Source organism: Borostomias antarcticus, assembly GCF_949987555.1.
Source record: "Borostomias antarcticus genome assembly, chromosome: 15".
Taxonomy (NCBI): Eukaryota; Metazoa; Chordata; class Actinopteri; order Stomiiformes; family Stomiidae; genus Borostomias; species Borostomias antarcticus.
In genome coordinates, this window is record NC_140248.1 from 15,101,723 (window position 1) to 15,173,811 (window position 72,089).

At 45.0% G+C, this 72,089-nt stretch overlaps 4 protein-coding genes across 6 annotated transcripts; 3 read left to right on the plus strand and 1 right to left on the minus strand.

Annotated features, from left to right (window-relative positions):
• Window positions 1-7,879: 7,879 nt before the first annotated feature.
• On the plus strand, window positions 7,880-16,283 carry LOC311318839 (LIM domain kinase 1-like; the record flags this gene model as incomplete). The annotated part of the gene is made up of 15 exons (XM_084450272.1): window positions 7,880-7,923; window positions 9,770-9,908; window positions 10,591-10,700; window positions 10,802-10,978; window positions 11,139-11,241; window positions 11,344-11,615; window positions 11,796-11,985; window positions 12,240-12,326; window positions 12,484-12,615; window positions 12,776-12,835; window positions 14,357-14,422; window positions 14,578-14,764; window positions 15,090-15,145; window positions 15,599-15,756; window positions 15,860-16,283. 15 exons carry the CDS (start codon window positions 7,880-7,882, stop codon window positions 16,281-16,283), a joined length of 2,205 nt encoding a protein of 734 aa, XP_084306398.1.
• Window positions 16,284-25,305: 9,022 nt separating this feature from the next.
• Window positions 25,306-29,797, plus strand: LOC311318840 (septin-5-like; the record flags this gene model as incomplete). The annotated part of the gene is made up of 11 exons (XM_084450273.1): window positions 25,306-25,377; window positions 25,511-25,753; window positions 25,855-25,951; window positions 26,112-26,198; window positions 26,327-26,450; window positions 26,558-26,692; window positions 28,063-28,180; window positions 28,270-28,371; window positions 28,822-28,918; window positions 29,543-29,688; window positions 29,792-29,797. 11 exons carry the CDS (start codon window positions 25,306-25,308, stop codon window positions 29,795-29,797), a joined length of 1,227 nt encoding a protein of 408 aa, XP_084306399.1.
• Window positions 29,798-37,453: 7,656 nt separating this feature from the next.
• Window positions 37,454-42,344, plus strand: LOC311318371 (septin-5-like). Of its 3 annotated transcripts, none has more exons than XM_084449684.1 (12): window positions 37,454-37,556; window positions 38,769-39,125; window positions 39,549-39,639; window positions 39,787-39,873; window positions 40,043-40,175; window positions 40,271-40,405; window positions 40,502-40,619; window positions 40,739-40,846; window positions 40,964-41,060; window positions 41,483-41,645; window positions 41,898-42,000; window positions 42,180-42,344. In XM_084449684.1, the coding sequence occupies exons 2-12, from the start codon at window positions 38,811-38,813 to the stop codon at window positions 42,249-42,251; spliced, it is 1,422 nt and encodes a 473-aa protein (XP_084305810.1). In that variant the 5' UTR covers window positions 37,454-37,556; window positions 38,769-38,810; the 3' UTR covers window positions 42,252-42,344. The 3 variants fall into 3 exon arrangements, with proteins under 3 accessions (XP_084305810.1, XP_084305811.1, XP_084305812.1); XM_084449685.1 differs by having other exon boundaries at window positions 40,043-40,166; XM_084449686.1 differs by having other exon boundaries at window positions 41,917-42,000; window positions 42,180-42,319.
• Window positions 42,345-44,185: 1,841 nt separating this feature from the next.
• mntb (MAX network transcriptional repressor b) lies at window positions 44,186-58,991 on the minus strand (the record flags this gene model as incomplete). Its single annotated transcript, XM_084450274.1, has 6 exons — window positions 44,186-44,907; window positions 45,494-45,686; window positions 51,278-51,389; window positions 51,987-52,028; window positions 52,231-52,882; window positions 58,919-58,991. 6 exons carry the CDS (start codon window positions 58,989-58,991, stop codon window positions 44,186-44,188), a joined length of 1,794 nt encoding a protein of 597 aa, XP_084306400.1.
• Between the last annotated feature and the right edge of the window lie 13,098 nt (window positions 58,992-72,089).

A 72,089-nucleotide genomic window follows, 5' to 3' on the forward strand; every position in this document is an offset into this window, starting at 1 on the left:
CAAAGGTGCTTATCATTATAGACTTCTCATTATATAATAAACTCTCCTTATCATTATAGACTTCTCATTATATAGTAAACTCTCCTGCTTATCATTATAGACTTTTCATTATATAATAAACTCCCTGCCAGTGGATGATGTGATGGTGATGATGATGATGATGATGATGATGGAAGCCATTGTGCAGATCATACTGCTCATGTCTGTAACACTAGGTTATGGTCCTGATGGAGCTGGCAGCCTGGGGGCAGGAGGAGGCCCTGGAGGAGTAGGGGGAGGTCCTGGAGGAGTAGGGGGAGGCCCTGGAGGAGTAGGGGGAGGCCCTGGAGGTTCTGGCGTGACTGGAGGAGCAGGAATGACTGGAGGAGAGGGTCTTGTCCCGGGAACTGGGACTGCTGGCGTGGGTGGAGTAGGAACTGGAACCCCCAAACCAGGCAAAAGTAAGCCAGCCCTACATGTACCTGTATGTTCTGTCATTTCATTAGTTAGTATAGTTCATATAGTATAGATGGTTTTACAGCCAGTGGTGATGATTGCATTGGTTATGAATGATTGTGAATAAGATAGATCTCTCACCCACTGTAGGCTATGGAGGAGCTGGAGCATTCTTACCCGGCGGTGGTATGTTTATTCTCATTTTACCTATCTAACATGACGTAAACACATCATTTACGTATAAGTCCCACCCACCTTTTAAAGGTGCAGTTTTTGGTGACATCTAGTGTTGTAAATAAAATTAATGGATTTGGCAGAAATTGATTATCATTTCAGAAGTATGTTTGAATGAATGTATAATCCCATGAAAATAAGAGTCGTTGCATTTTCCTTACCTTAGGGTGAGCCCTTTATATCTCCATCTACAACATGGCAGCCTCCATGTTGAATTCAATGTAATTGTATTGAGTTGATTGCAATCTGCAACCTCACCACTAGATGACACCAAGAACTATACACTGCACCTTTAATAGTGAGGAGATGTAGCAATAATCCTTGTCCCTTAGGTCTGCGGTATCCGACTGGTGCTAGAATGGGACAGGGCCCAGGCAATCCAGGCAGAGGTACCCTAAAACACATCCTCTGTTTGTAACTGTCACTCTTTTGTTGCTGTACATGTATTTGATCTCTGTTTCGCATGAATACCTTCTGTTTGGGGAAAACCTGTAACTTAATGGTGTGAGAGACAGTGATGACCACAGCGTCCCTTTCATGTTTGTTTCTTCTTTACTCAGGATATGGGGTTCCTGGCCAATATGGAGGAGGATGGGGAGGGGCCGGGCCTGGGGGCTATGCACCTGGGGGGTATGGTGCTGGACCTGGGGGCTATGGAGCTGGACTTGGGGGCTATGGTGCTGGACCTGGTGGCTACGGGGCAGGACCAGGTGGCTATGGACCGGGTGTGGCTGCTGCTGGTCCAGGGGGGTATGGAGGTGGACCTGGTGGCTACGGTAATGGCCCTGGAGGATATGGAAGCAAGCCAAGCAAGAGTGGAGGCAGGGGAGGTGGTGTTGGAGGTGGGCTAGGTGGAGCTGGCAGCCTTGGCGCTGGAGGACTTGGAGCTGGTCCGGGAGGAGTTGGCGGCGGCGGCCTAGGAGCAGGTCTTGGCGGAGGTCTAGGTGGTGGTGCTGGTCAAGCAGGTCCCGGAGGCTTCGGCGGTCAGTTCCTTAAATAAATGTGTTTATCATTGTTTGACTGAAATCAGATAAAGCATTTTGTGAAAATACACTCCCACTTTTCTCTAGGTCCCAGATATCCAACAGGTGCTGGAGCAGGGTCTGGCAGTGGAAAACCACCCAAAAGTAAGACAACATCTGTCTTTGTATAGAGAGTAAAGTCTTGATACATGTTAAGTTTGATATTTAAGCTAATCCATCCTCTCCAGGCTACGGGGGAACAGCTGGAGGTGCTGGGATTGGACCAGGAGGATATGGAACCGGGTCAAGTGGAGTTGGACCTGGGGGTTATGGAGTTGGAACAGGTGGCTATGGACCAGGTGGGGCTGGAGCTGGACCAGGTGGCTATGGCCAAGGTGGGGCTGGAGCTGGACCAGGTGGCTATGGACCAGGTGGGGCTGGAGCTGGACCAGGTGGCTATGGACCAGGTGGGGCTGGAGCTGGACCAGGTAGCTATGGACTTGCTGGAGCTGGACCAGGTAGCTATGGACCAGGTGGGGCTGGAGCTGGACCAGGTAGCTATGGACCTGCTGGAGCTGGACCAGGTAGCTATGGACCAGGTGGGGCTGGAGCTGGACCAGGTAGCTATGGACCTGCTGGAGCTGGACCAGGTGGAGCTGGACCAGGTGGCTATGGACCTGGGGGTTATGGAACTGGACCAGGTGGCTATGGACCAGGTGGAGCTGGAACTCGACCAGGTGGCTATGGAACTGGACCAGGTGGCTATGGACCTGGAGGCCAAGGCCTCGGAACAAGGAAACCAGCTAAATCAGGTAATTACAAGGATTGGATGAGAGCAGTATACATTTTACAAGTATAATAGTTATGCCAAAAGCATGTCAATGGTAAAGTTAATCTGTTGTCAAACTCAGAGTATGCTTTATAAGCTTCTTTCTAGGCTATGGCTCCTGAGGCAGGCTACGGACCAGGGGGCCTCATTTAGAAAACCGTGGGGAGGATTCACGGCTATTTTCATTCATTTCTGGATTTTCTACAGAAATGTGATAGGCATGTGGGTCAGAGAGTGGGTCAGAGAGTGTCCGTGGATGACCGCACATTCTCCCATCATGTTTTTTATTTTTACATATATAAGTTTGCCTAGAAAGTGCCATACGCATTATTCTGTGTGTATGCAATGACATGAAGCCACTTGCTGAGGAAGTAGCCAAGCTTTGAGAGCCTAGGCAATGCACTTTTTATATGCCTCTATGCCCTATGCTACAGTATGCCTGTTCAGATGTCTCCACTCCACTCTCGTAGAGTATGTGTGTGGTAGTAGAGCTGGGCTCAGACACAGACTAACACACACACACATATCCCCAAGGTGGAGCAGCAGGAGGAGGAGGAGCTGGATCAGCTAGAGGACTAGGAGGAGGCCCAGGTGAGCTGCTGTACCTGGGGTGTCTGGGCTGTAGGTGTAGGGGGTGTTCATAGTCTTCTCTGGAGCCTCTGCCTGAATGCAGACCAGGCTGGTTGGCTTTTCTTTGACTCTCTCCTCTTTACAGGTTATGGCTCCTTGGGTGGAGCTGGCTACAGACCAGGTGAGAGAGAGGATGATGACTCCCCAGATTTCACTAGATCTATGTTGGTGCTGGTCGTACACACACATTCTGTGTGTAAGACCTTGTATATGTAGACCTAACCGAGTGAAACAGCATCCTTGTGAGTCTTGAGTAGGTAGCGAGTTGTTGGTTAAACTCACTTCCCCAGTATAAATACCGTCCACCCGTGCAGATAAAGAGCTAGCTTTTCATCAGCATAGCTGGTTAAAACGGTGCAACACGAGAGACCCGGGTTCAAATCCATCCCTGGGTATGCAGAAACATATGGATTACACATACTCCAATCTGCCAGATATTTTAGAGCACCCACAACATGCAAGTCAGTTTGGCATAAGGAAAGCTTGGTTACAGTCCTTTGAACGCCATGACACATCTGTTGCTATGTCAACGCCAGCATTCCGTTTGCTTTATCTCAGAATTGCAATACATAGAACCCCTCTGCCCCCCCCACACACACACACACACACACACCCCGAGCACGAAAAATTGATAGTGATAGGTCTAGCCTACCAAAAACATGTTTGTCTGTTCTCCAGGTGGAGGAGGGCAGCCTGGTGCTGGGGTCGCTGGGGGAGTAGGAGGAGGCCTAGGTGTGCTACCAGGTGAGTGGTATCGCTGTTGCTAAAGACCATGGAGAGTGCAGTATTGTGTCATGCATTGTAATGCCTCTGTCTGTCCTGCAGGGGGCGGTGTCCCCGGGTATGGTGGTGCTGGTCCTGGTGGTGCTGGTGGTGGATATCCAGGTAACAAAGCACTAGCTCTCTCCTTTTCTCTGTCCAGTGGGGGAAAACTAGGGCTGATCTCATTAGGTTCAAATACTGTAAACGCCATTGCCATGAGTCTGACCAGAGTCAAGTGGTAGGAACACCCTGACGAAGCCACATTTATTAAAAGTCATAGCAGAGGAGAATACCTTAACCGAGTGTGCAACGTCATTTTTTAAGGAACCACAATTGAACAGTAGACTGTAGAGATTTCTCCAAACAAGAAGAGCTCTGAGGGCTCTTTCCTCAGAGCCTGATTTTGTTGTGTGCCTGTGTGTAGAGTGAGGACTGTCCATTGTTTATTAACTGATCTGAGGTCTGTCTCCTTTCTGTTATTCCTCTCCAGGATATGGAGCAGGCGGCGTGGCAGGTCAGAAATGTAAGGTTCCTCTTTTCTATCCTCTAGCATCAACATCACATACATGCACACACACATACCGTACACACCACATGTTCTTCTTGAATAGCTTATTTACCTCATATCTGACTCTCACCCCTAATATCAAAACGGTTAATCTACATAACATTGATGTGATGTGATGTCGGGCTGAAACCTCATATCTCCATTTTGGTGATTTTTTTATTTCATTTTTTTATTTTTAACTTCATTTGAAAGCTGGGACTACCCTTTACAACCTCTGAACACCTCCCATACCATATGTGATTTTATGTTTAAAACATAAAAAACATAATGATTGGAATTTTCACCATTTTAATTGGAATTTAATTTGAATTTTCACCATTCTGAAAAGTTGCCATTTTGGAGATACAAGGTTTCCGCCCGACAGCAACAAATGTAGAAAGTTTCAGCCCATTTGAGTTCCAGTGAGCAGTTTCTGGGCTCGGTCTCATCTCATCTTCACATGCTGAGACAAACTTATATGGAGCGGTCATAGTCCAAATGTGTTTGCTCTGGTTCTCTCCTCCAGCCAAGGCGGCTAAGGCAGCCAAGTATGCAGCCATGCAGGGCTTCCTGGGTGCAGGGGGCTACAGAGGTAAACTAGCAGACTCACAGCATCACATATCACGTCATAAAACCCACAGCCATAGAACTGTAGCTCACAGAACACAGACAAGAGGTGTGACTGACCCTAACGTTCTCCTTGCTCTGATTGGTTCCTCAGGGGGCGCTGGGTGCCAGGGTAAATATTGCGGCAGGAGGAGGAAGTGAGGGAACCTGCAGAAGGAAGTGACCTCATGAGAGAACGGTGCTACTGCCTGATCCAGAATGTACTTTTCTAGCTGCCGTGGAAGCTACTGCTTCGTCACACAGCGATCATGTTCAGTTCTCTTTTTGTACATGTATCTCCCTGTGTAATCACTATTCATGAAAAAAAGTATGAAAGCCAAGATATAGAGTTTGACCTACTGTACCACCGATTTTGTTTTTCTGTTTGTGTTGTCCCTCACTTGTACAACTTGTACAATTATTAGCCACATAATGAATCCTGCTTGTGTAAAACACTGATACCAAGGAGTCCTACAGGAAGCTCCTCTAGACCTGTCTGTGAAGTATGCTGGCACTCCACCAACAAGCTTTTCTGAGGCTTAGACTCCTGAGTCACATTTACCAGTTTGCTTGACATGCCAAGTCTGCAGCTGTTTCTTGAGAAAACCTTTTGAGTTATTTTTTTTAACATTTTTATCTACCTTGCATGTTTCCATGCAGGCTGTTTAGAGACCTAAGACATAAGCTACTAGTTTGGGGGAACCGTGAAAGAGAGAGAAAGTAGGAGACATCTTCAGAGTAGTGGCTTGACCAATCGCCATTTTAGATATACTGTCTGAACTCCTCCCAACCCTCAAAGGCAGCGTGTCTACAGCTACACTTACATTTCAACTCAGCTTGTTGCATCAGCACTCTCTAAAATTACAGAAGCGTTTAGCCTTTTGGCAAAGGATATTAGAATCTTTTGCAGTCATATACAGTGCCTTTACAATATATTTCAAGCCATATGTTTTAAATATTGATAACATTTTGTGAATGGCTATATTAGACCATTTGAAATACAGTACTATCAGTGTTTTTAAAACATAAATTGGTGTTGGTACTGTATACATGGCTTTGGTTGAGGTGCATGTTTTTCATGTCTCTTTTTTAATGCAATATTGAGGATATAATTATGTTAGAATGTGGCTTGTACATTTGTAAGCTATATAGTAACATTCATGTAAGCTAGATGTTTGGTTACATTATGATGATGCTCACCACAAAGGGTTTTGACACCCATTGTGACCAGCATCGGATGCTGCAGGCTGTTTTACCTCCGTTAACACTGACGCCATTTTGTCCATTCACTCTGAACTTGACAGTTCATGTTTACTTAACTTTTTAAATTATGAAGTAAAACAAAGAAATATGCTTTTGATCCATTTAATCTCTGTTCAGGAATTTAAGTGCATTAAGACTTTAACAACTTTAAATGTTTGAATTTGTTTGTGTGTGAATTTTAACCTTTTTCAAGAAATGTATGATTTAAAAAAGTGCTTTATTGTCCAGTCTTTGAATTCTCTGTGACACCAATACCTGTGATGTCACCAGTACCTGTGATGCCAGTTTGACGAAGCATGTTAAGGGTCTTGAGTATGACTCAAGCTTTGCCTTGTGTTAATATCATTGGTCCCAGTCAGAGGTGATCTGTGTCTTTAACAGCTGTCATTGTTTATATTGGCCATATGAAGAGAGTAATGCGCTTTTTTTTTAGACAGTACACAGTTTATAAGAATAGTTCATAAATAAAGAACGAACCAGAGTCATGTCTATCTATGTATTTACACGAGGAAATGTTCTATACACACACACACACACACTTGAATGCCCATGGGCATTCAGACAAGAAGTAAGGTACAGTAAGCCATACAGTTCAGTAAGTTACACGGTGCCATATACTATTCTAGATTTCCCTGTCTAAGCAGCGAGGTGAAATAGACACCGCTCTCTTCTCCCGGGCCAAGGCCCTCCAGCCTCCGCCTGCTCACGTGTTTAACGTCAGAGTTCCTCTGCTGATACAGAACACCACTGCATGAATTACAGCCTGGGGGTATTCTTAGGTTAACAGGGCAGTTTGTAGACCAATGCTGCACGGAGAAAGAACTTCTAGTCATTTCAATAAGGAATATGCAGTAAAAAAAAAAAGAAAAAAAAAAGGCTATGTGACTCGATCCTGACTCCCTGGGGTGGAAGTCTACCTTTCCTGACTTTGTTCCAGAGTTTCATGACAGTTGAATAAGACACTTTTAAAGCACCAGGACTCGGGGCAGTGTCGAGAGAAAGAGAGTATGCCGATTAGTAAAGAACTGATTTATAATTTATGTTTGGTTGCCTAATTGGGTCTTAGTCTTTCACACACACACATACACACGCATGCACACATACACACACAGTTGCCGTGGTGTATCTACAGTACTATGTAGGATAGTGCACTTGTGCAGATATGTGGTATACAGTCTCAGTGAGCAATTTGAGGGAGCTGAGGAATGGAACATAACTCTATCTCCTACTGGTGGACGCCTGCACGCTAAAAGGTACAGGAGTGGGATGAGGGGGTACAATAGGCTCAGTCTGTGGCCAGTAGAGGGCGACAGGATTGATGGTTTCACTGGCATCAGTGCTTTTTCCATCATGCAGTCACGGACATGGGTGAGGGAGTTCCGACTTCAGAGTGCAGGAAACGCCTGAGCGCATGGATAGAAAACACCACCTGCTACCGGCCCTGGTGTGTCAGAGAGCACACACACAAACACACACACACACACACACACACACAAATAGCTACCACTGGCACGCGCTGCTCGGCTGTGGTGTTCGGTGTTCTACCCAAAAGTGTTCTAGCCAGGCTGAGAGTGACCGTCTTTCTGTCTGCCGGAAGAGGCTGAGGGCATAATGTCACGACGGGACCAGCGGTACCGGAGAGGAATGAAGGGAAGGTAAGATGTTCTGTTTGTTGTGTATGCGAGCCTGCATGCGTGTGTGTGTGTGAGAGAGACAGAGAAAGAAAGAAAGAAAGAAAGAAAGAAAGAAAGAAAGAAAGAAAGAAAGAAAGAAAGAAAGAAAGAAAGAAAGAAAGAAAGACAGGGAGCATGGTTGTGCGCAATTAAGCTCAGCAATACAAAGGTATTTCAACATCTCATGCTTTCTTGCAACATAGCCCTCTCTCTAAGTGAGCAATGTCTGCAACACATACCGTATACTGTAGGTTACTGCATAATATCAAATTCTATTATCATGCTCTCCACCATTGGTGTTCATAATAGTTATAAAAGAGTGCGTTTATACATGACTAATGTTTTTAAAAGGAAGTCCGGTGGGGAGGGGACAGCTGGAAGGGCGTCATGAGCATATAACATTTGACCCTGGTCATGACATCACAATTAGTTGTTTTTTTACATTGTCAAGTCCTATTGTGTCTGAGAATGCAGATATCATGAGCCTTCAGTGCCACAGGAAGAGGCCTGATAGGTTTGGGGGTGGCGGGTATACAGTAGTGGGGAAAAGACAGAGACTCTTGGATAGAGAACAGATGAGGGGATTTCATTGCTGAGAGAATTTCAGTGATATTTCTGGTCCAGATGTTTCCCGTGAAGTAGAATCTCAGATGTGCCGCTCACAGGTCGCACATCCGCCAGAGGCAGAAAAACAAAGACAGCACAGCAGCTGCAGCTATCTCTCACCCGTATTTAACTCCTTCAGCTATTCTCTCAGATTCATGGTGGTTTTCAAAAACATCTTCTGAGTCACTTCACAAGGATTCTCGTGATTATGAATGCATCTTTGTTCTCGTTGAACTACAGTAGCTACTGTAGGATAATGTACATGTAGGCACTGTTGGGATCCCCTTAGCCAGACACTGATGCTCATCTCATAAACAGCTTTTGTTTATGTTGTGTAATAAAGTTTGCCAGTGACCTACTACAGTATATTTGTGCCGAACCATAGCACAAGTAATGTCTGCTGTATTTTTTTGTTTTGTTTAATAGGACATGTGGTTCTTGGCATAGAAATGGAGAGCGATGGCAAGAAAGGAGGCACTAAAGAATTCATTCTCCATTGTAGTACAGCATTTTCACTCTCCGGTGTAGTACAGCATTTTCATTCTCCATTGTACGAGTTCATGGCATTTCGAGAGAGCAGGACAGAGGAAGTGGCATTACTCTATTCAGGAAATTCCCTCCCACTTTGACGGTAGTGCTGGTAAGATAAGGAGGTTAGAGTTCTTACATAAAATTATCCTGAGGACGTACTGTATGCGTTATTGATATCAACTCTTCCACCATACACATGTTAGTAGTGTGGCTCTGATGACATCAGACATGAAGAAATAATAATCCGGTTATGGAAACACCCACTGTGGATCACCAGCCACCTATCACATCCTTCCAGACCTGCAAAAAAAACGAAACACTGTTCATTAGGTTGAATGATGCTGACCTCATCACACATGTGCAGGAATCTGTTCTTATGAAACTAGAGCTCTCAATCGTGGACAAGCAAAGCAAGGAGATGAGTAAACAAGCATCTGGATAATTTTCCTCAAGGATGTCAATGATCCATGGTGCATGTGAGTATGTGATGGTCCGATGGTCCCACCTGACCCGCGGCCGATCTACCTGATACTGGGTCTCACACGCAGGAAGTCACTCAGCTGATGACAAGTGTCAGGTTCTTCCCCTCTGTGATTAGCCTCCCATTACTACACCTGAAGGACCTCCTGATTGGTCTGTGAATCCCTGACTGATCCGCCTCTCCTGTTTGGTTTCTCCCTGGGTGCTGCAGGTGCTGTGAGTGTGGCTGCATCCTGTCTCAGTGGTACTATGAGAGAGAGGGACAGTTCTTCTGTAAGAGACACTATTGGGCGCGCTACGGGGAGCACTGTCACGGCTGCAAGGAGGCCATCACCACAGGACTCATCATGGTGAGAGACTTACTACCAGGCCTTATACTGTATCATAACATAGAGGCCATCATTGCAGGACTCATCATGGTGAGAGACTCACTAACAGGACTTATACTGTATCATAACATAGAGGCCATCATTGCAGGACTCATCGAATTAGCCGCTCATAGTCAAAGGAGCTACTGTAAAACATAAGCTTACCCTATTAACCAAACTGTTAATCCTGATTCCTGATTCCACATTACCGACCCAAACCTTTTATGTACAGCTGTAACAAACTAGGAGAAGGTTCAGTGTACAGGTTATACATTTCCTCCTTCTGATCTTTGCTACTTGTGCACTTAGCACTAGATTATACTCTTAGTCACTTGTTTAAAAGGGAGATGCACTTATGAGTTCTGGTGAGTAATAGTACACTGACTATCATTAAATGCAAGTCGCTTTGGATAAAAGTGTCTACTAAATGATTGAAATGTAATTATATTACATGAGCATTGTACCCAAGTAAATCTTTTATTTTAAGTGATGTGTTGCCATTTTGTGGAAGGAGCTTAGGACATATGAGGACATAATGAGTCTGTTTTCCCAGGTTTCAAAGCATGTCTCGCCTGAAAACATCCTGAGAGTAGAATTAACAGCGTGTACAAAATGACTCTTAGCCCCAACTTTCTCCTCTCTCTCTCTCTCTCTTTCTCTGTAGGTGGCTGGAGAGCAGAAGTTCCACCCTGAGTGTTTTACTTGTATGAACTGTGGCGTGTTTATCGGAGATGGAGACTCTTACACGCTTGTGGAACACTCCAAACTCTACTGGTCAGTTTGGCGATGGGAGGGAGCAGACGGGAATCAAGGGTGTTAAATATCTGTGATCTGACAGTAAAAACATATTCTTCCTCTGAATGTCTGTCTTGTAGTGGTCATTGTTACTGCCAAGGGAGGGGTTCTCGTGTGGAAGGTTCAATCGCACAGCTAACCAGGAGTCCCCACACGGTGGCGCTGGTGTCCCTCCCCCACCCTGCCATCGGGGGAAGAGGACTCGGCATACATACGGATTACAGTCAGGAGGAAGGGACGGTTGTCACAGTGACAGAGTGAGTCCAGAAAAAAAATTCCCTACTAGTTCTGAACATTTACAGTACTACCAACTAAATTCCTCAAAAACCCCAACCCCGAGTCTGTTCTTTTCTTCACTCCTCTTTCCCTGTACTATCCTCTCTTTCTCCTCCCCCTCCCCCCCCCCCTCCCCAGGCTGGACTCTGCCCTCCTCACCCCTGACCTGCTGACCTCCCTTCACGTCGGTGACCGGGTCCTGGAGATCAACGGCACCCCGGTCCGGAACATTTCAGTGGACGAGGTAGACGTCCCCAGCCAAGCCGCGCGCCCACCAAGATACTACCTCCATACCAGCCAAAAGACACACACCTAAACCCGCACTCTTCCATGGCCTCCTCCCCAGATCGAGCGGGTGATCCAGGATATCGGCCGTCCTCTACAGCTGACTGTGGAGCATAACCCCCACGCCCCCGACGATCTTCTCCCCCAATCCGACCCCCAGTACGGCAGCCGCTGCCCTGAACCCCGCGCCCAAGACGACCTCAAGGTTCCCCGCAAGCTCCCCAGCCTGGAGGAGGAGCCAAGCCCAGAAGAGCAGATCGACGAACCAATCAGGCTCAGCCTCTCGCCGCCTCAGAACCAGGGAACCATGGGACTTCGCTCCAGACACATCCAGTAAGACTGAACGACTGCTGAGACACTGAGATTTTGACGAGAGTTAGCAATCTAAGGGATTTAGAAGTTGTAAAACTCATTCATTTTTTGCCATCTCTCATTTATTTTTTTGCCATCTCTTCTCTCTTTCTTTCTCTCTCACAAACATACATGCATGCTCTCCCTCTCGCTGTCTCTCAGGCGTAGCTGCAGTATAGATAAACCTCCCCTTTCTCCGGGCGCGGTGCCGCTGCTACCCCAGCGGAGGGACATGGTTCGCTCCGAGTCTCTGCGCGTGGACACCGGGGAGAAGACCCACCGCATCTTCAGACCCTCCGACCTCATCCACGGGGAGGTGCTCGGCAAGGGCTGCTTTGGACAGGCCATAAAGGTACAGCCGAAATATGACGGCATACCACAATCCCCCAGCAGCAAAACAGCCCACCACTGTATGTCAAGAAAGTCTTAACAAGATCTGACTCCTTCCTAGTGGTGCAAAATCGGACTACAATTTTAAATCTCATTCAAATCCCAATCAAAGCAAATTTAGCACACAGCCACTGAACAGGTTCTGAACTAGCATGACCAGCTAAGTACAGTACATGACAACATTAGAGCAGCCACTCATAATGCTGTGTTGTGAAGGTGACACATCAGGAGACGGGCGAGGTGATGGTTATGAAGGAGCTGATCCGTTTCGACGAAGAAACACAGAAGACCTTCCTCAAGGAGGTGGGTGGGGAGAAAACCCCCGTCTCGTTTCAGTTCCAAGTGATTATTCTCCCATTTATTTGACGTTGAGATTTGAATCCTGCCAAAAGTGGCAAGACCCTGTGTACTGAGAGAGGAGGATAGGGATGTGAGAGAGGACTGACGCCTGTGTGTACAGGTGAAGGTGATGCGATGCCTGGACCACCCTAATGTCCTGAAGTTCATTGGGCTCCTTTACAAAGACAAACGCCTCAACTTCATCTCCGAGTATGTCCAGGGAGGAACTCTCAGAGAGACCATCAACAAAATGGTTAGTGTTCATTTCTGTGTGTTTGTGTGTGTGTGTGTGTGAATATCTGTGCCAATACAAGAAATATGTATAGGTTCACTAAAGGTCTGTCTGTTTTTGGATGCATTATCTTTGTATAGCTAGCTGGTTGGAAGACTCATGTCATGTATCCCTTGTCCAGGACAGAGATTTCTCCTGGAGGTTGAGAGTGAGCTTTGCCAAAGACATCGCTGCTGGAATGGTGAGTTTGTCTTGACAGGCTATTGCCTCAACCAAGTTTTTCCTGTGATGGACTATGCCGTGCCATTCTGGACCCGCGCCAGGCTATTGCCGCAATTCAATTTGATTGCTTGGCACGTTGGATACATTGGATAGCTTATAATCAGTCATATTGTCCGGTACATACTACTTTACATATGTGTTAATGCCATTGAAATAGCCAAATGCCTTTCATAGTTTATAGGGAGCTATGTGTTAATGCCATTGAAATAACCGAATGCCTTTAAAAGTTGATAGTGTATAGTAATATTTTATAGGGATGCCTTAATCTGGCCATTCCAACGTTGAGTTCATATCAAATGAGCGTTGGATAGTCCTGTAAATTGCTTATTCCTTCAACCTGCAGCATTGAGTAGCCTACCTCATGCTGAAAAACTACATTGACTGTAATAACACAATGTGCCACTTTGTTTCCTATTATATTGTAAGAGAATATTTCAAGGAAAAGAGAGAATGCTTATTTTCTACAGCATGTAGGCTATATTTTGTTGATCTGTGCACTTTTAGACACATCTCTAAAGTTCTGAGAACAAACCCAACAGTTTCCCTTGGTGGTTATTTCTGCAATACAATTCATACCCACAACTATTACACTATTTCTATCTGTCCAACATTTTTGACAGTTTGCTGCTGAGTCACAAAAGTTTGTGCTCACAAAATGATCATCACAATTCTTTCTTTTAGGTCTATTTCCCTGTCCCATCATAAAACATTTAATTATCCTTCTACTTTAGAACATGCTTTGGAGTTCTGAGTCAGAACAGACTATTTTGTTTTCATAAACAGATGCTGGAAACTGACTTCCCTTGCCAGTGGCAAAAAAATCAAACTAATTATTATTCCATTTTAGTTATATTAAATACTATTAATTATTTATAGTGTGATGCAAACATGTGTGCTTGTCAATTGTTTAAAGGTGGGATAGGTAGTTTGCTTTTGGCTTTATTTGGTAAAATTGGCATAATATCCTTTCAGCTATCAGTAACAGAAGTGCTCTGAGAATAAACTTGGATCTCCATGTTTACCGCTGCCTCTGTATTTTGGATTCAAAGAATGCACCGCGCCCGAATGTATTGACCAATCAGGGTCTCTATCGCGCAACACCTACCAGTCATTTTTGGAACTGGAAATAGCTTCTTATTCTTATTGGTGGACATAGACATCTGTAGTTGAGACATCTGATGATGTATTTACAGGGAAAATTGGAATTAGAAAAAATTTGACTGTGCAGCCACCACAACACACATTGTACAGGCTATTTCGTTCAAATGAAAAAAATCAATCAACTGGCTTTTCATTTAATTAATTGTTTGATTAATCATTTCAGTTTTCTGTAAAATCGTTCATATGTGAAAGGCATGGCACGGGAATAACAGGGTCACGCTTTTGCCGTGGTGCGGCATTGACCCTAAACCGTCCTGTATGTCTCCTCACTCTCGACCCCTCTGTATTTCATTCCTCTCTGCTATGTTTCTTTTCTCAGGCATATTTACATTCAATGAACGTCATTCATCGTGATCTCAACTCACACAATTGCCTTGTCAGAGAGGTCAGTGTGCGTCTCATTGTAAACATGATCCCATCCCTCAGGGCCAAGGCTGAAAACACAGAATAGAATAAAATGTCTACAGTACAGTACAATACCACAAACAATGTACGCTGAAGCAGCACAGTCACCCAGTAGTCCGCTCTGTCCGCTCTCAGAACCAGAGTGTGGTGGTGGCGGACTTTGGCCTGGCCAGGCTGGTGATCGAGGAGAGGACCCAGGGCAGAGCACCCGCGGTGGGGAGGCCTTCACCAGGAAGGCTGCCGGAGCTCCGTAAGCCGGACCGGAGGAAGAGGTACACCGTGGTGGGCAATCCCTACTGGATGGCCCCTGAGATGATTCACGGTGAGTGGGGGAAGGGTCTGCGATGGCATTCTCCCCTTGAAACCGGTACAGTAGGTACCTGTTCATTTTGAAACTTAGAAACGTTGTCTATGAAGAAACGTTGTCTCTGGAAATGTTAGTGGGTGATCTTGTGCACCAATAAAGGTTTTCTAAAAGATGATCTGTAGGCTCCAGTCTACTCTCTTTTGGAAACTGCTGGTCCTTAACTGAGAGCACCGACCCTTGTCTCCACAAGAAGGTTTTAGCATGTGAACTTCCACAACGTTCTCTGGTCTGATGTGTATTTAACTTGCTCTGCTTGCTGTGTTGTTGTGTTGTGTCCCAGGGAAGATATACGATGAGCGGGTGGACATCTTCTCCTTTGGCATCATGCTGTGTGAGGTGAGCGCTCCTGCAGCAGTTGCTGCAGTAGGTCTGATGCTGACTGACTGATTTAAATTCAAAGCCCCATCTGACTGGAATAGCCTACATAACTCGCTCCCATCCATGTATTTAATTCACATTTTTAGGACATCGACATCATATTAAAACAATGTGTTCTTGTTTCTCATTGTGTTTAATTCTTTATAAAGGGATTGTGGGGTGCTGGTGGGTGTGTGTGCCTGTAATTTTCTTTTGGTTTGTATAATGTTGATTCATCTCATGGTTAGCCTTCAATAAAGTTCAATATACGGAATAGAAGAAGCAAATAAGAAGTAAATCTTGAAGATGATTTAAGCTACACATGGCTGCCATGAACAAAAATAGTAATTATACTCAGACTACAGCATATGTCAACATCCAGTGGTCGCCGCTATCTAAGTGCCTTTGGCGCCTGTCCTTGCCCATCCCCAGGTGATCGGTAGAGTGAGTGCTGACCCAGACTACCTTCCCCGGACCCCAGACTTTGGTCTGAATGTCCCAGGGTTTCTGGAGCAGTACCACCCCCCAGAGTGTCCCATTGCCTTCCTCCCCCTGGCAGCACTCTGCTGTGACTTGGAAGCAGATACACGGTACAGTCGTCTGACATTCGACCTGATCTTTCATGCATTCTTCTCTCCTTTTTGCCCTTTTACTCATCTTTGTCTTCTCTTTCTATGTGTCTTCCTCTCGCAGACCGTCCTTCTGTAAGCTGGAGGAGTGGCTGGAGAACCTGCTGATGCACCTGGACATCGGGCTGCCGCTCCTGTCCGAGCTGGAGCAGCTCAGCCGGGCCTTCTGGCAGCACCACGACCGCTCTCACAACCAGGATCAGACCCTGACCGCTGACCACAACCACTCAGAGCCCCAAAACTACGACCACCTGCAGCCCCAAAATCACAGCTGTTCTCGGAAACAACAGCGATCTAAGAATAGAGACCCCGACAGTGACTGCTCTAAAAACTATGAACACAACCACAACCTACCAGAGCCCAGTACACCACACTATGGCCCAGTGCACCACGTTCTCAGCCCAGTGCCAGCCACAGCCCACAGCCCCAGAAGAATATGCAGGGCGGTGTGGGACAGAACTGGCGCAGAGGAAATCTCATTCCTATGACTCCATGATGCTATGTCGAGAGAAGCTTTACAACACAGCCAAAACTGGTGGGGTTAGCTTGAGATTCAAATCAAACATTGATGATTGAGGGCTAAACCACTGTTAAGTCTGAAATTTGAAATTAAAGCGGAACTTAATGTTCCATCTATCTTGACAGTATATACTGTATTTTCATTTCACTCAGCATTATCAACCTCAATTTCATCTAAACATTATGCTGCACTTTCTGATCCAAATATTTTGCTGCTATATCGTTTTTGTCATGGATTCATTTAAGCCTATTCTCTGTAATTTGCTAATATTGTCATTGACATAAAGCTGTGAAACGGTCCAACCAATGTTACTATGGGGCCTGTGGAACACAGCACATTCATTTAGGGATGCACGATATATCGGTAATCATATTGGTATGGGCCGATCTTAGTCTTTTTTTTATATATATATATATCGGTATCGGTTTGATGTGCAAAACTGGTCCGATTATGAACAACCGATGATTATTACTGTCTAGCTGCCGCTGTGTGTTGTTGTTGTTGATAGGAAACAATGCGGGAAATCTATGATTTACAGGCTTTTCGAAATGCTTTGGAAATAAAGACATTACTTCTTCAAATTCAGTGCTTCCATCACAGTGTTTCAGTATGTATAAAATTTGATTAGGATAGAATCTTGTTTTTATACAGATCATATTGACATCAATAAATATTGGTTATCAGCTATAACAGGTATGTTAATATTGGTTATTGGCCAATTGTTTTCATATCAGTGCATCTCTACTTTCAGTTGTTCGGCCTATCTGGCTGCATGGGCCAATAATTTTCATTTTAACTGTAACAAATTTGCTGCTTCAAGGTAAATGCAAATTTGGAGTAGGCAGGCTCTAGACAGGATTTTAATTTGACAGTGAATGGAAACCAGGCTCTTCTCAGGACTGAAACAGAGGGGTAGATGTACCCTATGCTAGAAGTCTAAGTGGTATTTTCTGCATTAAAATAAAATAAATAAATAAACTTGTTTTGGGACCCGAGACATATAAGCAATAATAGGGGACCTTTAACAAAATGATGCCTTTATTTTCAAAATCACACTTGCATAGTGTACATTTATGTGTAATATCTGTAATTTTATGTAGGCTAGTAATGCAACAACTATTTTTGTTCATAAAGTAAGAAAGGAAAAATGAAAATTATGATTTGTGATAGGCCTAGCCTAATAAATAAAAAAAAAGGACCCATGTTGTGCATTAGAAGAGTTTTCATAGCCTGTGCATTGCGAAATTAGTTTCCCAAAAAAACTACAATTATGATGCAGGAATCAGGGTTTTGTCATTTAATATAGGCTAGCGGGTAGGTCATACAAATGTATTAACGAGAGACATGTAAAGACACAAATACCAAAATAGTTTGGAAAACTCACTTGAGTCCGCCACACCGGGGCACAATTCGCTCGTGACCGACGCTCCAACTGCTAACGACATTTCCATTCTAATTTTCAAACATTTCCGAGCCGTTGTAAAGTTAGACAAACCATGCACGCCGGCGAACAAGGTAAACCGCTTATCTAAATCACATTCACTATCTGATGAAGGTGGTTCTGGTAAAGTGTGATTGACTAATGTTAGCTAACTAACTTTCTTGTGAGTAACATTAAGTTAATAATTGTGCTAGCCAGCTAATGTTAGCTAGTGCTAACTTACTTCACCAATGAACATTCTGAATCTTAATGCTAGCTATCAAATCCTTATCAATCCAGATAACACTTCTACACAGACGGAAGGATATCTTCAAGGTAAGTTGTCTAACTATGCTATTTATGCTAAAGTTAGTTATCTAGCACTAGCTAATGCTATTTTAGGCAAAACCCAAAGCTAACTGGCTAGTAGCCCTTTCAGTCATGTTGTCGCATGCTCGCTCAGTCCTTTCACCCTCCATTCACTTCGCCGTCAAAATAAATAGGTGTCGGTCTATTTAGCAGAGGCGCTCATATTTACAAGTGTCAGATAAACATGAAACTTCACTTACCTAAGCAAAAGGGTCTATTTAAACAAATGCTGGGTTTTGAAGCCTCGGCGCTTTCTGTCCGAGTTAATTTATTTTTCCGAGGTAGTCTTCTGTGGTGGTGGCGGTCTCTGAAGCTTCAGACTGTTATTACTGGCATGAGCGAGCATGCGACAACAGGACTGAGAAGGGCTACCTGGCAAGTATATATGTTACGGTCAATGTGAGAAAACGGGGAATGTGAGCTTTTCCCGGTTATTGCGCACATTCCCCGACCTCGCGGGGAATGTAGGAGAAACATGTTCGTTTCTCACATCTCCCGGGTAATGTGCACATTCTCCGACCTTGCGGGAGATGTGAGAAATTGGTTAGTATTTCTCACATCTCCCGCAAGGTAGGGGATTGTGCACATTAACCGGGAAATGCTAGCAATTCCCGACCTTGCGGTAAATCTAGGAAAGCGCAACCGTATGCAAAACCTCTGCGCAGCCGGGTGGTGGGAGAGGGCTTATGTGACGCCTCAGAGGGCGTGCACCATAAGAGGCACCCACGGTAGTTGGGCTAACGTTACTGGCGCACACCTGTGAGAGATGTTTCGTCTTTCTTTCGGCTAGCTAACGTGTAGGGTTCCTTTGGAGGTTCCCACCTTCCTGTTGTTGGAATTTTCATTTTGCGTTTGTTAACTTGATCACCAGTGTAGGCCTATCCTCCTAATACTACTCACACTGTGTGCAGCATAGGCTATATTACTGTTCAAGGTAGACCACAGACTGTTATTAACTGTAGGGGAGGACCGGGACGAATGAAACACTTTTTGGTTTGATCAGATTTACACAGAAATTAATAAAGATGGAGATTACATTTTTTGATGATGACAAACAACTTGTACATGTCCTTTACCAACCTATTAGTTTTAAGTTTCGTTCTGTGGTGTAACAGTTCAATTCAAGACGGCCGAGAACAGAAGATGTGCATTGGTTCTCTTGTCCCTGCCGTGCGGGGCGAGTGAAACAGGAGTGGGACGAGTGAAACAGTGAGATTGTTTTGCTTATTGTGTTGCGTAGCCTCGCGGCTTGTAGGCTAATTATCTTAACTTTCAACACATGTATAATTAGACCCAATTTAATGTTTCCATTAATGCAATTGATGCTATGTATTCGAAAACCATGGGCAAAATGTCAAGCGCCTCTCGTTCTAAGCGCACGAGCCCTCTCCCACCGGCTGCGCAGAGGTTTTGCATACGGTTGGACTTTGCTAGATTTACCGCAAGGTCGGGAATTGCTAGCATTTCCCGGTTAATGTGCACAATCCCCGACCTTGCGGGAGATGTGAGAAATACTAACCAATTTCTCACATCTCCCGCAAGGTCGGAGAATGTGCTCATTACCCGGGAGATGTGAGAAACGCACATGTTCCTCCTACATTCCCCGCGAGGTCGGGGAATGTGCGCAATAACCGGGAAAAGCTCACATTCCCCGTTTTCTCACATTGACCGTAACATATAGACAGATACAAAAAAGTCATTTTACCCCAAAATGTCACTTACTGTTACGCCCCTTGTGCTCCAAACCCTCGATATGAACTAATGCCGTGATAACCAGGGACAAAATACTGCTGCTGCTGCTGGCTTCAGTATATGTTAGGGTGTTCTTCACCCTATGTTTAATATTATATTAAAAACCAATTCTAGAGTCATTCTTTTGAGCATTTAAATATTTTAACAGTACAACTAACAAAACATTGAATTTCAAAGAAAGCCTCCATATTTAAATATTGCCATAAACAGTAGGCTAGGTACTGGCGCATTTAAGTCCAATTCAAACACTTACAATGTAGGCTAGCTAGAAAACATCCCTTCACGCGCAGTCTTTTGAGTTGATCACAGAAAGCAGCATTCACGGAGGGCGGCCCAATAAGCTAGGCCTACTTAAATTAACATTACATTATCATAGTTTTGAAAGCGCATTTAGGCAGAAATATTTATAAAGTTTAAGATTTTTAATTTAAGACTTTTTAATATACAGTACAGGTAGCCTAATTTGTATAATTATTTTTGTATCAAATGTATGGTGTGGCGGCAAGGATTTTCAAAACCTTACCAGTGGAAACATTGGTAGGACATGTTACTTTTTTCAGCTATATCAGAATCATTCTACTTTGTGTTAAGTACAACCACACAGTAATAAAGAAACGTCTCCAATTTTCTGCTACACTCCTTCAGCGAAAAAAATAAACTAAATGTTTATAATTTTGCAATGGGCTTCAATGGTACCACCTGCTTCAAGGCACAATGCAATTAAAATTACACATAGTACCAAAATCGCTCAACATTCAGATTCTTGAGTTTTCACAATAACCAGGCTAGGTCCAGCCTGGCTTATGTGCATGGCTGGCTTGTTTTTGTTCAGGACTGGTAGGACAGAAGCTATAGTCATGCTACTGAAATAGCTGTGAATTGAAATGACATGAAATAATGTCTGATAAATTAAGATAGGTCTTGTCGCCTGGACCCATCAGTTCCAATGCTTCCCACAATCCAGCACAATAATAGCGGGATAGCCAGTTAGCTCATGAGCTCACAACAACTAGCAGCAGCTTCCATAACATTAATGTCGGTGGCTAAAGCAGTCACACTGATGATTCCTGTAACGTTAGCTATTTTGCTGCAATTGGTTCAACTTCTGTTTCTGGACAAAGGTAAGGGATCAACCCAGATAACACAAGGCTAGCGGACCTACAGCAGGTCCTCGGTGGACGAGCTGGCGGACCTCCGGCGGAATATAACACAAGCACGTCTGGCTGAAAATTAACTTTTTGGCTCACCTGCCAAGGGGACTGGTAGATGAAAAAATCCACCGGCCAAGTATATTTTTTACTGGCCAAAATAATACATTTCCTTTTTTTGTCACATTATACATCTGTTTCAGTACTTTTCATTCAGATAATAGTATTATGTTGAATACATGCTTAAGGAAGAGGCCAAAGTAAAATTTCAAATAAATTTGTGATAATTTCTCGGTGTATAATTATCCATAACTACCTAACACTACACAAATATGAGATATAAATGATCCAAGCCTTAACCTCATGGTCTTTATGTGTTTATGAACAAAATACATACTGTAACATATTCACAGCCTGTTATCATGTAAAGTTAAACCTGGATGGAGCTAAAGCTGGATGACCAGTGAAGTCAGTCAAGGAGGAACCAGTACCGTCTTCAGAGCTTATAAGCTACATGACAAGCGATCAAAGACATCCCTTCTGAGAAACAGTGGCTTGATATGCTATGGAAGCCCTGAGACAGGATGGGGCAGCGGGGGAGCTATTTAAGTGCAACACACAACAAAAAGAACGCCGGTCTATGGCATGGATGTGGCGACATTGCACGCATAATTTATTACATGACTCTATTGGTACAAACATTTACCCGCCAGCGTGGCGGATAGCCTCCGAAATTTAGTCGGCAAATGGAAATTTTACCCGCCGGTGGCGGGTGTTAATTTTCAGCCCTGAACACAAGGCTATTGGACCTACAGCAGGTCCCCGATGGACCAGCTCGCGGACCCCCGGCCGAATCCGCTGTCGGGTTCCTCTGGCCATTTGCAAATTGAATGCAAGCGGACCTCTGGCGGATTATTAGCGTCAGGGACAGCGGTCCGCTTGTAATCCGAAATGCTCCCGCTATTGCTCCACCACCATTCCAGCGGTAGTTTATTGTCTATATCCTAGACCCATTAGGCTTATGGGTTTCTATTGCTAAATTAACTTACTCTGAACGTTTTTTGGGTAACTCTTCCTTTCATAGTCCCCCAATTACTAAACATTTACCTCGTAAACACATGCATGGTACGCTGGTTCGATTTGTCACTGTAAAGTACGCAAAAAGCGGTGGTTATTTGTGTTTTTAGTTTTTTTTGAGTAGGCTTCTCAAATCTATGCCAATAAGCATTTAGCCTCATTTGAGTCGTTTGAGTTTGACCAATCATAGCGTCGGGTGATATTTGCAAGCAGGAATGTCATCTCAACAGTCAGTCAGCAGTTGCCCAGCTCACAACCGCAAATCATTCCTGGATCGTTCCCCCTTTATCACTGCGTCTGGCTGAGGATGGCTCGGCAAAGGTAACGTTAAACGGACTGGGGGAATGTGTAGCCTACAATTCACGTTGAGGTAGCTTTACGTTACCAGTTTTTCCCAGTAAGTTAATGTCGGCAGCACAGTTTAGCTATGTGTCTACCGCCACAGTTTCATCAAATATGGAAATTTGGAATATGGAAAAGTACAATCTCGACACTGCTAGCTAACGTTATATGCTTTGCAGTGCACCCCGTTATTTCAACCTGTCTCCCCTCGCTCTGGCTGACAGTCTCGTTAGCTAGCCCCACACACACAAACACACACACAGAACTTCTCTGGCTAGCTAGCGAATGTCTTACATTGGGAAACACTGGTTATGTAGACTATGTGTTTGCAAGCTTAGCTAGCTTACTCATTCACTAGTTATGTAAGCAGGCAAAAAAGTAAATTGCATTGTCCGTGTGTCGCAAATGTCAGCTTTTTTTTTTTTTAAGAGTTTAAACAGTTCCAAAGTCTACATGATTTGAAGAGCTATAAATGCACACTTGATCACATCAATTCAAATTACATGGGTGTTTAGAGTTAGATTAGATTAGATAGTCTTTGTTGATGAAATGTGTATATTTTCTGACATTAATAAATAAGTCACAATGTCTCCGCTGGTAAGGTTCCTGCCAAAATCCCTGCCGCCGCACCATACATTTGATACAAAAAATAATAATACAAATGAGGCTATATACTGTTTATTAAAGTCTTTAATTAAGTCTTAAACTTTTGAGATATGTCTGCCTAAAGCGCTTTCAAAACCATGATAATGTAGTACAGTACCTGCATTTTTATTTTCAACAATAGCTTGGGCCGCGCGCTCCGTGAATGCTGCTTTCTGTGGTCAACTGAAAAGACTGCGTGAAGGGTTGTTTTCTTCAGCGAGTCTATTACAAAATAATGTAGCAGCAAGCATTGTCAAGGAGATGGTCCACACCACAAGCGCGAGTAGATTACAACATGCGAATCAGGTAACGTATAGCTACCTCAACGTCTTTTTGGCTGACTGAACCGAAAGTTTAACAACGCTAGCTTGCGTTGATGGTCCTCCAGCCACCTAAAAAGTGCCAGTCAAAGCAACAGCAAATGCAACGAAATATCAGTTAAGCATAGCCTAATCTAGCCTATTATTTATGTAAGGTATGTAAAAACGGCAGTGATTGTGGTAGGAGAAGACAGGACCAGCACAGAGTTGAGGGACAGGTGAGAGAGGAGAGGATAGAGGTTGTTAAGAGGAGAGCAGGAGAAGAGGAGAAGGAAGGAGACAGGAGAAAGTGAAGATGAGAGATTAGAAAGACAGTCTGATGATTTAGACGGAATGAGTATGCAGTTAAGCATCAATGGGCATCAAACATTAATTTTTATTAAATAAAACATTCTATTATTGTCACCCCATAACTCAAAATTAAAGTAAGCATATTTTATGTAAACATGCTGTTTCAGTATACTTTTCAGAATACTGTAGGCCTACGTTTCACAATGTTGTTATTTTCGTTCTTTAAAAGTCACCAGAATACAGGAAACTAACTCTCAGAAACGTTTTTTTTCTGGACCAGAAAGTCCAGACCCCCGCATTGGTATAGAAATTGGTACTCAAAAACATTCTTCAGGGTTGGCAGGTGTGAAAGTATAGCCTAATATATAATGGACAATTACTGAGACACCTATACTGTAGGTATAATTTCAAAACAGGAGTATTTCAAATGTTCAATTACTGCACATAAATCCAATAACTGACAGCACCACCAGGTAACCACATTTTTATATAGCTTCTATAACATCCAGTGACAAACACAAATGACAAATCACAATGCTCATATTTATTCAGATGCTTTGAATTATATTAACTATAACTGGATCCACTCAGGAATCTGGGAGTGGGACCGAGAACAGGAGGAGAAAATAAAACAGAGTTGCATACACAGAGAAACATAACAGTAAACACAAGTCTAGTATATCAATGGGACTTGTAATTGGTCACTTAATTGGTCACCCAGTTTCTACAATCAGTTTGACAGAGATAATTCATCGGCAAAACAGACTGTACAAAAAACATTTTGTTCCCATGGGATCTCTCCCGTCCGTCTGAAAAAAGGGAGCAGAGAGGAGAGGAAGAAAGGTCATGGCTAAAGTTAAAAATCAAACAGGCTCGTGCTCAACCGGGAATTGAGCCCATGATCTTCCGCATGGGAGTCAGGCGCTTTATCCACTACAATACAGAGGAACTTGAAGGTGTGCGATGTCATAGTGTTTTTGTTCCTATGGAATCACTCCCGTACTTCCAAAAAAGGGGAAAGGAGAGTGAAAAGAGGGAGAGGGATGGAAAGGCCAAAAGTAAACATAGAAATAGACCCACAGGCTAGCAGAGGGTGTGGATATTGTTTCCCAAAACCTCCCCACCAGGGTTTGAACCCCTGACCTTCCCCATGGGAGTCAGACGCTTTATCCACTGCTTTATCCACTACACTACCGAGGAACTTGAAGTGTGCGATGTCATAGTGTGTTCATTTTGGTGTGCTGGGACCACTGCCTCTTGTGGTGGCAACATGAAAATGCAGGTCAACAACGGGACGGAGGGAGGGAGGGAGTGACAACCCGACAAATGCTATCTTTGGTCCGCTGGCTTACAGCCATGCACAAAAACAAAACAATTGATCTAAAGAACAAAGCCAATCACAATCAGGTGACACATCCCTATTTTTCATGCCTCTTATACATCTTGTGTGACAGATGTATTCAGTTGAAATCAATGATATTGGACAGAGTCCGTGGAAGTCTCCCATGATGAAATCCATGCACAACTGTATTCTGATCTAGCTAACAGTCGCCCCCTGTTGGTTTTTATAATTGTCTTCTTTAGTAGCCACATGTCCCCCCCCTCCCTCTCTCTCTCTCTCGGCCCATGTTCATCTGTATGCTCCTGGATGTATGGAACTGCTATTTCAACTCCGCGTCACTACCCTCAGATGACGAGGTAACGCTAGGAACAGAATTCACTCAAAGCCACTGTACTGTATGTTAAGAACATTGTTTCATGTTGTTTAGTTATCCTAAACATTGATACAATACTCTATTGTATAATCTGTATCTCCCTGTCCCCTGTCTAGTTCTCCAGTCTGTCAATGGAAGACACAGGGCTTGGTCTGGACAACTTCTTTAGGAAACTCCCTGAGGACTGCTTAAGCCGGGCAGGAGAGAGGGGTGCGGACTCGGTCAACTTCCGCTTTTCCTCCCCTCTTCCAAAGCACCGCTACATGATGGCACCCTCCAGCTACGCCCAAGAGCCCCTGACCCTCCCCGCTCGACCAAAAAGCCCTTGGGGCCGCTCTGACCCATATGAGGCCAGTGAGGTGATATATAGCCAATATGTTTTAGCAATTGGTATGTAGCCTGGTAGCATGTCTGTCTAGTTTCCCCCACTCTACTTGTTATATCTTGTTGATTTCTGCAGGACCAGGGCCAGGAGTATGTGGGCTTCGCCACTCTGCCCAACCAGATACTCAGGAAATCAGTGAAAAAGGGCTTTGAGTTCACTCTGATGGTTGTAGGTGAGGACAGCTGCAGGGCTCTCAGATGCGATAGGTAGCTTATTCCATACCTGAAGGTTGGTTTGGTGATATGTTTGCGGCGTCATCGCTCTTTTCTCTGCCTCCTCGCTCCCTTTGCCTCTCCACACTTCCTTCATTTTGTCTTTGTCTTGCCCTGTAGGGGAGTCTGGTCTGGGTAAATCCACTCTGGTCAACAGTCTGTTCCTAACAGACCTCTACAAGGACAGGAAGTTGCACGATAGCTCAGGTAGAACTGCTTAGTAAACTAAGAACAAACTAAGTATCTAATGATACCCTAATTAAAACTCCATTCTTGAGACTCTCCCTCCAACATGGTTTTCTAACTATGTTACCTATAATGTTAATTTTGCTCAGAGGCGATTGCTCAGACTCTATCTATCACTAAGAACACTGTAAGCATTGAGGAGAAAGGGGTGAAGCTCAGACTCACCATTGTGGACACACCAGGGTTTGGAGAAGCCATCAACAACACAGAGAGGTATGACCGGAACACAAAGCCACATACATACTATCTGATACTACCTTCTTGAGATCTCCGTCAGACCTCTTAGAGCTAATGTGTATGTGTGGGTGTGTGTGCTGTAGCTGGAGAGAGGCTTCTGACTACATTGACCGTCAGTTTGAGCAGTACCGCAGAGCTGAGATCAGTCCCAATCACAAGAACCTCCAGGATAACAGAGTTCACTGCTGTCTCTACTTCATCTCCCCCTTTGGCCACGGGTATGACAGCTCAAAATCACACTACGCACACACTGACATGATCTGATCTACTAAAGGTTTGCATGTATTAAAACGTGTGCAAAGGCCTTAATACCCGTAAATTGCCAGGTGATCTATGAATTGTGTGCATGGAGGATTGCATCCTTCAAGGGCGCAAATTTGCACGCTCTATCCAATTAGTACCTTTGGCCGAAATGAATATATAATAAGGGGCATGCCTACCCTAGCATGCAAAATATGGGAGGAGAAAATGCAAATACATAATTGTAGCACACGCTCAGTGACTTATCAGCCCTGAAAGCAGTTTCAGTGATTGTATTTGTGTGTGCTATTTAGTACCTTTGAAGGGCAGGTACTAATTCCTTCATTGTGATGTGCTCTCTTCTCCAAGTTGCGAGATGGCAACAAAGTCTACTATGCTATTTTTGTATTTATTCATTTTAAGGTAATTATTTTCCCACACCGGAGATCTGGATTATTTCCAGTGTGTCGTGCGGTTCTATAACGCTACCGCCGAGCTTAGGTCTCATGCAAGAGGGAATCATTTTATTATTTTTATGTTTGCGCTGCAGTAGGCTTAGCTATTATTTTGTTTTGCAAAGCTTTTTGTTCATCAGTCAGGCTTCACATAGACAACGGTTGTCTATGTGACAACGGTTGTTTAACTTGTATAGGCTGTCAAATAGGCCAATATGCTATGCTTTATTCCCCAGGTGTGGGTCGGGATAAATGAATGGGTGTGTGCAAGTCGAGGGAGGGGGGAATCCAGTCTCACCATAGGCCAATGTTCTCCTGATAAGTGTTTCGTTTTAGGTTCGGTTAACATTTAATCAGTTAATCTTGCCCATCCTTAAACAGAACCAAAGCATAATTTCAGTTCATATCTCATGTTCCTTTTTAGGTGATAGCGCATATCCCCTACAGCCCTTCCTCATGATTCCAGTTCTGTACCCAAATACTCCTCGGGTGCGCAGATATAATACGGCCCATGTCCGCACAAGGAACATTATTTAGTGCACCTTTGGCGTGTTGCAAAACGAAATAGTCTACTGCTTTTGCGTTTTCGCTCCTCTTCCATGGTGCAATTGTGGGATACAACATGCAAAACCCCTCATTTAAGTAGGGCTGTCTTCACATTTTTGCACCTTTCACATTCATGCAATTATCCTTGATAGATCACCTGCAAAATGCATTCCAACTAAACATGCAATCTGAAGGACTGCCAACGCAATTTATCACTCTTTATTTGGGATCTTAGTAGATCAGCCCATTAGTCTCCAACTGAACTCGTATTACGGCATCATTCGTTAAGCCTTATTTCTCTAGCCATTTTAGGTGATACTATGACAGAACTGTGCTCCTTTACCCAGTCTGAAGCCTTTGGATGTGGAGTGTATGAAAGCTCTCCAGGATAAGGTCAACATTATTCCTGTGCTGGCCAAAGCAGACAGCCTTAGTCAGACTGAACTCAAGAAGATGAAGGCCAGGGTGAGACTTTATTACTGTACCGACTTAAATTGCTTTGCATTTACGTATTAAGTTGAATGATTTGTGTTACCTCTCTCTCTCTGCTGTAGATTCTGAGTGAGATAGATAGGTACAGAATTAAGATCTATCAGTTCCCCGACTGCAGCTCAGATGAAGAGGAGGACTTCAGGAGACAGGACTTGGAGCTGAAGGTGAGACCGAGCAGCCTCAAATAAATGAAGGGAGAAAAAAGCTGTCAACAATCTGTGAATCTTTGACTCATCAGAATTGGCAAAGTCTGCTTTTAGTCATTTTGCATTCTTTCTATGGAACAATTTTCACAGATCTACCACATTGGACACACTGGTGCCACTAGGGCAATTCAAAGGGCTGATCAGGGACCTTTTCTGACGAGTATAAATGTAGCAACTTTGGACATGTATTTTGTATTTATTTATATTGTGTGTTTTGTACACAGGGCTCCCTTGCAAAAGATATCTATGTCTCAAAAGGACTCCTTTTTTAAATAAAAGTTAAATTAAATAATAGAAAAGTGTGTTCCATATAAGCCAGTCACAGCTGACAGACTGAACTAGATCTACATGAGGCACATTTGGTCTGCTTGCAGTCATCCGTACTGTACTGCTCTCTCTTTCTCTCAGAGGAGCATCCCGTTTGCTGTTATAGGCAGTCAGACTGTGGTGGAATGTAACGGCAGGAGATTCAGGGCCCGTCTCTACCCCTGGGGTGTGGTCGAAGGTGCAGAGACATGCACACACACACACACAAATTAAGGTTGTCTACAGACATTTAAAGGATAAGTTCACTATTTTGGACTTCAGGGCTTATTCTCAGTATGCCTTACATGAACCTGACACATACAATAGGGACTATAATTTCCCTGACCGCCTCAGTATTGAGCTACCTACAGTGGTTCTGCAGGTGCACACTTGGCTACAATGGAAGTCAATGGGGCCAGTGCGATGTTGCTTTTCAAGACTAGCTAGCTCAATACAGAGGCAAGCAGGGAAATTAAAGTCTCTACGTGTCAGGTTCATGTAAGAGAGACTGAGAATAATGCCGCGTTCCAGGCAACCCGTAACTCGTGTTTTTCCGACCTCCTACACGTGAAAATGCTCTGGAATGGCAGTCAAACCCGTAACTTCCCACCCGTGAACTCTTACAGATCGATGTACTCCCAGTTGCCGGGTGGGAAGTTACGGGTTTGACTGCCATTCCAGAGCATTTTCACGTGTAGGAGGTCGGAAAAACACGAGTTACGGGTTGCCTGGAACGCGCCATAGGTCCAAAATAGTGAACTTATATTTTATTATCGCGATTAGACCTTATGGTCTGTGCTGATGGTATGTGTTGTATTGGCAGTTGAGAATCCAGCCCACAGTGACTTTGTGCATCTGAGGAATATGTTGGTGAGAACACACATGCAAGACCTGAAGGACATGACCCAGGATACTCACTATGAAAACTACAGGGCCCAGTGGCTGTGCAAGAGCAAATGCACTGAGACAGTAAGGACCTACACAATTAGGCACTGTAATATAAATTAATGAAATTATGTTATCATAATTCATGTAAGTAGGCTAATGTGTCTATTGTTTCCCTTATTTTTAGGATTAAACCTCAAAGTCTGCAACTGCAACTTCAAAGTCTAATCCAAGAGGCCTTTGGTTGGAAAGTATGAGTATGTCACAGTTAAAATAAAATCTGATTCTGCAATACAATCATTTGAAATACATGCCTCCATTTCGACATTGCTGTATTCGCTGCTATTTATAAAACCGTGATTGTGTCTCCAAACGACTTGACACCTGGAGATATTATAATGACAGGTCCGTCTCCCGGAGCAACACGTGACAGCAAGTTCCGCTGTCCACTGCTGAAACGAGCATGGATGTTGTATTAAACTAGAACGTAGACTGTCGATATCTGCTATTCTGGAATATAGTACCACATTACATAGGCGAGTTTACCCTCTGAGTAGGGGGGGGGGCAACACTTTGACGTGAGAAAAAAAAAAAAACAGTTCTGCCGTCTCGTCCCATCTATTTACAAAGAATACCAGTTGTGAACAGCTTGCTAATAAGAAATCCGTATGACAATTCAATATGTACAACGCATCAAACTTCATCTAGACACCACGAGCATGTCAATATGACTTTATGACCGAGCACTAGGCCATACCCAACATCACAACATCAAACTGCAACTGCCTGCTGGTGCTAGTGTAACCAGGTATTACATAAAACCTATAATTTCCTGCTGAAACAAGTCTACAGGGTCTAGGATCACTACAGCAAGAGTATGAAGAAGGATGATAATTGTGAAGACATACAACTATTTCCTCACTTACGGGCTGTGGGAATACTTAGTTTGAATCAAACACCGGAAACAGGTTTTAGAAAAATATTATTATTTTGAAAATATTTGATTTGTCAAAATCATTTGGAATCAATTAGCAACCCTTATACAATATTATTGTTCCACATCCAAAATGAGATGGCCACTCAGAAATAACAAAAATGCAAAATAAAATAAAGAGCCTAGCTGCAGCAATATCAAGGTTATTTGTTGTGCACAACCATGTCCCACAGTGTTCTGAGCCACTGGTGCTCGGAATGGTCTTACTTCTGATTGAAGAGAAATCTTCCTAGTGTCCTTTGTTTTGAAGCAAAGGAGCCAAATGCTGGCGCGATGTCCAGACAGTCCAAGCAGTCCGCATGCACCCACAAAGGTCCCGTCTCTCCAGCGCAGATGTCGCAGCAGCAGCAACACACAGTATGGTCTAATACAGAAGTAGGATTTCAGACACACAATTCTGTGGTAGACACACCAAATACTTGGGAATAATATACTCTTTCAATAATTTCTCTATAGGCTACGCAGCAGAACTTTCCCTCTTGTCACCCATCAATCATTTCTCTAAAACAGCACGTGCACGCAGGCGCAGCTGTATATAGCTAGCTTTGCAGAGAACGTCATGCACGGATCAATGCACACCGTGCTGAATAGTATCAAACCTGTTGCATTGAATTGCATTGCTAAAACATGACAACCTAAAGTGCAAAATGACAAACATCAAAATGATCGTTTGATAACATGCACAACCTTCTAGAACAGTATTGCAATTAAACAGAATGACCAGGAAAACGAATTGTCACTCGCATTGCAAAGAGTAAGACAGCTAGTTACGTTCTGTCGCTAGCTAGTACAATAGACTACATGTGGATTAGTCAAGTTATCAACAAAATACTTATTTTCAATACTCAAACTCAAATGAGCTTACCTAATACAGAAGCAGGATTTCAGACACACAATTATGTGGTAGACACACCAAATACTTGGGAATAATATACTCTTTCAATAATTTCTCTATAGGCTACGCAGCAGAACTTTCCCTCTTGTCACCCATCAATCATTTCTCTAAAACAGCACGTGCACGCAGGCGCAGCTGTATAAAGCTAGGGGGCGCTGCTGTAAAGAGATGTTCATTATACCAAATATGCAGCAGGCCTATAACTTAGATGAAAATTAGTATACTTTATGTCAAGTTAGTGTCTGAAATGTATGGTATGAAGATATATAAGCATTGATAACTAAACCACTTTTGTGGGTGGGTTACACTAGCTTCCTCGCCGATGGTGATGTTGCTAGTGCTAGTGCTAGCTCCGATAGCCTCTGGAGCACTTCTGCATTCGATTGCACCTGCTGCGCTGTCATTTCGAGTGGTAGCTTCTTCATTAGCATTGCCAGATTTTATTTTATTTTATGAAGAAGTGGTAAATTGTTTTTATAGCTCTTTTTGCCATTATGAGCAGGTTGGCTAGTTGTAGCTTGTTGAGCACTGAGCCATTAGTGGATTATGAATATATATATATATTTTTAAAGGTAGCCTAGTTTAAGTAATAAATACACTTTTAAAATTAATGATGATCTAACACAAACTGGTACAAACCACAATTATGTATTTAATAATTGGTTAGATTAGTAATTAGTATTAATAATTAGGAAAAAAAAAAAACTTTTTTTATTTTTTAAGAATCTGAGCAGAGTTGGGCTGTCCAATCAGGGGGGGCACTTGCCCCCCCTATAAAATCGCCAATGCCACATTATCACCAGCACAGGAACTACATAGAGTCACCATTAAGCAGTTATAGTTATTGCGCAGAAGGGAACCGCAATCGACGGACTGTCGCGGAGACGGGGTACGGGATTCCCCCCAAGCCCCCAGGATCAGCTTGGCGCATTGAAGCCACCATGGGCTTTCAGGCCAAGCCCGGTATTGCACGGCATGCGGCCCAAGAACCCTTATTTCCCATGTTAGTGGATGATGATAGATAGGGCTAGAAAAGGAAAACAAAATTTTTCTGGGTATCATTCAGCATCAGAGACCAATCTTATCAATATAAACTTTTAGTTTTAGGGGTTTTGGGGTTTTTGAAGCCACCAATACCTGTATTGAGCCATTTAAACATGTGCTGTGCACGAGCCTCGGGGACGCGCTGGTCGCGCGTTCGTGAGTCCTGCGAGCTCGGGAAAGCACGTGACCATAGGAAGACCCGCCCTACTCTGCCTCTGATTGGATAGGAAGTCATGTAATGACGTCGCTAACATTTGCTATGCTTTTAGCAATGAAGCTTATTGATCATGCTAATCAGAACGTATGTCTATGATGCAAATGATCATGACATGTGGTTACTTTAGGACATCGTTGGAAAAGATCTAGAGGGTAAGTGGGTCAATATTGAATAACTTAGCTAACATTATCTAATGTTACATTTCTTTATATTAACATCAACTATATTGATAGGCTAGGGAGCTATGCTAACGGTAGCTAATGCTAACGGCTTAGGGTTAACGTTACGTTCGGAGGTCTCAGATGTATTTCAATTTTAACAATGTTGAGCATGATCAATGTGACATTGTTCATACATTGATTACAGTCTGTAATCTTGTCTGGCATTATTTAGCTATAGTGGGCTGATGCTTGCTGCTGCTACTATAGCATTTGCCACATTATACATCAAATTAATCAAGCATAGTGTTATTACCTGAAGGCATTATTACCATTGCAAGTAAGCATGCCATGTATATGCCATGCCTGGAAATCAAATTAATAGTGTAATTATTCCCCATCATAGCTCATTGTACACTGATATAATCATTCTCCTTGCCTTTGCTAATACTCATCTCTTTTATCAAACTTTGTGCTAGGAAAGAAATCTGGCTGTGATTCGTCACTAGTGCTCATCCAGGCTGTTGTCATCTCCCGCCTGGACTCCTGCAACTCCCTACTTGCTGCCATCCTGCAGCGTTGGCCATCAGACTCCTGGAGAAAGCTGCTGCTAATCCCGTGTTCAACGGCCCCATGCTCTTCCACACAACTTCCCTACTCCTATATGTATAGTCTATATGTTTTTACGTGTTTCTTTACATGTCTTTACATGTGTATTTGTCAGGGTTTGTCTGTTAGTGATTGTCGTGTCCCCACTCTTGGCCTGCACCTTGACGTGGTGAGTGGGCTTTAAACCAAGCCAGGCCTTTTATAGTTGTGTTTTGTGTTTTTCTGTTTGCTTAAGTGTCTAATATTGAAGGTACAAAACCTTTAAAAAAGAAAAGAAAAAAGAAGCCCCTTCCTTCCCATAAAATTCCTGCGATTGTAACAGGTGTATTGATTCCACCACACTTGCCCACACTGGGTTCAAACCCGGGTCCTCTGACTTAGGAACGCACCCACCTTTCTAGAACACTGCCACCAGCTATCCCAATGAAAAGCTAGCGAATCAATTGTGCACATGGGCAGTACTAATACTGAGGACAGAGTTTAAACCAGTTCAACCAGATATTCACTGAGCCTGATGGGCACCTGCCAGCTAAAAAACCTAGTACTGTCACCCTCGACTTCTGCTGCGCCTGTATCCAGCCATAGGGGCTGATTATTTATAATGATGTTGGTGAAGTTTAAAACCTTATTTACACATAGTGTTTGCTGTTTTAAAAGATAAATGCAGTGATATGAGGCGCCACCTATTGGTGAGGACAAAATCATTTTTTGACTGACTAGATGAGATAATGAATTCCTGATGTGCATAATGATGTCACTAAATCCCACTGTGATTGCTTTTTCAGTCAGTGAACAGGAAGCAGAGCAACCCCTCTGTGTTCGATCACCTGATAGAAGAACCTCCTAGGTGAGACCACACTACAGTACGTTGCTCCAGTAAACATATGAAGACCCAGACGTATTTAAGCTGTCTTGTCTAATTTGAGCTGTCTTGTGAAGTCCCTGTTTTTCACATACTCCCCCCAACCCCCCCCCCCCACCTACAGATGTGTAGTGCTCTGATCTACAGTCCCCCAAGTACAGGCAAGACCCCAGTGGCGCGGGTGCAGACTAACGAGTGTAGGCAGGGAAACACAAAGGTGTCTATAAGGAAAGGAGCTGACTGCCTTAGCAAGTGGGTTGGTGAATCAGAACACATAATCAGCTCTGCCTTCTCTTTGACCAGGTTAGCCAATGGGGCAACTGTGGCGGTTGGGGGAGGGGGGTATAATTATTGGACAGGACACCTGACCATCATCCTCAGTGTTGACTGAGAGCTTGTGATGGCTGTTTGTTGGTCTCTCCCCAGGTCAACCTAATGAGACCCTCCTTCATCTTCTTCAACAAGATAGACCGGCTGTCCCCAGTATGCTCCAGCAGACAGGACCAGATACACAGGTGAGGCCTGTCTGTCACGGAGCCACCGCCTCGCTCCGCCTCTGGTGTAACTCGGTTCTTTAGCTTGGCTGCGTACTTGATTGATGTTGCACATGGGCGATTGGAACTAAACTAACCTTGCGTTGCATTTGTCTCTCTCTCTCTGGCTCTATCGTGTCCACTCTGCTGGCGCTGATGGATGGGTTGGACAGTCAAGGGGAGCCAGTGGTCCAGTTCCTGTTCATGCTTGGTTGTTGCCTACTCACCTTCCCATCTCCTGCATCACCTGCCACCTGTCTCCACTCTGCCCAGCTGCACCTCATCCCTCATTACTCTTAGCATTAATACCAGTCAATTTCCCTTGGTTCTCTGTAAGATCATCCAGTCATCTACCAAGTCTGCTCAGCTCTTCTGTCTGCCATATTTTGAAGTTGTTTATTGAAATTGAGTTAAAGTAGTTTGTATGGGTCAAGCATCCTCCAGTTTGTATGACTCAAGATCTGTTTACTGCCATGTATATGGTTCACACATACTAGAAATTTGACTAGGGTTAAGGCATACACTGGTGACATGTTTTTAATTGTTTTGTGATCACTGTCTTTGTGATATTTTCTGATGACCAAGCCTTTGATCTAAGCAGAGCCTTAGCACATTATGGAGGAACCATGTCCCTTTCTTTTACCGATCCCTGAGAGCAAGACCTGTGAATGTCCTGAACAGTGTGGTGGCCACATTTGTTGGGAATTTGGGTGGAAACAGTGTGGAACATCATTGCATAGTTTGACTGCCATTTCATACCAACATTAAGAGAAAGTGGAGAAGTAGGCTATACCTAGAAAATACTATAGTTGTGCAATTCGTTTGTACAGTCTAGTAGTTAAATGGTTAAAAATGGGCAAGCAATAACATTGGAGGGAAATGTATACTGACACTGATGATTGTTTCAGAAATGGTCTGAGACAAAATAATGAAATGTTATACATCAGTATTGTGAAACACTGAACATATTTTAATGACTGACAAGGAGAGAGGAAAAATTCCAAGTTAATCAATAATAACTAGGCTCACTATGAACAGTGTGTATTATTGGCTCTGTTCTGACATCAGTGCACAGTTCATTCCACCACTGTGAGGCCAGGACAGAAAAAAGCCATGGCCACGCCAATCTGCCGTAGGGGGGCTTGGAGCAACTGGGGAACCAATCACCTCAAGGCAGCAGAGCTTGACCACAGCCTGGAGGTCGGAGGGAGCTGTTCATTTGCCCTGTAGGCTCGAACCACAGTCCTAAACTGGATGGGACAGCGCAGGGAGCCAGTGCAGAGAACAGAGTAGGGAAGTTTTGTGGAAGAGCATGGGGCTGTTGAACACCAGGTCAGCAGCAGCTTTCTCCAGGAGTCTGATGGCCAACGCTGCAGGATGGCAGCAAGTAGGGAGTTGCAGGAGTCCAGGCGGGAGATGACAACAGCCTGGATGAGCACTAGCGACGAATCACAGCCAGATTTCTTTCCTAGCACAAAGTTTGATAAAAGAGATGAGTATTAGCAAAGGCAAGGAGAATGATTATATCAGTGTACAATGAGCTATGATGGGGAATAATTACACTATTAATTTGATTTCCAGGCATGGCATATACATGGCATGCTTACTTGCAATGGTAATAATGCCTTCAGGTAATAACACTATGCTTGATTAATTTGATGTATAATGTGGCAAATGCTATAGTAGCAGCAGCAAGCATCAGCCCACTATAGCTAAATAATGCCAGACAAGATTACAGACTGTAATCAATGTATGAACAATGTCACATTGATCATGCTCAACATTGTTAAAATTGAAATACATCTGAGACCTCCGAACGTAACGTTAGCATTAACTAACTAACGTTAACCCTAAGCCGTTAGCATTAGCTACCGTTAGCATAGCTCCCTAGCCTATCAATATAGTTGATGTTAATATAAAGAAATGTAACATTAGATAATGTTAGCTAAGTTATTCAACATTGACCCACTTACCCTCTAGATCTTTTCCAACGATGTCCTAAAGTAACCACGTCATGATCATTTGCATCATAGACATACGTTCTGATTAGCATGATCAATAAGCTTCATTGCTAAAAGCATAGCAAATGTTAGCGACGTCATTACATGACTTCCTATCCAATCAGAGGCAGAGTAGGGCGGGTCTTCCTATGGTCACGTGCTTTCCCGAGCTCGCAGGACTCACGAACGCGCGACCAGCGCGTCCCCGAGGCTCGTGCACAGCACATGTTTAAATGGCTCAATACAGGTATTGGTGGCTTCAAAAACCCCAAAACCCCTAAAACTAAAAGTTTATATTGATAAGATTGGTCTCTGATGCTGAATGATACCCAGAAAAATTTTGTTTTCCTTTTCTAGCCCTATCTATCATCATCCACTAACATGGGAAATAAGGGTTCTTGGGCCGCATGCCTTGATTTGACTTGCAATACCGGGCTTTGGCCACTACGTCAAATGGCTTCATGCGCCGGTGAGCAACTTTCATTGAAATGAATAGGCAGCCATTTTCAATGCCGTCTCCAGTTATATTATACCTCCATGGATTCCCCTTGTTTGAAGGCTGTCCGATGACCACTTGTCTGACAGCGCAACATGGAACACATGTCATCACCTGTTAGGTTTCGCAACAACTGCAAAAAAGGTAATTACGCCTAATGTTCGCGTTATAGTTTTGTAAGTTGGCTGATGCCACTGAAAGGTGACAATGAACATTCTTAAAAGTCCAAATAGATTGTAATTACAAATGCCATGGTTTGTGTAGCCGTATTGTGTACAAATAAACCTATCAAGGAACCATCAACTAGACGATGTTGAAATGTATACATATATTGTACATGAAAGAAAACTCCATTAATGTCTGCTCCTATTCTTAACTGCGTTCTCCAATGGTATTATGTCTGCGTCTTCTCCAGACAATCAGGTAGGACAAACCTTGTCTTCTCCAGACAATGAGGTTGGTTGAACAAATATGGGTAATATTAGAATAGCTGTACATGAATAGTACTAGTTTGTGGCTGTACATTAATAGTACTAGTTTGTGTGTATGTAAGCAAACAAGATTTAAATCTCCTACCCCATGTGTTACTGGAGATCATGGTATTAGAGGCTGGGTTAAGCCCGCTAAAGGGGGTTGTGGGTAATGGAAGCTGACAGGTAGGACACTGGACCTGTTAATATTGACGTGACCAGTAGACGGTCTACTACTCCCACCATGTCATGCCACTCAGCAGGCAAGACACAGGACAATGCTGACCGCTTAGGATTGTAGGTGTTGAAGCATTGGCCATCACTGCTCATAGGTCAATGTGTAGAGTCACTCAGTAGGCTATGCAAGTTCATGTGTATGCAGCTTTGAGTTCATTTCTGTGTTTGAACCCATTGATTGTATAGTATTTAGTTATTCATGCAATGTCAAATTAATTTATATACCTTTCTTGAAACACAGTGAGAGTTGTCAGTGACTTGTATTGTGTACAGGAACAGAAAGAATACTTCCTTGGTAGTATTATGTCCAGTCCTACTGAAGCAAGTGCATGGGTGCCTTTTTAGAGGTCTAACTTTAAACCTCCCACTTTTCTGTTCCCAGACAGAAGAGGGACAGGGCTGCTCAGACAGAGACAGGCCTCTCTAATGGGTTCACAGTTCAAAATAAGACAGGGTGTGCCAATATTCCAGGAAACTCATTAACAGAGGAGGCATCACTACTCAGTGCAAACAGATACAAGTCAACTAGATAACATCTCTTGTTTCAGTGTGAGAACTGATCCTGTACCTAGTTTGTGTGCTTTTGGTCAAACTTGCATTCATGCTCTCACTGGAACCCCCTCTTCCGAATCCCTTACCCCTCCCTTAGTTGTCCAGTTTGTCCATCGAGGATGCAGAGCTGGCCTATGCCATGAAGGACCTGCCCCCTCCCCCTCAGGCTGGAGAGCAACACCAGATGCCCCTCAGTGACAGCGAACCTGAAGGAACAGGCACTGGGATCGGTGGACCCCCCCAAACCCATGACACATCCCCACTGCCCCGCCCCACCCCCTACAAACCCTCCTCCGTCTCCCCTGCTACCACGCCCGGGCCTGGCCGCGTCCCACTGGAGACGGAGTTCCGGCCGTTGCAGCTGAGGAGGCGCCCGCTGGGCTCCCTGGACTCACTGAGCCCCCCGCGACCACGCAGCCCCTGGGGCCGCTTCGACCCCTACGACTCAGCAGAGGTGGGTAGGGGTGGAGTGGTTGGGTGATGGTGGACTGTGTGTGGTGTCGGGGGGGGGGGGGTCATTGATAGACTGGGACAGGCAATCCAATGATCGGCGGACTGTGGTTTTGGTGTCATGCAAAGGCCTGGTTATACTTTCTGCGTCTGCAAGTACACGAAGGTTCGCGTAACGTCAATTTCTTCATCAGAGGGTGCACTCATAACCTCCGCGCGCACATCCGGGTGCCTCCCATTTTATGTGACCGCCACGTACGAGTCCGCGCGCGCCCTCTAACGCTATGATAGCACCAGCTGCCGCGTCCTCCGAGCAGACTACAGAAGCAGTGTAAACAGAACCCCTACGCGTCCGCACTGTTCGCAGCTGTCTTCAGACACGTCTGGGAGTATAACCAAGGCTTAACTCTTCTCTCCTGTGGTGCAGGACAAAGAGTATGTGGGTTTTGCCACTCTGCCCAACCAACTACACAGGAAGTCAGTGAAGAAGGGCTTTGCCTTCACACTGATGGTAGCAGGTGAATGACTGATCTGAGTAGCATATTCGAACACCTTATTATGCTAATAGGATGCTGTGTCAGAGTCCCCCGATAGACTCACAAACGTTATTTGGGTTGTTCCAGAAAGATGTCAAAGCTCTCTCCCTCCCTATTCTGTCCATCCAGGGGAGTCCGGTCTGGGTAAATCCACGCTGATCAACAGTCTGTTTCTCACAGACCTCTACAAGGACAGGAAGGTGCTGAATGCAGAGGGTGAGACAGTCGATTCCTAGCAGTTGCCCCATGTGCCAGTCTTCTTTTGGCGTCCTAAAGGATTCTATATAAAGGCCACTGACCTCACAGTGCCTTCTCTCAACATCTCTATTTTCTGTATGTGTGTGTGCATGCGTGTGTGTGTGTGTGTGTGTGTGCACATGTGTAGAGCGTATCACACAGACAATAGACATAACCAGACACACCATGGGTATCGAGGAGAAAGGTGTGAAACTCAGTCTCACCATCGTAGACACACCTGGTTTTGGCGATGCTGTCGATAACACAGAGAGGTACAGTACGTACGTAGTGTACCACAGCAAAGGGTGGAAATCTATAATCATGATACCACTATGTTTGTAGTTTCCTTTGCGTGATCTTTTGTTGCCATATCTAGCTGGAAGGAGATAGAGGACTACATAGACCAGCAGTTTGAGCAGTACTTCAGAGACGAGAGCGGGCTGAACAGGAAGAACATCCAGGACAACAGAGTCCACTGCTGTCTCTACTTCATCTCCCCCTTTGGCCACGGGTACGAGAGCGGACGATCACACACACACACACACACACACACATACACTGGTCACACACATGAGAAGATGTCCCCTGTCTGATTGCTTCTCCTCAGACTCAGGCCCCTGGATGTGGAGTGCATGAGAGCTCTGCATGAGAAGGTCAACATTGTGCCTGTTCTGGCTAAAGCGGACAGCCTCACGCCAACTGAGGTCCACAAGAAGAAGATGAAGGTAAGAGAACAACGTGGAATATTTTTGCATGTGCTGTTCCTATCTCTACTAAAGGTATATGATCATACCAGACTCTTCCTTTTTATTTCTGCCTTTGTTTTCTGTCCTGTGGTGTCCAGATCCGAGAGGAGATCAAACACTTTGGGATCCATATCTACCAGTTCCCAGTGTGCGACTCTGACGACGATGACGAGGAGGAGTTCAAACTTCAGGACAAGCTGCTCATGGTGAGCTGACCCAAATCTACATTTTTCATGACTTTGCTGTATGCTACACTGCTCACTCTCTCTCTCTCTCTCTCTCTTTCTCTCTCTCTCTGTCTCACTGTATATCTCCCTGTGCAGGACAATATTCCGTTTGCAGTGATTGGCAGTAACCTGCAAGTGGAGAGTAAAGGCCATAAGTTTAGAGGCCGCCTCTATCCCTGGGGAATGGTGGATGGTATGACAAAGAACTTGATGTGTGTTTGCAAGGGAGCCTTGTGTACAAAACACAATACAAATGGATACAAAATATACACAGTTGCTACACATACAAAGTGATACCATTATCTAAAGTGTGTCTTGGTGTTGATGAGTAAGGTGATTCCTAGTCTTGCATATCCAGACCTTTCTCCACACTTCATTTACGCTGTGCCATCGCTGGAGAAAGGTCTGGCTGGACTTGCCATTCAGAGATAATGGGGAAAATGGGTAATTTCTTTAAACCAATCACAATTGTCTTCAGCGGAGCGGTTACTAGGTTGTTGTTTCATGTAGTCTGGATAGAATCTGATAGGGTGGACAACAGATTTTGTCGCTTATCCCTAAAACCTACATCCGTTGAGACAGACTATGTGATTTGCTGTGTCGTTGTGTTGTCAGTGGAGAACCCTGCTCACTCGGACTTCCTGATGCTAAGGGACATGCTGGTGAGGACACACATGCAGGACCTGAAGGACGTGACTCGGGAGATGCACTACGAGAACTACAGAGCCCAGTGTATCCAGAACATGACCCGCATGGTGGTGCAGGAGAGGAAACGCAGGTGTGTATGGATACTCTCGGACACACCCACACACCCATACAAACGCTCAAACCAAGAGGAATGTGTAAACACACGCTCTAATGCTGTCATATACTGTATTGGAATGTACTGTTACAGACACACTCGTGCGCACACACACACACACACATCTATTATTGCATTTATATTGTGTATTGTCTGATGTGATATCAGTTACAATGTGGCTGCTCTCTGTGTTCCTGTGTGCATTTGGGTGTGTTGTGTGTGTTTAAGCCTGCGGGGCATGATTCAGAGAGAGAGCAGGGCTGACTTCCCTCTGCCCCTGGCTCCCGTTGACGACCAGACAGAACAAATCATCTTGGAGAAGGACGAAGAGGTGACACGCCCACATTCTACACTCAGTTGACACCAACTCACACATAAATACACTGTCCCTGATCTTTTCTGAATAATTCCCCTATGCATTACTGCCATGTATAAAGAATTGCTTGTTCTAACGACCCTTTCTTCTTCCTCCATCCATCCATCCATCCATCCATCCCTCTCTCTCTCTAGCTGAGGAGAATGCAGGAGGTGCTGGAGAGGATTCAGGAGCAGATGCAGCACGGCCAGAGAGGGGGCTGTTGATTCTCCCACAGTCCTCTACAGTCCCACCATCTATCACTCTTTCCTTCCTCTTCACATCAATTCCCCGGCTCAGTTATGGAACATCATGTTGCATCATCCATCATGTAATAAAGACCTCCTCTTAACTGGTCTGTTGTTGCCGAGTCTTTAGGTCACAGAGTTGGCTTCTGATGAAGTCTTATTAAAGGTTTTCAAAAAGAGAGCATCAAAGACAAAAAAAAACATGACACAACCGCTGTTGTAAATGTAATAAGATTTATTTAGGAATCTTCATTATTTCATCAGCGTAATTTCTCTTTAGTAATGTTTTGTTCATTATTACTGTTTTTAAACATAGTGGACAGTTAGATCTAAAAGGCAGCCCAAAATGTACAGGCAATATATAACTTAAACTTTCTCCATAGGGAAAACTTCTGCTTTTATATTCATATATAATATCAATGTAGCATGAGGTCCAAATTTCCGCCCGCATCATACTTTGTACAATCTTGTACATGGTCCCAGAAATAAAGAAATGTAAAAAATTACAAAGCAATCTACATGCAAAAACAGGCATGGGTAAAATTTTAAAATACATACACGTGTATGATAAAACGTGCATACAATCACACATATACAAAATTCATACATACTGTACATACATAAGCATATTAGAAAACTCAACTGAGTCAGACATTATGGTGTTAAAGAGAGAACGGCACACCCCTCCCCACATCTATCTCCTCACACAAATTAATGTAATGTAAACACAAAGAAACATACATTTTCTTATTCTCTCACTGTATGTGTGTATTTTATAACAAGGTTGTCACAGTGTTCAGGAAGCTATAGTATCCACATAGATACTCCATGTATAATTTCTGGTACTGTATATAAACGCCTAATTCACTCATACATACTCTCCAACATGTACAGGGGCTACAACGGTAACAGAACCATGCTCCAGGTACAGTGAGTTTAATCATAGTGTGTAATAAAAAATACATTGAATATTATAGTCATATATACCCACACAACAAAATAACCAATAGGACCATATAACATTGCTTACATACATACTGTAACGGAGGGTGACAAACACGGATGTACATACATATAGGCTGGAAAAGAGCTGTGGTGGAACCACATACACCCCCCACCACTTCACTCACTCACTCACTCACTCACTCACACACACACACACACACACACACACACACACACACACACACAAAACCTGTGAAGGAGGCGTGTACCCTACCCCCAGTGCTGGTCCTGTATGTGTGTGTACTGCACTACTACCAGTATGAGGTCTTAGGTGGCTGTGAGGTGGCAGCAGGGGGCGCTGTTGGGTCGGAGTGGAGAGGAACTCTATTGCTTTTGCTCAGAAGTCTCTGACTGTGTGGCTGCCTGTCAACAGCATACAATCTCCTCGTCTGTTTCCTAGCCCAGCACTATGAGAACAGTGAAGATGGAAAGACAGGAGGAAAAGGACGCAACTGAAGACTATCAAGACGCGCTGCTGGCTGGGCACCTGTCCCTTCCGAACGACATGGTTTGTCGAGCTGGACGCGGACCTACTGGGAACCACCGCGATGCACCGTATCTGAAATGACTTTGGTGAATTCGTGATTTCATGGAGGAGAGGAGAGGACCAGGGGCGCGGGGAGACCCACGTCTCCGCAGCAGAGTCGACCGTCTGTCACCGGTGCACAAACCGACGGCCAGGGTGCAACGGCGGGAGCGTAGTGGCCATTGGGACATCGACTCCATGTTCTTGCGCACCTCTCCGGCACGCCATCCTCATGAGCAGCCCGTCCTTTCCTGTTCGTGGGTGCAATTGCAGAGTAGTGTACTGACTCGGGACACGTCGCCGTCACTGACACGTCCGCCGGGAGTGTCCCGTTGGCCGTTTTTAAAACCCTGTTTTGAGTCGCGTTGCGTGTTTTTTTCTCTCACGCCAGCTTGAGCGTGCTGACGGGGAAGGGCGGGACGGTCACCATGGTGACGGGGTTGAGGACGGCGGTCTGTCCCACCAGCTGGGAGGGGTGGTGGAGGGGGGCCAGGACGGCCGTGGGCTTCCCCAGGGACGGGCTCCCCAGGCCGGGGGCTCCGTTCACCGGGCCGCTGTTGGCGCCTGCGTGGGGGCCAGCCTGGACGTGGTGGGGGGGCAGCGTGTGGTGAGTGAAGGTGTGGGTGATGTGACCCACCACGGTGGGCTGGGAGACAGACACCCCCTGGGGGTAGAGCCCCGGCAGGTGGGCGACGGGGTGGACGGTGATGTGTCCGATGGGCTGGGGGGTGGAGGAGGAGGTGGGACCGGGAGAGGGGGCGATGTGCGTGAGATGCTTGTGATTGGCCGGGAGGACGTGATTGACAGCCTGGATGACAGACGGGTGGGAGACGTGGGTGGCATGGGCGATGACAGTGGGCTGGACCTGGATCGTCGGAGGTTGGAGCGGGTGAGGGGCAGGGGCTATGGCCTGAGGGGGAGGGGCAGATGAGGGGGAGGGTGTGGTCAGAACACCTGAGAGAGGGAGGGCTGTGTGCTGGATTGACAGGTGAGGGGGGAGGGCTGATTGGGTCTGTAGGATGGGAGGCAGAGCTTTGCAGAGCAAAATGGGCAGGGGAGAAGATATGTCCTCATCCATGTCCTGGTCAAAGACCTCTTCCCCTTCTGTGAACCAGAGAACAGAAATTACTACTTTGTTACTGTAAGAGAACACAGCACACATTACATTACAGTCATTTAGCAGACCCTTTTATCCAAAGCGACTTACAATAATTGCATTTAACATTAGGAAGTCAGTGTACAACTCACAAGTGCATCTCCTTTCTAAACAAGTGACTAAGAGCATAATCTAGTGCTCAAGTGCAAGAGTAGCAAAATATAAAGACAATAGGTGCTTAAGAGGAAGGATCCTGGTAGCACATCTTGAAGTGGTGAGTATTGAGCCTGTGGCAAAAGATGGGCAGCGACTCTGCTGTCCTGACGTCATTATGTCAGACATGCTCTGCCCGTGTGCTCCGTCTGCATCTGAAGCTGTGGATGTGTCCATGTCTATATCTGTACCTGAGACTGTGTCTGCATCTATACCTATACATGTGTCTGTCTATACCCGAGTCTGTGTCTATACCCGTACCTGTACCCGAGTCAGTGTCTATACCCGTACCTGTACCTGAGTCAGTGTCTATACCCGTACCTGTACCTGAGTCAGTGTCTATACCCGTACCTGTACCTGAGTCAGTGTCTATACCCGTACCTGAGGCTGTGGATGTGGACGCCTGGTCCTCCTCTGGCTGGACGGTCTGTCGGAGGACACGGTCAATCTCCATGACGTCCACGCACTGGCTGAGCTCGTTCTTCAGCTCCGCTAGTCTCTGCTGCGTGGCGATCTTCTCCCTCGCCAGGCGCTCCATCTCGTGCTCGTACTCCTTCTCTTTACGCTTCAGCGTCTGAGGGAAACACGCGCAAACATTTCAATACTTTATTTGATTCCACAAATTATATTACAACAGCAGGGAATCAAATATAATAGGGCGAGACAATTCAAGAACACCTAATGATACACATAGCAGCTTCTCCTCCGCACGGCTAAGCTGCCTATGACAGCAGAAACAGAGCAAAATCGTACAAAAAGTGTCCAGAACATCTTATGATCCCTACTGCATTAACAAGGGCAGTCACAACGAGTGTGTGTGCAGTTAGATGTTAATAAAACGTGGGTTTAGGTGTTATAAAACATCTAAGGGGTCAATCTGGGATCTGAGTTCAGCTACAGCTAAACAGTTTTAGCATTTAAAGACGCAGCTGGTCACTATAAATTGGAAGTGCACAGTAAACATGTCCCCCACCAATGATGCAAACCGCTCCTTTGTGTCAATGAAGTATGGACACAATGGACTTCCTATGAGCAACAACTCATTCAGCAACACACATTCTCCCCTCTGTGTTACTGTCACACAGCTAGGCCCCTCCCATTTCCTGGAAACCATCGCCGTGATAGGAGAGCCTGGAGTCTGAGGGCAAACATTCCACAGCCTCCTTTTCAAACCAATCACGTCAGCGACCCAGTTTCTCTGTAGGTCAGCTGACTAAGGAACACTAAAACAGGCCGAAAGGACAGGAAGCTGAGAACATTAACAGATTACTACAGAGAGAGGGGAGGGAGAGAGGGAGTGGGGGAGGGAGAGAGAGGGAGTGGGAGAGGGAAAGAGGGGGAGGGAGAGGGAAGGTGGGAGTGAAAGATTATAGACGGGGTGCAAAGCAGAGAAACTGAGGACAGAAAAGAAGAGAGGATAAAAATGGTTAAAGCTGCGGCAGAGTTGGGGCGTTTGGCAGAGGAAGGTGAAGAAAGAGGGAGAAGAGGAGGAGACAAATGACAAATACATGAGGGTATGAGGCCTCTGCCTGGACCCTAATTATTTAAAACTTCTTAAATTAAAAATATCTTTAAAATCATGTGTCTAAAATCCAAACAGTACAATGCCTGAGTGGGCATTAGCATATTTATTCTGCATCATCCAGGGCTCATAACCATTGACACCAAGGGAAGGTTATGTTCTTTTTGAGCCAAGTGAGAAGCTAGCAGTTTGACCTTTGCTTAAAACGTCTGCTAATTACATTAATTGAGCACACCTGCAGTCAAAGATGAGTTAAATGGAGTCAATTTGCAGATTGTATTCCTAGGGTCTGAAAAATTGGGCAGGTTTGCCAACAGACGTCTCTGATTGGTGGAGCTCGCTGTTACTATGGAATGAGACGGCACTGTTGCACTATGGGATTGTGGGTAGTGTATTTTTCCCCATATGACAGCAATAGTTGAGGGTAGAGAATGAGGACAAAATTCAAAATACTCTCAAAAATACAGTTTTGAGATAAAATTCAGAAAAATTGCACACTACATCTACCATGTCATGGCAATTTGGTCATTTTTTCATGATCAATGGAGATTTATTGAGCGAGAATATGCAGTAGCTGCATACAGTAGTTTACAGTAAAACATTTTGATGTGCTGTGGGCTTAATTTAATCTTCTGTGAAGATTTGAGAAAAACAGAGTGAGACGAGATGACGTAATGGTTGTCGATTCCGTCCACGTTTTCCACATCTCTGAAGTCCGAAGTGAAACAAGAAAAGGGACAGGAAGGGAGACTGGACAGTCCCCTGAGAGGCTACAGTGTCGCCAACCCTTCTCACGTACTGTGGTCTACCGGTCAGGTAGTCTAAGATCCAGTTCATCAGGGGGGTGTCCACCTGCATTGACCGTAGCTCGTCTCCCAGGATTGGGGGCTGAATGGTGTAGAAGGCACTTGAGAAATCAAAGAATGTAATCCTCACAGTGCTGCCAGCCCTGTCCAGATGGGAGTGAGCACTCTATAACAGATAGATGATGAGGTCGTCCACTCCCATGTCAGCCTGGTAAGCAAACTACAGGGGGTCGAGGCGTTTCTTCACCAGAGGTCTGAGGTGACAAGGATAAGCCTCTCCAGGGTCTACATGACATGAGATGTTAATGCCACTGTCCTGTAGTCATTTTAATAATCCTCCTTGAGATTATCTCTTATCTTAGAGCACGGAAGAAGCATCATCATCAGGGTCTCAAACACACCAGAGAAACATATTACACCAGCCCTCACGTCACTGCGGAAACAACTGCCACCCATAGCCGTTTCCTTGGTAACAACATCCACTAGGATTTGGAGGCTTGAGTGGGAGAGGTGCAACCTAGCATAAGGAGGGATGTAATTGGGTGATACACATGGGTGATAACTTATTAAGAGTGATGAGACTGGGCGCTTTCCAGTCTAGCGCTCTGGATCGATCAGTCTTTCTCTCCTCTTTTACCTCTTCTTCATCCCCCACTTCTACCCCAGTTGTTCCTGGACACTCTCCCCTCCTCTCTCGCCCCGTCTCCCTCCCCCAAAGCTCTCACACCACACCATCTCTGCCATGGGTGTGTTATTGACAGGAGTGTGATGTCTGGGTCAGTAGGGTGTCATCACCACCACAACCATGCAATCATCATCATCATCATCCACATCGGTTGTCTGCTTCATTGCTCTGATGACGCAGCGGGCCTCGTTGGTATGCTGGTGACTGTACATGTTCAGTTCTTTTTTTTCCTATTCATTGTATATTTTTGCTCCTATTGTTCTGGTAAGAGTGGGAGGGTTGGGTGAAAGGCGGGGAGGGGTTTTGTAAATGACAAATGGAAGGAAAATATGGTTTCAGTTGCTCATTCCATGACTGGTATTTGTCCTAAAGCAAATAAAAAAAGACACTATGGGCGGTTGAGAGCAAAGATCCTGCATACAAGGCACACAACGCACACAACACACACACATACAGAGTCAGACATACATGGCAGCAGGACCTCCATATGTGGACTGACCAACTGATGCTTGTCTCTATGGTTACCAGGAGCTCTAGAGGCTAGGGACAGACAGATGAGAGAGGGGGAGGGCGGTAGGGAGAGACGGAGAGAGAGATGGAAGGAGGAGGAGAGAGGGGGGAGGGCCGGTAAGAAAGAGAGAAGGAAGGAGAGATCGATGGAGATGAGGATTAAGTGGATGGAAGGGACAGAGACATAAAGAAAGAAAAAAACGCAGACAGGGGCAGAGACACCATCACCGCTCCGCATCGCCGTGGAGACGGACGTGCTCCCAGGGGCAGCTGCAGCAGACTGCAGCGAGCATGCTCCAGTCCGCACTCCCCCCCCTCCTCTCTCTCTCTCTCTCTCTCTCTGCTGCGAACGGGAGGGGAGGGGCTGAGCCAAGCGGAAGGGGGGGGGGGGGTGATGTCACTGGGCTCGCGCTAGCCATGTGCTCAGAGCTCACGTGGCCCGCAGAGAAGGAGGGAGAGAGAAACAGCGAGAGAGAGGAGGAAGAGAAAGAGAGGGAAATGGAGTGAGAGTGTTTCATGAAGGAGAGCGCGCGGCAGGGAGCCTCTGTGAACAGAGATCTGGACCAGGGGCCTCATTTATAAACGTTGCGTAGAATCCACGTAACTTTGCTTAGCAAAGTAAGTACGAAAATATACACACAAAAAATCTCCGATTTATAAAACGCTGCGTATCACAGCCCATGTTGACTTACGCCACGCCAACACCAGCTGCCCTTTATAAATCACAATCGACACTTAACTTGGCGCACGTGAATGCGCATTCTGATCACACCCCAATTAACGCCCACAATTGCCTATAAATGGTCAGTGATACGCCCCTAATACATATGCAACGAGAATGGAACCGAGTGCAAAAGGCAGAAAGAGAAAGATACATTTTACTAACCACGTCATCGTGTGCCAGGAGATCGTGGCGATCCCTGAATACTCTCTCTCCTCAATCTCCTATTAACAATCTCCTCTAGCAATAACAGATCTGCCATTGTGCGTTGATGAGACAATTGTGATAGACGGCATGGCTTTTATAGCCTACTCATGATGATTCCACATGTGCACAACTGATATGAGCACCTGTTAGGCCTGAGTGGTCCCAATTACATTATAATTAATTATCTATCATGCAGGCTATATTTGCATTCGTTTAGTGCGGTAGGCCTTATTAGTTGGCTGATCTCCAAACTGATAATCATTATAAGCCTATAGTGTTGTTGCATGGGTAATGGGGTTTGGATCTATATTACACATCCATGAATAAAAGGCCTACTGTAACTTATCAACGTATAAACGGGTCAATTTACAATGACATCCATAACAATGCAAACATGTAGTCCTATAGTGACTACTTAAGGCAACGATCCCCGATTAAACTGTACGACAGATCTGAGGGTTCTTTGCAGCAGCCAATTTGTGTATTTTCCAGGATATCATGCATTTCACATACTTTCTCAAAACATACTGTAGGCCTATAGAAGCTGCGTGTTCGAACGGATGTTGCGGGATAGCCAAGCACATATTAGAACATCTGTGCCAAGTCCCGGCATATCCAAGGCCGCATGCGTCATGTCCTACTATAATCCAGCTATATCAGTGCCTGTATCGAGGTCTTGTAAATATATGGGGTCCATGGATGGGTTTCATGTGATTCTATAAAGCGTAATTATAGCTACACACATGACAATTCTGCAAATTAATAATCTAACTTGCTCACATACAATTTGGAGACACTTCACCTCAGTAGTCATTCGGGTTTACATAAAAGCCAAATCAAATATAGGCTATAAATACATAAATACATTAACAAATGAATAGGTGGATAATTAAACATACAAATAATTAACTAAATAAATGATTAACTGAATAAATATACTTCAACGCCGAATGCAACTTTTGTTTGGTGTGGTATAGGCCTTATTATAGTTGTAGGCCATCGACATACAGAATCATTACTATGATAAGCCTAATGGGCTCGTGTCGTGTTGTGTTATCAACATAATGTGGCTTTTATTCATAGGCTACTGCCTGTGATGCTTCTCGGGATAGCCTATAAATGAATAGGCCTACAACATAACATTATATTATGACACAAATGGGTCAATTCACAGACACATCCAAGAGCTACGGTGGCGATTGATTCCGTTTAAACTGTGTGACACATTGGAGAGTTCTTGCAGCGACCGATGTATTTATTATTCAATATGTCATGAGTTTCATCCCTCTGCCATCGGAGTCGCGTTTTCCCGTTTCTCCAGAAACTTGCTTATCGTAGTTACGGGAGGGTCGGAGTGTGCGTAGAGTTGTACACACCTTCCGCCAACTTATCGTTAAACTCGTTTTTTATAAATACCGAAAGTTGCTTAGAAAGTTGCTCAGCATTGGTTACGCACGCTTTTGTGTTTACGCAACGTTTATAAATGAGGCCCCTGATCAGAATGCCCACATGCCCATTAACCCGTTCCATAACTACCCAGGATATGAGAACACAGCCCACCAGCCTCACAACAGAGAAAGGCCTGACAAGTCAGCTGACCGGGAAACCACACAAACTTGACTTTGGTGACAAACTGACTGACACTGACACACGCACGCACGCACGCACACAACCAGCCGATGGAGAACCCTGAAGGAACTGTTAGGAAATGTACCTGTATGTAGCGCAGAGCACTGCGGAGAACACTGAGGTTGGAGGTTTTCTTCTCGTCCACATTTGGAACGTTCTTCTTCAGCGTCTCGAAACACTCCTTCAGGTGCGCTCGTCTGGACAGAAGGAAGAACGAGGGAGGAGAGGAGAAGAGAGCAGCAGGAGGGGTGAGGTCTTAGGGTACAACTGATCAAACAGTCCCACACATCCCAAAAACCCCTTCAAGGCAGGTGCTGGACCAAAAAACTGCAGGGAAGAAAAGACAGTCCGCTGATGTCATTTTCTCATGTGCTGTGGACCTTACCTATATTGTACCGTTTATTATGTTTACACGTATTTATATTTTCTATCACTTAAAAGTGGGTTAAAATGTATTTTGTATATATTTTCCTCACTGGGGTCATATCACCTGTAGGGATGCTGAGTTAAATGAGATGAAGTGACAGCATGCCAACTCTTTCTTTCTTTCTTTTTTCTCTCTTTCTTTCTTTCGTGTTAAGGTGGACTTGGGTTGGGACGTACAGTCAGCCAAACTGCAATACTTCCTCCTACCACGTGGTGAGAGCAACAACGATGATGGCAGCAAAGTTTTAGTGGAGCGTTCAGTCCACTCCAGACCACCTCCTTATTCAGTGTTGCTCAATAGCCGCCAGAAGTATTGCAGTTTGTCTGACTGTAGAATGTGTGTGTTGGTTTCCTGCCCCTCTACTAACCTGTTCTTCTCCAGTTTGTTGTGCACCTCTCTGGTTCCCGCTCTGCAAGCAGACAGAGCAGCCAATTAGAAAAGACGAATGAACGAACGCACGCAATTGGATGAGACAGTCGGGCTCTGTGATGAGAGCAGAGGTTATTCCACTGGGCACTGTCCAATAACGGATTATTACCATGCAGCCGTGCGCGCGGCTCACCCGCTCACTCACACACACACACCCACGCACGCACACACCAAATGCTCACCCTCCTGGGCGTCTCTTGCCATCCGCCCCCCTCATGTCGTCCAGGACCATGCCGTTGGTGCGCGGCTGAGATGTGGGCGGTGCCGGCTGGGGCAGCAGGGCGTGCTGAGAGCAGGCGGGGTTGGTGGCAGCGGTGATTATGGAAGCCGGATACGAAATCTGAACCTGAGCTGGCTGCGACTGCGTGGGACTGCCGCCCGTCTGCGGCGTCAGGGAGTTAGGCTCCGCCTTCATCATCTGGGCGGTGTACGGCGCCAGGTGCGGTGGGACCGGGCGCTGCTGAGGAGGAGGAGGGGAGGAGCCGTTCTTCAGCGGAAGCGACCCGCCCAGTGGCGCCATCGCCATGGTGGTGGCGGCGACAGGGGCGACCAGCGGGTGGAGCGGGACGGAGGGCATTGCCGCGACGACGGGGACCATGGGGATGATGGCAATGGGGACTTGCGAAGGAGGGAGAGAGGAGGAGGGGGGAGGAGGCGGAGGCAGGGGAGGAGGAGGGACGGAGGGGAGGTGCTGGTGCTGCTGGTGGTGAGGCTCCTCCCCCCAGGTGGCATGGTTGAATCTGATTGGCTGGGCTGAAGAAGCTAGAACCTCCACTCGCCAGGGTTCCGGATCCCTGCTGTGGAGCTCCGCCTTCTCTCTCCGTTGCTCCTCCTCTGTGGGAGAGGAGAGGAGGATGGGGGGAGAAGAAGGACAACAGGAGAGATGATGTGAAAGGAAGACTAGAGTTAAAAATGTGGAGGATTGCAAAATACATCCTGCACAACACAATGGACATAGCACTCAGCCCTCCAACCCGATACTGCAACCTCTTTGTATCTCACTGTGTCTCAGAGAATTCAGCTATGGACGAGACTCTGCTCTTAATTACTCTGGTACAGTGCGGAGTGCCTCATTGACTAAATGACAGCAAGTCATCAAGGCTCTAAGGTGAAACTATCATCAAACCGTCACACTCCTGCTACCAAGGACTCGCTGTAGGTGAGGGTCCGTCAACAGCGTGGTTCCTTCTCCAGTCGGTCGTCGGGTCCTGTCAATCATCGCTGCGTCTTTGTCAGTCGACCACCCGTGTTCAATCCCCCCACTGCCCCTGATCACCGGACGACCCGTCTCCTGAATAACGCTGTTATCGTCTCATGTGTCGGGGCGAGGAAAGGGATGGTGTTGTGTTAGTAAGTCTGTCTAGTCGCCTTGTCCTCTAGTGTTGAGTGCTGTTATGGTGCTTGGACATTACGGTATCTGGTTCTTTACCGCGTCACAGGAGAAGCGCAGTACCAGTAGTGGAGTATACTATACACCGTCACCTGAAGAAAGAAGAGAGAGAGGTCTGCACACTGTCAAAAAGCTGACTGAAGAAAGTATTTACTAAAGCACACAGCGTTTCTGCCAGCGTGGCCTTCACCTGAAGAAGATGCTTTTTGAAACAGTGTGCAGACCTCTCTTCTTTCTTTAGTTATAAAGTTTTTGGTCGAGCACCTGTCACTTTTCTTTCTTGGATGTGCGTGTATTTTCCTCTACTACGTTTACACTCACCCACACGCTAGGTTCCAAGAGAGCGGGCATCTCTCTGTGGTTTCTGCAGCAAATGGGTTTAGGTTCTGGGTGAAGGTTGGCTTGTTGGCTCTGTTTTCATAGGTTCAGATTACAGCACAAGGCTGTTATGTATTTAGATTTGACACTGTACGCACGGCCCTTCTCCTACCCTCTTGTTAGTCCTCTGTTTTAGTCAGAATCACAATCAGTTTGATTGTCAGGTAGGTTTTGGCACATACTAGGACTTTGTTCAGATCAGTTGGTGCACGACACTGATGGGTAGACAACACTAGACAGGGTGCAACGACCAGAGGGAACAGTGCAAGAAACAACACAAAACAGGGCGCACCAGCGCACCGTGACAGCCATGTGTTCTATGTTGTCATCGTCCTGTCACAGCAAGTCTTTGTCATTTGTCGTACATATCAATGCTGAGCTAATAATAATTCTTCAATCATAGGGCCAAACCCTTTTCAGTTTGGGAGTTTCTTGATTGAGCTCCACAGGACTAGCGTCAGTGGGCTCATCTATCAGTGTTCATGTCCACTACCTCAGAGGGAGGATGTAACCTACAGCGAGGCTTGGAAGCCGTGACGGTTCGATGCTGGTTTGACACCTCAGACACCTGGTGACTTACTGTCATTTAATCAATGAAGCATTCCACACTGTACCAGAGCAACTAAGACCTGAGTCTGGTCCACAGCTGAACTCCATGATAGAGACATTGAAATACAAACAGGTTATAGTGTTGGATTGATTGTAAGATTAACCGCTAATAAAATACCAAGAGTCTGAGTGCCAATCATGGGTCACAGACCTCAAGAAGTCATCGCATGCAAAGGATACTTCGCCACATACAAAACATTAGTTCTTTATATCATTAATATGTCCTGGTACTTGTGGCATCCTTAAACTGTGGAGGCATGTACAAAAAGGTTTTTAAGCAATTCATCCAATATGGATTTAACTACCTGCAAATCAAAACTGACTGTCTGGACCTTAACCTCGTAGTCGTGTTATATTATCTCCATACAAAAACACAACAAAAGCTTTACTGTCCCGGTACCCCACAGAGCACTGTGCCCATGTACAGCACCAGCTGTTCTCCCCTGAAATATGCTACCTGTTCATTAGATCTCATACACACACACACACACACACACACACACTGTTCTCCCATGAAATATGCTACCTGCTCATTAGAAGACGCACACACACACAGGAAGGCAGGCAGACAAAGACACACACACGGGTGATGTCATTCTAGTGTGCGGCAGACTGGCGAGACGTAGGGATGGGATGGTGTCTGGAAGCTGCATCTGCACCCTGACGGACCACAGCTCTATTATGTCCGCCAGCGAGCGCTCTGATAGGTGGGTTGTCAGGGAGCTACTCAGCTGTGACATCAAGAATTGGGCGCCGTGACAGCACATCATTACACACCAAACAGGGAGCTGCCTCACACACATAATGAGCATGCACATGTCACCAAGTGGTAGAGTGTCCTGGTTAACCTCACTCCTTAAAGGAGCACTAACAGTCCCTCCAAGAGGGATGTCCCTATTGAGCTTGTAGAAACATGGTTTCGAATCCTGTCCTAGGCAAGCCCTTAACATGGGTCGGACAGAAGTAGCACAACGCAGAGCCCAGAGTACTACCGCTACACATACGCGGACTAAGTGTGAGTGCGCATACACACGCATGACCACACCACCACGGCCGTTCTTTAGAGGTCACGTTACCATGGATGTAGAAACAGAGAGACAGGCTCAGCTTACTTTACCAGCACACACTGGCAACACAAATGTGTCCAGAAGCACACCTAGCGCACACACACACAACACTCATGTCCATGTACATGTTCACTTACAAGAAACATGTAAGCTTGACTATTCTTAAAAGCTTTTTAATGGCCACTTAAACTTTGAAGTACTTTGAAGTTAGGGCTGTACCTAACTCTGAAATTTTGTGAGTCAAATCATATTCGCCTGCTCAAACCAGAGATTTGACAATTTGTTCCTTTTTTCTTTTTATTTCTCATACAGTGCCTGTGCCTCTAATTTTGGAAATTGCAAAACACGGCGGCGTGGCATGACCGTGGCATCAGAGCATTGGCGGGATTCACCAACGTCTTTTCGTGCAGTGTTGCACACTATCGGTCAATTTTACATGTAGGCCTAGCCCTAACAGCTATAATGGATTATGAAGATTGGAGCCCGTCATTCCTACTGCTGTAGGACGGGGAAGAAATGTGAAGATAAGAAGGTAAACCCCCACCATGGTCACCATGGAGCATCTTATCCAGTTCTGTGTCATGCCGACACTAACTGAAGACGTGGCCTTCAACTTCACATGATTTATTATTGTTGTTTATGTTCCTGAAGGCAACATCAGATGATTGTATGTGTCTGTAGGCCTATTTATCATAATTTTTAGAATATAGCCTATAGGCTTACTATAGTTTCAACACTGTTTAACGCACGGTAGGGCACAGAGACCGTGTTTAAAAATCCGGGAACCACATCTGGGCAGGCTACCCTAAAACATTTTAATCCTTCGCCAGACAACTTGGCTCACTGGGCAACGATTGCTGTCCATAATCGCTTGCACTTTTGGACACTTGCGGAGCCATGCCATTGGAAACCAGTCTACACATCTGACTGATTCGACTCTTCGGCTTTCAGGAGGCAGTCCTAATAGAAGTAGTGGTTTTGTGCGGGTGAGAGCTATGGCCTGTTTGCACTAAACTTCAGTCCAGACACAATCTCCACTTCACTGTATTATTTCATTACTTAATCCTCTTCGTTCCTTGAGGGACATAAGGCTGCAACTATCTGCTTCCATCTGGTCCTAACCAGCCATTTTCAGTTCTGAGGTCACAGTTCTTCGCCAGGTTGTTGTAGGTCTCCCTTGTTTCCTCTTTCCAGGTGGAATCCATCTCAAGGGGGTACTTTGGGGGTACAGTCCTGGTCCAGTCTGAGGACATGCCCTAGCCATTGGAGCTGGCGCTGTTTAATTTCTAGCATCACATTGCCAGTTTATGTTTTTATACAGGTCTTCATTGGAAATCCTTTCCGGACAGAAGATGCGACATATGCTCCAGAGACACCCGTTGTGGAATGCGCTGATCTTCTTCAAGTCACTCTCAACTTGCCAGCTTTCACGTCTTTACTGCATGCATTGTCCTTGCTGAGTAGACTTCCCAGATATGTGAACTCCTCGACATATTTGAGAGAGCTGCAATCTACGGTGATTGGTGCATGTGGTGTTGAATTTAGGCACACCACTTGGGTTTTGGAGGTATTAATGTTCAAACACATCTGTTTGGCGAATCTTTCAGTCTTATCTGTTCTCTCTTGCAGGTGAGTATGATTTGTGGAGAGGATGGCTAGGTCATCAGCTAAGTCGAGGTCTTCCAGCTGTGTGAAGAGAGTCCACTGGACGCCTCTAAGTTTGTCTGAAGTAGTTTTTTGCATGGACCAGTCGATGGCAGTCAGGAAGAAAATGGGAGAGAAAATACATCCCTGGCGTACACCACATTCCACAAGGAACCAATCAGTGAGCTTGCCGTTTGTGATCACACTACACTCAAATTGATAGTTAAACATCTTTATCAATGCGATTATCTTTGTGCAATCCTATGGAGTTCCTCCAATCTTCCACAGGGTGTCACGGTGTAAGCTGTCAAAAGCTTTCTGAAAGTAAATGAAATTGATGTATAATGGGTTGTTCCATCCAGGAATTGTTCGATGATGTTCCTTAGTGTGAAGATCTGGTCACTGCACATTCTTCCTTTCCTGAAGCTTGAACACGTCTGTGAGTACATTAACTCCACTGTATGGCAACAGCTTGCATTTAGTGAGTATTTGTGAGAATAATAGTATCACCATTTCTTGAGATTACTATAAAATGTGGGAGAAAGTCTGAAAGAAACCACACCTTAATCCCTCTCCTCTCTATCTGTCTCTCTCCCTCTAATGCACGCAGGAGTTAGGAACAAGAGCAGCTCAAGCTCTCTCTCTCTCTCACACACACACACTTACAGTTTCTGTTCAGCCATGGAAAAGCACGGAAACGTAAATTACATAACTCGTGCATTGACTGAGGGAGGAGAGAGAAGGCCGAGTGGGGCTGCCCTACTTTCCCTCCCCTCTGTGACGGCGCCAGTGGGCGGGGCTGGCCGGGGAGGGGGGCCCGCACGTGGTCCCGGAGGGCGGGGCCAGGGACACGCGGTGAGTCTGTGGGGTGTAGACCGACTGACACGTCACCAGATAAATCCAACAAAAAGCCCCTTTGCAATAATGTAGCTAGGCGATAATCAATCTGATCAAGTATCGAAGGCAAAGAAGATAGGCTACTCGGTGAGATAACTCTCCACACCAGTGTTTGCACAACTCGAAGCCACCGAAAGTGACTTCAGCGCATGGGGTTGGTTGACCCGCCCAAGACTGTCATAGGATAGCTAAGCAATGTCAGGGCATTATGTAAAACTCTGCCACCGCCCTTCCAACCTACTACTACTATTCTATCCATCCTAGATTAACCTATTGTTTATTATACCAGTATTCTACAGTTCGGATTGACTATGTACTAGCGCAGAGAGGTGTCTTAAAAGAATCTAATGTTTATAGATTCCGTGTATTAAACTCAATCAATCCTGGAATGTTCGCTACATTCAGTTAAAACAAAGTATCCGTGCAGTTGAGTTAATTTTGCGGTGTCGACACTTTAGGACACAAATTAAAACATAGGTCGCGCGACGTGTCACGATCTGTCACAGTGAGCGCACGCACGCACCGACACAGTAGCACAGAGACTGACTATATATAGAACCGACTTAACCCGGAAACCGAGTTAGTAAAATCCTATTCGCTCACGGACAACGATAACGTTACGAATAAATGCCCACGGCCCGGGAGATAAAGAGGGCGTGTGAGGCTTATTGCATTTCTCACCGGATATTTGAATACACATGTAAAATGAGTTTCTCTATCCTCTTTAAGTCTAGCCAGTTGGGTGGGTCAGTTAGAATATCAGTGTTTCGCCCCCCTCCCCCTAAATTTTTTTTGAACTTATTCATTAACACATCAAGACCTCTTTCCCCTTTCTCACGGCCTGATTTTCCCTATCAATAAGATTGCAGCTACCCCACACCTTACCACGTGTAATCTGTTGTTGCTGGGCTTGCCATTCCAGGTATCTGGCCGCCTCCAGAAGAGTATCGATGCTCATCGCGCTTGCCCCTCTCTCGGTAGGCACCCGGTTGCCCGGGACAGAAGGAAAAAAGCACAGTTGGAATAACCGGGGAAGCACGTATGCGCAGTTAACCCGCCAATGCGCTCGGATGGTTCCCCTCTTTCCCTCGGAACTGATTTAAAAAAATATATATGATAAGATAAACCGTTGTTAAATCCTCACATAAGTAAAAGAGGGATTGCAACAAGATGGCGATGCGAGTACGGGAATACACAACAAGGCGAAATGGTATTCAAGACAAGACCCTCCCCTCCGCGCGTTCACCCCGCCCTGTTACTATAACCACGCGCAAAACCGCGGTTGGATCAATCCTGACATCCCAATCCAACATGAATATGTGGGGGCTCCAATACTTACATTGACATTTCAGTCGTCGTCTTATTTGGTTATTGTATAAAACGAGTACTTATTATGTTGATCGGCGTTCAAAAGATCCCCGAGGAAACGGTCCGTCTGTGCGCTCCGTGCTGATCCGCTCTCCGAGTTTTCCTTCCGTCCCTGGCCCGCAGCGCGTTCGAGCATGTCGGAGTTCGCTGGCCAATGAGCGTTCAGAACAACAAGGCATGGTGCCTGTCCACATGGGCAGCCGCTCGGCCAGCGCGCGGCTCATTTGCATGGCGAGAGCGTGACTAGCCACCCCGCTGTCTCGGGACAAGACCTGTCAATCAAACTGTAGAGGGGCGTGGTCTGCCATTAACCACTGCTGCAAACGTTGATGGGTTTCTATTGTATCACGAGTGTGTGTGTGATCATATCAATTCAGTATGTTACAAATGATAGCACTGTGTGTGCGTGAGAGAGTGAGTGTGTGTGTGTGTGTGTGTGTGTGTGTGTGTGTGTGTGTGTGTGTGTGTGTGTGTGTGTGTGTGTGTGTGTGTGTGTGTGTGTGTATACTTGTGTGCAAGCGAGACAGAGACAGAGAGAGAGTGTGTGTGGTGTATGTGTGTGTGTGTGGTGTATGTGTGTGTGTGTGTGTGTGTGCGCGCATGTGTGTGCGTCTGCTGCACACGCGGCTGCATGGCAACAGTCCGTGATTGGACAGCGCCCAGTGGAATACCCTCTGCTCTCATCACAGAACTTGTCTGTCTCGTCCAATCAAAACAGCCACTCAGACGTGTGTAAGGGCTGCTTTCACTAGTGGGCGCACACACGCACATACTAACAAACTATAAGCACGTGATATGCAAAGATATTAACAGCAGCAATGTGCAGATAACCTATACAGAACATTAGACAAATTATTCAAGATGTCAATGAAGATGTGTATAGATCCTCCAATCAAATCGAGAGAGAGAAAGAGAGAGGGAGGAGTGAGAGAGAAAGAGAGCTATTTTGTCCACCAGTCCAGCAAGCACATGGTTGTGCAAAAACCAAGGGTAATTGGTGTCCGTTGGTTTTCCAGATGAACTAGAATCTTACTTTATGGTGAATTATATGTCAGAACGCCAACTAACACCTCGGTGAGTTTCTTGTCTTTGAGATCGAGAGTTTAACATGTTTTTGAAAGATTTTTCAAGATGCCCACCCACATCCATTGTATGACCAAAACAGTGGTAGAGCAATTATCAGACTTTCTCAAAAGTGCTAGTTTTGTCAACGTTTTGATCTGAACCATTGTATATGATCATAAGTAACCTTAAAACAGGGATAAACATGCATTTTCCCTTTACTACTCCTTTAAGAGAGATCTGACAGAGAAACAGTAGAGATACTGTATCATCCACGAATGGATGATCTAACTGCTACCTACTACCACTAGAGATTGACATGTTTTACCTTGTTGTCACCTAATTGGAGAATTCACCCTTCACAAAGTCGCGCCCCCCCTGGTTATTGTTGCTATGCCTATCAAACTTTTGCACGTAAATATGCCATTTTCAACTAGGCTATATCAGTGAGAGATATTCCAAAGGAAATAATAGCTCATCTCTGAAATATCAGAGAGGTGAACAGAAAGCACTGCAATATGCATTTGAGAGCTACATTCACAATATAATTTGTTGGCAGAGTATAGACCTTATTTTCAAACCACAGAAGTAGCTACATGAAGACGGGGCAGCTGCATCTAGTGGCTGGGATTATTTATTATAGCTATAGAATCAGAATTTGAATTTTATTGCCATTTGTACTTGACATACATAGGAATGTTTGTGACATTGTGGAGCCAACAACAACACAACAATGGACCAGTGCAAGGACAGGACAGGACAATGCAAAAATACAAACAGTGCAAAACTAGCAGTGCATTTGGCCTACAAAAGAGACAGTGCAGGAGTCAGTATAGTGCAAAAATTGCGTGAAAAAAGGGTGATGATGGGGGGGGGAGGCTGAGTTCTTCCTGAAGTTGAACACCATTTCCACAAGTCTTTAGAGAGTTAAGCTCCAAGCTCACCCAGACACCCCCCCCCAGGGTTATTTATTTATATCCATATATAGCATGTACATAATCTATTTTATAAGGGTACTTATTGTGTAACTAGTGTTAATTTGTAAAATGTGGTTATTTTCATAATTTTTATAATTAATCCATCCATCGTCATCCGCTTATCCAGGGTTGGGTTGCGGAGGCAGCAGTTCCAGCAGGGGGCCCCAGACATCTCTTTCCCTAGCAGCATCAACCAGCTCTGCCTGGGGAATCTTTAGCCGCTCAAAGGCCAGTGCGGAGATGTAATCCCACCACCTAGTCCTGGGTCTACCCCGCGGCCTCCTCCCAGCCAGACACGCCTGGAACACCTCCCTAGGGAGGCACCCAGGAGGCATCCTCACTAGATTCCCAAACCACCTCAACTGGCTCCTTTCGACGCAAAGGAGCAGCGGCTCTACTCCGAGTCTCTCCCGGATGACTGAACCTCTCACCCAATCTCTCCCGGATGACTGACCGATCTCTCAGGAAGATCCACCCTCCGGAGAAAACTCATTTCGGCCGCTTGTATCCGTGATCTCGTTCTTTCGGTCATGACCCATTCTTCATGACCATAGGTGAGGGTGGGGACGAAGATAGACCAGTAGATCGAGAGCTTTGCCTTTTAGCTCAGCTCTCTTTTCGTCACAAGAGCGGTAAAGCGACTGCAGAACCGCACCAGCTGCTCCAATTCTCCGGCCAAATTCCCTCTCCATAGTTCCCTCACTTGTGAACAAGACCCCCAGATACTTGAACTCCTTCACTTGGGGTAAGAACTAATTTCCTACTCAGAGTGGACAAACCACCGGTTTCCTGCTGAGAACCATGGCCTCAGATTTAGAGGTGCTGATTCTCATCCCAGCAGCTTCACACTCAGTTGCGAACCGATCCAGAGAGTGCTGGAGGTCGCAGGCCGATGATGACATCGGGACCACATCATCTGTAAACAACAGCGACGTGTTCCCCAGATCACCGAACTGCAAACCCACCTCCCCATGGCCACGCCTCGATATCCTGTCCATGAAAATCACAAACAGGATTGGTGACAAATCGCAGCCCTGGCGGAGGCCAACCCCCACCGGAAATGAAACTGACTTACTGCCGAGGACACGGACACAGCTCTTGCTCTGGGTGTACAGGGATTGGATGGCCCTAAGTAGGGACCCCCTCACCCCATACTCCCGCATAACCCTCCACAAGACCTCTCGAGGGACCCGGTCATAAGCCTTCTCCAAATCCACAAAGCACATGTAGACAGGTTGGGCAAACTCCCAAGCCTCCTCCAAGATCCTTGCGAGAGTGAAGAGCTGGTCGGTAAGTCCAGCACCTTTTTAATTAATCTATCATTTATGTTCATCTGTAATTTGGAGTCGAGTATTAGAGTTTCTGTTTCAAGCATAATCTTGGAGCCGGCAGCAACATTTCACTGTGACTGTACACCGCACATTGCATGTGACAAATAAAATAAATCTTGAATCTAGTGTGTGCTAGTTTAGCTGAGTGCAGTTTTTACAATACGAAGAAAAAAGTTTGATTGGAGGTGTGGATCCATACAAAATTGACGTAGTCGCCATAAGTAAAGATCACACATAATTAGGGCTGGGTATCGTACTCGATACCTTGTAGTACTGGATCGAAACAAACCGATACTAAGTGGCATCGAAACGTCTTCAGTCAAACCAGTACTTCATTCGATCATTTTTGTATTGAGATCTAGGAAAAAAAGACGTTGTAATATGGTCCAATCACCGCAAGCGTTCTTCAATTTAATGCGACGCGTGATTGGCCCATTACGGCAGACAGCTACAATCCGTCTGGTGAAATCGACTGCAACTGCGAATGCCACCAAAACACTTAAAGGTATGGTTATACTACACGCCTATGGCGTATAGTAAAAATAAATGCATAAAAACGCGGATTTCCCCCATTATCTAGCTAGCTAGCTAGCATTAGCAACCCTACTGTAATGCATTGCTTAGTGCGTTGGTTACTTAGTGGTATTTTTAACTTCTGTAGCAGCGAAATGTGTTTAGGCTAACGTTATTAACTAATGTTATGCTTAATGTTAAGACCCCCCTAGGGCTACTACCACCACAACTGCTACTGCTGATGTTGCCACAGCAGCAGCCTTGACACACCGTTCACATTAGCCGGAAGGTCATGGATGACTAAAAAATGTGTAGTCACTGTCAGTAGTTATATTGTAATAAATGCAGTTTGATACTCTTTTAAACACTTTCAAAATGTATTCTTGTAAAAAAAAATTTGAATGTGGGAGTATTGATGGCATTTTACACAACTGAATGCTTCCATTCACATGATGGTTATGGAATGGAAAAAATGCAAAAAAGAAATTCAAAGTATCGATTGAGGTATTCAATTGGTATCGGTATCACTTTAAGGGTACTGGTATTGGTACTGGTATCGTAATTTTTGAAATGATATTCAACCCTACTCATTATTCACAAAATGACTGTATATCCGGACATTTATAACTATCTTGTGCATACAGTAACGTTATCGGAAAGGCTCATATCAATACTAGCGCTAGCTGTACTCCTGCCAGGCAAATTAGCTGCACCAGGCTATAGTGATTGACCAATAACGGCATACCATGAGATGAGAAGCAACACTTTACCATGACATCAAATCTCTTAACCACCGGTGTAGAGCAAGAAGGTTATTTTATTTCTCCCTATAAGCGTTGCCACCACCACATCTAACAGGGTGGGGGCATAACCTATTCAAGACGGTAAAAATGTGTTCTCATTCTGTTGACGTTAGCTTCGGGAGGTGGGGGTCGTCACTATGACTATTCTACAGGTTGTTGTTTGCTGTTGTAACGTGACCCTGCGCGCATTGGATCAGATTATTTTTTCTCCCCTCCGATCTCCGATCCAACATCCCTAACGACAAGCAGACCTCTTGTTCTTTCACGATTAAGGAAAGAAGTGGAAGAGAGAGAGATCAGGGAGAGGACAGAGGGAAGGAGAGTCAAGGACAGCTACCTCTAGTGGTGCTCTTTTTGTCCCAGAAGTAGTCGAAGGAGATGGTCTTGTATCTGTACTCCTGTCCATACCAGACCAGCAGCTCCTCCCCGACAGCCAGCAGCCGACAGCAGCGATACAGGATCCCACCACGGTACTGAAATGCTACCAGGTTCTGTTCTTCCTCAGTACGGGCACAGTTCACATACCTGGAGGAGGAGCGGGGAGGTTTTGTTAAAGCAAACTGGTGAGAGAGGGAGAGACAGGAGGAAGGGGGGATGAAGGAAGATTCAAGACTGATACTTATTTTGAGTGAGAGAGGAGAGAAAGAGGGAGGGAGTCGAGGAAGTAGATAGAGACCAATCCATTCATTCAGTTCCTCACCTCATCCAGTTGGAGTGTGTCTCTCTTCTGGCATCGATGTACGCGCTGTCACATTTTCTGTTCTTATAGATCTGAGAACAAACAGACGTCTAATGTCAAAGGGAAAAAAAACTCCTGGGTTCAATCGAGCATTAGAGATTTATCAAACATTAGTTCATGAGAATCATCAAAACACGCCCACACTGCGCATATACACCCCCGCCCTCAAACCCACCACCCAGGAGTATCCGCTCTTGATGGCCTCCTCCTTCTCCATCACCTCCCCCTCATAAGGGCCGTAGTGGGTTCCCTTGGCAACCGGTTCCCCACAGTTGAAGAGACCCATCCCCGCCCAAAGTATCCGTGACCTCCTGACCTCCAGGCCATGTGGGAGGGTCAGTCTGGCGCGATCAGACACCCCGAGGACCACCGGGGTGTCCGGTATGAAGAGAGGGGGGCCGTGGAGCTCACACTCCTCCAGGAAGAAAGACTCACACTCCTCACAGTCTGGAGAGGACAGGAGGAGGAGAGATATGTAGTGTATTAGAGACAGAGAGGAGTAGAGATGGAGAGAGAAAAGGAGTTTAAAGAGTGTGTGTGTCTGTGTGTGAAACTAAGGCCAGGTTGACCTACAACAGCCAAGATGAGATTCTAGTTCCAGATGTCTGTGTCGTCGTGAGTTTTTAAAATGATGTTCAAGGTTCCAAATTGGCAAAACTAAACTGAACTTACGAGAGAGGGAGAGATAAAAAGAGATAGGAGAAAGCGACTGAGGAGAGAGATAAACAAAGAGAGGAGAGCCTGAGGTAAATAGACAGACAAAGAGAGAGATGAGAGATAGGGAGAGGGATATGCAGAGAGAGAGAGAGAGAGAGAGAGAGAGAGAAAGAAAGAGAGAGAAGCTCTCTCTTACAGAGGTAGTGGTCATCTTTTGGCTCCTTCTGCTCAGTGTAGTTGACTTTGGCTCTGGCTCTCAAGTTCCTTGCTCTGGGGTACAGGTTCACCTCTGATCTCTGGTTCACCTCCGACCTCTGCTTCACTTCTAACACACGTCACATGGGGTTAAACATGCCGCACGCACACACACAGGGTTATCATTTCACTCAGTGAAACTGACAAGACTCATACACTCATACAACCCACACTAAAGACCCATTTCCATCACATAGTACCATCTCAACTTGATTCAACGCAATTCAACTCTGCTTAGTTTACTTTTTTCACTGCGCTTTCCCACCTCAAATAGTATCCCCCCAAATGTATCCCCCTAAATGTAACTGGTCGTCATGACCTCATATAGTGGGGTTTCTTAATATAGAGGGGTCTGGTCTGGGTCTGGGTCTAATAATTCTCTGACCAGTCAGCGGTAGGCATTGTTGCAACTTGGGAGATACACAGATATATGCACACCCTTGAGAAGACAGGGGTCTACCAGTGCAGCCTCGAGTCCTACGATCATTTGTCCTCCTTTTGAGATCATCCTTATATACGTAGCACTTGTGGTCTAAAAAATATTGTCTTAAAGCAGTGTCAAATAAATGGTATTTCATTAGTTAAATAAATATAAACAAACTATGGCTGCTAGCAGCAATGAGCGGGCCCTCGCACCCCACGCATGTCGGGGTGCGGCGCCATTAAAGGGTGTGCTATTTCGGTGTCCAGTACTGAGAGAAACTTCCTGTCACCAGTAGGTGGCGCTCTAAGCGTGACTCAATACCGACGCATAGATGTGTTCAGGACGGTACCTTGATGAAGCGTGAGAAATGTTGTGTAAATCGGACAATGTAGTAGTTATGATGACTTCCTACTTGACCTGTAGGCGGCGCTATAAGTATGACTAAACACTGACCTACAGATGTGTTCAGGATGCGACCTTTATCAACCCTGAGCAATTTGGAGTAAATTGGATAATGTATGTAGGAGTTTTGAAGACTTCCTGTTTTATGGCGAAATGTCAGAATTTGGTGGGGCACCATGGCAAGGGTGTTTGGTGAAAACAAATTTTTATTTGATAACTTTTGATCACAAAGGTCTTAAGATGAAGCTGACCGAATATGAAGTTGATCGGATGTAATCTGTAGGAGTTTGTTAAAGTACAGGGCATGGAAATGGTAAAAACAAGGAAAAAATGGCACATTAAGAGTTAAATGGCTGACTTCCTGTTGGATGTTGGGTATAGCTCCAAGAGACATTTTAGTGTGTCGCGATGAACTACATATGCCCACCGAATTTCGTTCGCCTACATCAAACTGAAAGGTGGGGCTTGCCATTTTAAATTTTCCAGGGGCTGTTTTGCCACGCCCATTTAATATAAAAATTTTCACCGGGACTGATGTATCTGCATGCATTTTCAGCGATGTTTAGGCCGCCAAACAGGCATTTGTTTGGGGAGAAGAAGAAGGTAGGAGAATAATAATCCTTACAACTTCAATAGGGCCTCGCACCGCCAGTGCTCGGGCCCTAATTAGCCATGTGCTTCTTGATGTCATGTCACAGCAAGCACAGACCTAGCCCTGGTCCAGTACAGTACACTATTCGGGGCTATAATCCGGTATACCGCGCTGCCAGGAACGTTTCATTGCACCAACGACTTTTGTCACTCGGTCTGCAGTACCGTATCACAGATTATATTATTTCGTTACTCACCGAAGGGAAGACAGTTTTCGAAAGATAAAAAACGTTTCTCAGAGGTGACTACACTTGCAGCCCACCAACTTTTATATAAAAAGCACTTTTTTGCACTTAAATAGCAAATATCCACGGATATCCACTAGCCTGGCTTCGCGACCTTGATCAAGTGAAACAGCATGTAAGACCGTGTGATCAGGATGAAGTCAGGCTAGTGGATATTGGTGGATATGTGCTATTCAAGTAGAGTTAGATGCAAGACTTAGATCCTGAGTTAGGAGATGCAGTTGTTTTTCAGCACAACACCTTTAGCACTGTCTATGCTGGCCGGTGGGTGAAGAACAGTTAGCCTACAGTCAGTCAGTCTCCTCGTCCTGATAACAGATAGAATGGAACTATGATGATATTATGTCTGTTCCTTTCTGGTCTGCTGAGTCCATAGGTCTCCTCGCTGTCTATTGCAAAACAGTGCTCAGCCAGATCTGGAAGACTTTACCCGTTGCTATAAAAATCAATTGAAATGTTTCCTCTTAATCAGGCGGCTACACTAATCCTCAAATCTCGTTATAATTGTCAGCAAGGTTTTACATATCTTGGTGTTGAGATCACACCTGCCTTTTCATCCCTAAGAACTTTGGCATTTTATTTGGAAAATGTAAAAAAGATATGGCTAGATGGATGAACCTCCCACTGTCCATAGATGGGCAAATTAACCTCAAAATGATCATGTTACATTAGATATACTTTAATCATCCCCAGGGAATTACAGCAGCACGAACAGAGAAGGTAAGAATAGAATGATTAATAAATAGACTATATAATAAATAGTGCATTACAACAATAAATAGTAAAAATAAAAGTACCCTAAAATAGTAAAACCAAAATGTCTTTACCTTTTTCCAAACCTTCCCATTCTGATCAAAAAAAGATTAACTCATTGGAGAGGAGCATAAGATGGTTTATTAGGAATGGTAAACCACACAATTAACAAGAGTGCCCTCCAGAGACCTAAAAAACTTGCTGTCCTGGCCCTACCTAATTTGATGTATTATTATTGGACATGTACCACCACTGAAGTCGCTACTGTCATTTTATATTGTACTCATGTTATATTGTGAATATTACCAGGCCATAACTGTTGTTTTTTGTCTTACAGGATCAGACACTCTGCTGGTGATATACCACCCCAATACCATCTGTCCATGGTCCATCAACCATCAACTGAGGAACCTAATCTATACCGCTCATCACTTATGCACTGAAGTCTAGCCCATGAAGAAGAGACCTGTTGACTTCACAGAGTGCACCAGAATGCTTCATTTACATTTACCTTTTCCAGCCCTGCCTAGAGTAGGCTCTTCTCACCAGTCGCCACTGTGAAAGTGCAACAGGGAAGTGAAAAAAACAGATCCCAAAAAACAAGGATTACACTGCAAAATGAACAATTATCTTATTAACAATGTACAAAAATGAACAAGACTTAAATTTGGATATCCTTATATATGTATGCCTTTATATTATATAAAATAAATTGACATTCTATCTCTGACCACATCTCTATGTCGTTCTATCTCCAGGCAGAGAATCAAACCTCTAGTGCCTCCTAGTGGACATAGCTTTTAAACATCCATTTAGACATTTAGTCTGAAGTGGAGTATGAGGTAATAGTATGAGCTAGGAGTATGAGGTATTGAGGTATGAGGCAAGTAATGCTGCTCGCAGCGTACATACGGACATGTACGAAACTGGACACTGGAGTATATTTGAGGCCTTAGCCCTAAATGCTGTGTATACTTGCTTTTAACTTGCCCTAACGTCTCCATCAGGGTTGTGGGGTGGTAATCATTTCTTTACAGTTTCAAGTCAACCCAACACCAAGTAAGATGTGCGTATGATTACCAAAGAAAGAAACCTCAAAGATCCGTGCATTCTCTCATTACTTGTATATCTCCACAGACAGCAGTGGTGGGGAGCGCTTCTGTTGGATGTATAGTAATACCAGAAAACAAGGTGCTCTTTCGATGCCCTGATGAAGGCCTGAGCAGGCAGCAACGCATAGGCATTAGCCCATGAAAATAAAGGCTTTTTAACCTTTTCCCAGAACAAGAGTGCTTTGGCTCCTCTCTTTTTGACTTATATATCTCCATATGCTCTATGGTGGTCACATTCAACCTCAACTCACTGGGAAGGAGAGAATCCCATATGGCTTCTTCCATCTCTTCTTCTTTGCAAACCCTTTTCTCTTCTTCCTCCTCTTTCACCTCAAAACCCTTCTCCTCCTCCTTGATTAGTCTTCCTCCGCAGGCAGGGTCTGGAAGGTCTGTGGTGGTTTCAGTCCTGACTGGTTCTGCTATAACATATACGGGGAAAGTAAATAAACAGCTGTAAACACCGGTTCTTGGTGGCTTCTAATAAAAACTGGCCCAATAATTTAAAACTTAATTATAAATTATTCAAAGAGTCGTTTTTGATTTTGATACACAGATTTTTTTTTGTTTCTTTCCCCAGCCATGTCTATGAGGGGCGGCAAGTAGCTCAGGAGGTAGAGCGGCAGGTTGGGGATTGCAAGGTCCCTGGTTCGATCCCAGATCCCAGAGTGAGCCAAAGTGTCCCTGAGCAAGACACTGAACCAAAGAATTGCTCACATGCAGTACAGTGGCATACTACCTAGTGCTGTCGCCTCACAGCAAGAAGGTCCTGGGTCTTTCTGTGCGGAGTTTGTATGTTTTCCCCGTGTTCGCAAGGGTCTCCTCCCAAAAGAACACAATACGAAAAACAGAAGAACAGGTCGCTAACGCTGTCCATCCCTGAGCACTTGGACAGGAGCACAGGAGACTGTCTGCTCCCGGCTGCCCTTGGAGGAAGGACGACGGGATGGGTTAAGAGCAGAGGAAAATGTCATCAGTGGACACTCCTGTCACTCCATGTGTGTGTGCCTCATCACCGTGTGCTGTGTCAAACCACTGTATGACAATAAAAGTTTTTGATGAAAAGTATTTTTTGGGCCCAAATGCATCATGTGACTTGCAATACCGAGCTTGGCCACAATGCCAAATGGCTTCACAGCCCAGATGTGCATATGATTTATCTTCCTGGGGGATTGCTGTATACCATGGTATACTTGCTTTTAACCCTGAAGGTGGTGGTATGCTTGCTTTTAAGCCTAGGCCTACTCTGATATTTTTTTTCACTTTACTTAAAGCATACAATAATTTATAGTGACTCATAACCAACTTTGTATATCTGCCTATACCACAGGAATTTACATCACTTAAAGCACACAATCACCTCTTAGAGTACCTTATAATCACATTATAATGCATTATAAGAATGATTATAATGCATTATAAAATTATTATAATGTTTTATAACTATGAGAATTATAATACACTATGATCCTTCCGGGAAACCAGGCCAGGTCCAGCCTGGCTTATGTGCGTGGCTGGCTTGTTTCTGTTCAGGACTGGTAGGACGGAATCTAGTCATGTCACTGAAATAGCTGTGAATTGAAATGACATGAAATAATGTCTAATAAATTAACTTAGGCGGGACTCTTGTTGCCTGGGCACATCAGTTCCAATGCTTCCAATGCTAATCCAGCACAATAAGAGCGGGATAGCCAGTTAGCTCATGAGCTCACAACAACTAGCAGCAGCTTCCATAACATTAATGGTAGTGGTCAGTGGCTGAAGCAGTCACACTGATGATTCCTGTAACTTTAGCTATTTTCATGCAATTGGTTCAACTTCTGTTTCTGGACAAAGGTAAGGGATAAACCCAGTGAACACAAGGCTAGCGGACCTACAGCAGGTCCCTGATGGACGAGTTTGCGACCTCCGGCGGAATATAACACAAGGCTAGTGGACCTACAGCGGGTCCCTGATGGACGAGCTGGTGGACCTCCGGCCAAATCCGCTGGTGGACCTCCGGCTGAATCCACTGGTCAATATTGCTCGTTGCCTGTGAATTATTTCTTGAAGAAGGTGCGATTCTCCAATCAGAATCGAGTATTTCAGAGAGCCGTGTAATAAGAAGTATTATGACACTTGACCTTATATAAGTCAATATAAAATGCTTTATAATCTTAATCTCTTTATAAAGCATTATGAATATTTAAGGGGAAGATTATAATGCATTATAAGTGAATTTATAATGCATTATAAGTGAATTTATAATGCGTATAGACATGGGCTTCATAGAAAGTGTTAACAAATAATTCAAATTAGTAATTGAAAAGATTGAAATAATAAAAGGCATTCGACAAACCTCCATAGAACCGTGCATTCTCTCATTACTTTTCTCCATGCACTAGGGATGGTGGTCATATTCAACCAGCACTCACTGGGAAGGAGAGAGTTCCAAATGGTTTCTTCCACCTCTTCTTCTTTGGAAATCTTTTTCTCTTCCTCCTCCTCTTTCACCAAGAAACCCTTCTCCTCCTCCTTGATTCGTCTTCCTCCGCAGGTAGGGTCTGGGAGGAAGACGTCTGTGGTGGGTTCAGTCTCGCCTGGTTCAGTTGTACAGAGGACAGATATGTTCTGAAAACAGGAAAAAGAGTCCGTAAAAATCTGCTGTTCACGGATGCCAGCAACAATATTGCAAATTGAGATAAAACCAATTAGTGTGAAAATAAAAAGTCTCTGCAGAGGAAGAGCAACAGATTGAGTAATCTAAAATGATGTACTGTACACTCAC

Excerpts from the sequence above, each read along its gene's own strand:
- LOC311318371 (XM_084449684.1), top strand. The coding sequence starts at position 38,811 with ATGAAGGACCTGCCCCCTCCCCCTCAGGCTGGAGAGCAACACCAGATG. Across the intron at positions 39,640-39,786 it reads CTTCACACTGATGGTAGCAG|GGGAGTCCGGTCTGGGTAAA; the intron begins GTGAATGACTGA and ends CTGTCCATCCAG. Across the intron at positions 41,646-41,897 it reads GTGCAGGAGAGGAAACGCAG|CCTGCGGGGCATGATTCAGA; the intron begins GTGTGTATGGAT and ends TGTGTGTTTAAG.